Here is a 72089-nt window from a genome sequence, read left to right on the forward strand (position 1 = left end):
TCCAACATCCCACACACTTGAGCAGTACTCAAGAGTGAGTCCCATGAGTAATCTGTACGTGGTCTCATTTGTAGATGAGTTACACTTTCCTACAATTCTCCCAATAAACCGAAGTCGACTATTCGTGTTCCCTGCTACCGACGTTACGTGCTCGTTCCATTTCACATAGCTTTACAGCGTTAAGCCTAGATACTGAATCGACGTGACTCTGTCAGGTAATACACCATTAATACTGTATTCCAACATTACAGGCTTGGTTTTCCTACTGATCTCCGTTAACGTATGGTTTTTCTACATTTGGAGGAAGCTACCATTCATCATAGAAAGTCTGTCCAAGTTGTCCAGTATCCTCCTACAGTCAGTCAACTATGAGACTTACCCTTGCACTACGCCATCGGTAGAAAAAAGTCACAGACTGATACTCTGTTCGTGATACATGGATACGAGGACTATATATTTAGAAAGTAAGTTCCGATCAGCCGCGAGTTGGAAACCACTGCTAAAATCCGATGCATTTTGCACAGATGGGTTGGTAGTGTCTCCAGTCTGCCCGACTATCGCGGCACGTGGCTCTTTCCGGTTCTGAGTGCACAGTGAGCGCGTACAGATGCATAGAAAGTCGCGTCTTCCACTAAGTATGACGGCCTGGTGGAGATTTTGCCTGAGGTTGTGCAGCCCATATAACTGTCATGCATTTCGTTCTTCATGACAATTAGCGGCCGCACTCTGCAGGGGCTATGAAGATGCTCCTGCAGCGTTTTCGATGGGAGGTGTTTGAACACATGCAATACAACCCGTAGTTTGTTCGTCCTGAGCTTCATCTCTGCTCACTGAACCGCTGGCTACGAAGACAACATTTTGACACAGACAACGAGATGTAGACGAGAGTATAGAAAATGTCTACGTTGGAGCGGCGACTATGTCGAGAAGTAGCTATAAAGTGTAGCTAACTGTTGATATATATATATATATATATATATATATATATATATATATTGTCTCAGTAGTTAGAGAGAGAATAAGAGCAATCATATCATACTTTCCTGGTTCTGTTACTTAAGGAGTCAGATGATCTTGACTATAGCGGCCATCGAAATGTTCTGCGTTTAAAACGAATCAACTACACGGCTAAGCACCCAAAAGTACACCATTAATCAGTCACACAGTGAAAACCTTGGAGGGCACGTTATTATTGTGTGTGTGTCTACTTCAGATATATAAACTGGAAAAATCCTTGCGTAATAAGCTTAGTTGTTTTCGCAAGTTTATCGCCACCGAAAATTCACCCAAAACTGATGAAGGTTTATCGAAATTGAACTCCTAGGTTTCCAGCTGTTGAGAAAATCGTGATTGCACCATCCGCAATAATGACGTCTCAAAATTGTAACTTTTAGTGAAAGAATCTAGAAAGAGCCCTCTTTATTAATTCACTAGCAGCTGTAAGACGTTTATGGAAGAGATTATAGTGTATTCTTATCAGAAGGAAGGGTGCGGTGAATTTCACGCTACGAATTAGGAATGAGGAAGCCTTATGCGGGGTCAGTGACGCGTTTGATGTAACCGACCAACGTAAATTCGACGTATGTTCCGCAGCAATGAATGGCCCATATTAAGAAGAAATTCAACTTACTCTGTTAGCAGTAGACCGTCGACCTACAAAGTGGGTGGATGTGGGTGATCTTCCAAAAAAGAGAAGAACTTGATTTCATATGAAAGTTAGTGAATGATCAGTGTTGCCTTGGTAACAAATATGATTATTTTATTGATAACAATGTGAGGGATAAGAGAATAACTAGCGACCTCTACTGTAGGTTATCAGTGAGAGTTTCAGGTGAGAGAACGATCTTATCTCAAGGTCAGAGATTTGGGTTCCAGTATCAGGTTACACACTTGGGTGACTTATATTCATGGTCATCCACTCCCTTCCCACTGAGGAATCACCGGCAACTGATAAAGATCAACCAGTGGAAATCTACCCCCGTCCTCTCCCCGCCCATCCCCCACCACCATGGACCATGAGAAAGGCTGCAGCAGTAGGTAACGACATCTCCCAAATCCTCGTCCTTAATAAAGTCTGAGTAGTAAAATGTCCTCTGGATCTTAAGTGAACTGTATTGTTAACTTACAGCAACATGTGGTTTGGTATCTGGGTATTTTGCATCGACTGCTAGTAATATTAAAATTTTTTGGTGGAGAAGAGTTAGTGTGTCTTGCTTTCTTTTGGTTGCGGGTATGGTTAAGTGGCATAAATATAAGGTCATTAAATTTAATACATTTTGGTTAAAGTAATGAGATCTCTCAACTATGGAGCGAGGGGAATAACAGGTAACTCTATAATGAAGCATGTTATGACAGCTGATCCAAAATAAGTTGAGACGAGGAGGAGGCTTTGTGAATTACACAGTGTTTGTGACACGCCACGGCATGTGAATCACTTAACACTAGAAAGGCGGAGTGTCTGACATTTTGACCCCACATAAAATATTTTCATATTTGACTTTAACAAGAACTTTTTTAGTGTTTGTTAATCCGTACTTTATTTCTAGTAATCTCCACGATTATTTACAAGTATAAATAATAGTTACTAATTTATCTGAACAAAAACGTACTCGTATCATACAAATTTAATGTTGCCACTGCTAACGAGTTTCTTAACTATAGATTTTCGTTTATTAACTATTAATACAAACTTCTAGGCAAATTTAGTATATTTGGTCCATTTTATTCTCACGTGGGTTTTACAAACAGCTCTGTATTACCTTTCACTGAAGTCATTTGAAGCTGCTGGAAGCACTCGCACAGGTGATTTCTGTTTTACGCGCAAATTTTCCGCACACGACTTTGTGGCACTTTACACAATTTTCGCTGGCCTTGTTGTCTTTGCAGAGGCTGATTCGGCACTTTCTCCGCTTTCTGGGCGATTTCAGTCCCACATTCTCTTGCTTTGCCTGATGTTTTTGCTCTTTCACTCCCTTCATTTGCCAGTTGAGGTATGAACTTCTTCCTATCCACTCTCTTGTTCGTTACTATGTTATAGATGACCCATGCATTTATCGCCGCCAGGTACAGTATGTTGTAGAAGACATGCATCGGCAACCTCCTACATGCAACCTTCGTAGTATATTTACGGATCATTTGATCAACTACGTCCACCCCGTACTTTGTTGTATTGTAGAACGTTAAGGTTTCATCAGGTTTTTTCTTTCCTTCCTTGCTTATTGCTACTTCAGCATGCAGCGTACTCAGAAGAATGACATTTTTATTCTTCTTTCCTTGGTATACAGTCAAGATACAGTCCGTGTTGCCACTACTGTGCAATATTGTGGCGGAGTGTATTTCAGCATTCAGCTTCCATACTTCATCGGGGATTTCACAGCGGATCTTGTTCATAGTACCAACTAATGAAGTTTTCTTTGCTTTGAGTTTTTAGCAAGCTGAAGAGACGTAAAGAAGTTGTCTGTGGTCACATTGTTGCGTTGATTTACAAACGGTTCCATGAGACGCAGAACGACGTACTCTCCAAGTCGTTGTTTCTCTCTGTGCATGTCCTCTTTGCCAAGATATGGTAAAGCATTACATATATACTTTGTCGTTACATCAACAGCCAACCAGAATTGGAGACCATATTTGTCTGGTTTGTTGGATATGAATTGAGTAAACCTGCACCTTGCTTTGCTTGGTCGTCATTGGCTATATTTTCTCCAGGGTGGTAAGTGCGAATACGGTTTTCATTGAACTTTCCCCAAATTTCATATACAAGCGCGAATTTCGTGGCTGCCAGGCGTTCGGTCCGAGTTGATTTTTCATCGAAACGGAGAAATCTGAGAAGCTCCTGAAATCTATACCTTGACATAACGTCCTTGATAAAAGCAGACCCCAAGTGTGCGACCAGAGACCATCCACAGACACACATTTTGTGCACAATACACCACTAACATACATGACGGCTATGAGTTTCTCCAATTTCTCAAGTGACACAGTACAGTCATTGTTTTTTAATACTTTTCGAGCATTTGATTCCGTGTATTTCTTAATGAGACATAGGGCTGTTTCATCAAAAATAAGACTGAAGGCACTGATGACAGAGCCGTCTACTCATTGGCAAGCATATGCAGTGGGACATCCTCTCTCCTTCAGAACATTCACAGCTGACTGCCTTCCGGAGGATGAATAATTTACCACACGGTTCCATCTGTTGCAGTCATCTTTGTAGACGTTTCCAACTGTACCTGCTGTGGTGAAAGAGGTGATGATCGACGTCCATCAGCATCTGAATCCTCTTCCACTAATCGCCTCTCGTTCACAATGTCTTCATCTTCACTTGTGTCAGGTACATAATCATCATCTTCATCGGTGAAGTCAATTTTCGATTCAACTTTGGAATTCTCTAAGAGATGTAACACTTCATCATCAGGAAGTCCACGCTGACGATACATGTTCGAAAACATGTTTCACGGACAACGACTGCATGAGTGAAACAACATAAGCTGTGGCGGACTGTAGTGTACACGTGCCAAGTTCCAACAATGAGGGGAAACTGCTCTGTGTTACTACTCACTGTTGCCACTGCATTGTTGGATAATTTACTTATAATCAGAAGAGAAATTACAGTGGGGTCAGATTCACCCCTTCCGCCGTTCTAGGTATACCGAATGAAATGGCAAAGAAAATTAAATATTTTGGAAATACTAAAACATCTTCGGAAAGAGGAGAAAAAATTAGAAAAGTCATATAATTTCATTAACGAAGTAAATAAATTAGATGCGATAACGAACGAAAAACCTATGACAAGGGCCATTTTGACGCCTTCCGCTGTTTCGAGTGTTAAAGTGATTACGTATCACCTGTTAGATAATCACGTGAATTTGTTATTTTTAACGTTTTATTGATTTTGTGTGTGAAAAATATTGATGTAGACAGTTAATATACGAAGGGATCGCCGTTTGATGTTGGACGCGTGTTTTCCAGCCAAGCAGAGGGCTGTACCAGAGAATGAAGAACCAGAGTGAGCTGGCCATCAGAAACATCAACTCCGCCGCAGACAAATAATTAACTAACTCTTTAAAAAAGTAATGATGCTGTTCGGTTGTTCCTTTTAATGGTTCTGGATGGTATTAGCATGGTGTTAATGGACAGTACCAGTCTGAATAGCGGGCCAGATGTACAAGTTTGGTTAACTGGTCGAAGGAGCTATTTGCTCCATGGATAGTTGGGTGTAAGAACTGGGTGGAGAACTGTAGGGCCCCCCTAGACAGGTCAGGCGTGCACTACACACCGGAAGCAGCTACTAGGGTAGCAGAGTACGTGTGGCGTGCACACGGGGTTTTTTTAGGTTAGAGGGACCCCCCCTTGGGCGAAACGATAAAATACCTGACGGCTTACCAGAGAGGGCATTATCATCGTTGATAAAGAATGTCCGTCCTCGGAGGCCAAAAACAGGAAAAGTTAACGTAATATTGGTAAACTGCAGGAGTATCCAGGGCAAGGTTCCTGAATTAGTATCTCTTATTGAAGGAAATAGTGCGCATATAGTATTAGGAACGGAAAGTTGGTTAAAACCGGAAGTGAACAGTAACGAAATCCTAGACACAGAATGGAATATATACCGCAAGGATAGGATAAACGCCAATGGTGGAGGAGTATTTATAGCAGTAAAGAATTCAATAATATCCAGTGAAGTTATTAGCGAATGCGAATGTGAAATAATCTGGGTTAAGTTAAGTATCAAAGGTGGGTCAGATATGATAGTCGGATGCTTCTATAGACCACCTGCATCAGCAACCGTAGTAGTTGAGCGCCTCAGAGAGAACCTGCAGAACGTCGTGAAGAAGTTTCGTGATCATACTATTGTAATAGGGGGAGACTTCAATCTACCAGGTATAGAATGGGATAGTCACACAATCAGAACTGGAGCCAGGGACAGAGACTCTTGTGACATTATCCTGACTGCCTTGTCCGAGAATTACTTCGAGCAGATAGTTAGAGAACCAACTCGTGAAGCTAACGTTTTAGACCTCATAGCAACAAATAGACCGGAACTTTTCGACTCCGTGAATGTAGAAGAGGGTATCAGTGATCATAAGTCAGTGGTTGCATCAATGACTACAAGTGTAATAAGAAATGCCAAGAAAGGAAGGAAAATATATTTGCTTAACAAGAGTAATAGGGCACAAATCGCAGAATATCTGAGTGACCACCATCAAACGTTCATTTCTGAGGAAGAGGATGTGGAACAAAAATGGAAAAAATTCAGAAACATCGTCCAGTACGCCTTAGATAAGTTCGTACCGACTAAGGTCCAAAGCGAGGGGAAAGATCCACCGTGGTATAACAATCATGTACGAAAGGTACTACGGAAACAAAGAAAGCTTCATCATAGGTTTAAGAGTAGTCGAATCATAGCTGATAAGGAAAAGCTGAACGAAGCGAAAAAGAGCGTAAAGAGAGCAATGAGAGAAGCATTCAACGAATTCGAACATAAAACATTGGCAAACAATCTAAACAAGAACCCTAAAAAGTTTTGGTCATATGTAAAATCGGTAAGCGGATCTAAATCCCCTATTCAGTCACTCGTTGACCACGATGGCACCGAAACAGAGGACGACCGAAGAAAGGCAGAAATACTGAATTCAGTGTTCCGAAACTGTTTCACTGCGGAAAATCGTAACACGGTCCCTGACTTCAGCCGTCGCACGGACGCCAAAATGGAAAATATTGAAATAAACGATATCGGAATTGAAAAACAACTGCTATCACTTAGTAGCGGAAAAGCATCCGGACCAGACGAGATACCCTTAAGATTCTACAGTGATTATGCTAAAGAACTTGCCCCCTTTCTATCAGCAATTTATCGTAGATCGCTGGAAGAACGTAAAGTACCTAGCGACTGGAAGAAAGCGCAGGTCGTTCCCATTTTCAAGAAGGGTCATAAATCAGATGCGAATAATTATAGGCCTATTTCGCTTACGTCAATCTGTTGTAGAATAATGGAACATGTTTTGTGTTCTCGTATTATGACGTTCTTAGATAATACAAATCTCCTTCATCATAACCAACATGGATTCCGCAAACAGAGATCATGTGAAACTCAGCTCGCCCTATTTGCCCAAGAAATTCACAGTGCCGTAGACACTGGCGAGCAGATTGATGCCGTATTCCTGGACTTCAGGAAGGCATTTGATACGGTTCCGCACTTACGTTTAGTGAAAAAAATACGAGCTTACGGAATATCGGACCAGGTTTGTGATTGGATTCAGGATTTCCTAGAAGAAAGAACACAACATGTCATTCTTAACGGTTCAAAATCTGCAGATGTAGAGGTAATTTCGGGAGTACCGCAGGGAAGCGTGATAGGACCTTTATTGTTTACAATATACATAAATGACTTAGTTGACAACATCGGTAGCTCCGTGAGGCTATTTGCAGATGACACGGTTGTCTACAAGAAAGTAGCAACATCAGAAGACTCGTACGTACTCCAGGAGGACCTGCAGAGGATTAATGCATGGTGCGAAAGCTGGCAGCTTTCCCTAAACGTAGATAAATGTAATATAATGCGCATACATAGGGGCAGAAATCCATTCCAGTACGATTATGCCATAGGTGGTAAATCATTGGAAGCGGTAACGACTGTAAAATACTTAGGAGTTACTATCCGGAGCGATCTGAAGTGGAATGATCACATAAAACAAATAGTGGGAAAAGCAGGCGCCAGGTTGAGATTCATAGGAAGAATTCTAAGAAAATGTGACTCATCGACGAAAGAAGTAGCTTACAAAACGCTTGTTCGTCCGATTCTTGAGTATTGCTCATCAGTATGGGACCCTTACCAGGTTGGATTAATAGAAGAGATAGACATGATCCAGCGAAAAGCAGCGCGATTCGTCATGGGGACATTTAGTCAGCGCGAGAGCGTTACGGAGATGCTGAACAAGCTCCAGTGGCGGACACTTCAAGAAAGGCGTTACGCAATACGGAGAGGTTTATTATCGAAATTACGAGAGAGCACATTCCGGGAAGAGATGGGCAACATATTACTACCGCCCACATATATCTCGCGTAATGATCACAACGAAAAGATCCGAGAAATTAGAGCAAATACGGAGACTTACAAGCAGTCGTTCTTTCCACGCACAATTCGTGAATGGAACAGGGAAGGGGGGATCAGATAGTGGTACAATAAGTACCCTCCGCCACACACCGTAAGGTGGCTCGCGGAGTATAGATGTAGATGTAGATGTAGATGTACGTCAACCGTCAGGTTTGACTTTGCGCTCATTTCGTGCTGAAATTCTAATTAGGGCACGATTCTTTTTTGGAAAGAGTTAGCCGAGGTCATAACGAATTGTTTCACTATATCGGGATTCCGTGACGGATCTTGTATGGTGAAAAACATTCTGTGGTCTTGATGAGAGTTATGTGCTGAAGCGTAAAAAGGTAGTTTGTGGACCGGTGGAATAATCGACAGCTGGATGGTTTGATAAGATACAATAGACGCATGACTGTGTAGCATTAATAATTAATTTAAGACTCGGCTTTGCTCCGATTTTGTTACATAGTAACGGGACGTTAATACTGTTCAAAACAGTCTAAGATATTGACTGGTTTCCGATGTTATTGTTTGATTGAAGTTGTTCAAAACATACCATGGTAGTTGAGTGTTTTTGGTGGTTTTATCGGAGGATAAAACGGGCCTTGAGTACGTTATGTCGACTGGGAGGCAAGCTTATTGTTCCGCAGCGTCCATCCAATACGGAATACAGTAATTGAAAAATAGTTTTCATTTGCTACCGAGAACGACATGAATCCTGACTCACCTCAGACTACACCAGGTGCTGCGCCAGCAGATTCCTCGCCGGGCGCTGACGCATTACCCTCTGCCCTCCACCTCCATGCAGTGAGGGCACGGCATGGCCGCTGTTGGCCGCACTGCGAAGAAGACGGTGTGACTGTACAGCTCTCGGAAATATATGACAGTTAATCGAACGGTAAGTAGCACCTTGGCGAACCACACTTCCCCATGTCCTCCTCCTACTATTGTACAGCAACGTAAGAGGTCGCATCTGGCAGGTTCATGCAGTAGAACCACCAGTGTATGCAACTGATGACCTAAGATCATTTTGGTGAAATGTTGCTATTTGAATATGTTAGTTGGTTGATTTTGGGGAAGGGCCCAAACTGTGAGGTCATCGGTCCCATTGGAGTAGGGAAGGATGAGGAAGGAAGTCGCCCGCGTCCTATCAAAGAAACCATCCCGGCATTTGCCTGAAGCGATTCAGGGAAATCATGGAGAACCTAAATCAGGATGGCCGGACTCGGATTTGATCCGTCGTCCTTCCAAATGCGAGTCCAGCGTGCAAACCACTGCGTCACGTCGGCCAATTTAAATATGCTAGTGAAAACTTACGTAATCCCAAATGTAACGTAACAAAAAAATTATAACTTATGTTCAGGTCACATAATCGTCCAATATTCTTGCTCATACAGACGAAACATTTAGTCACACACGGAAACGTAGAAGCAAAACACTGTGAAATTATTATTTAGTGGCATTAAATTTAGTTACCCACAGATGTTCAGTACAAATAATGATCGACAGTAAAATTTCGGTGAATACAAGTGGATTAGCTCACGACAAATTATTGATTAAAAAACATAAATAACCTATTAAAATGTAAACAAAAATAGAAGAACGCGTACACCAACTGTTAGGTTTGAGTACTGCAACTGTGGCAACTCGCAGCCACTGATATCCAGTCACACTCTGTTACAAGACCAGCACTCACTTTGTATAAGAGCCGGCCGCGGTAGCCGAGAGGTTCTAGGCGCTTCAGTCCGGAACCACGCGGCTGCTACGGTCGCAGGTTCGAATCCTGCCTCGCGCATGGATGTGTGTGATGTCCTTAGGTTGATGTAGTTCTATGTCTAGGGGATTGATGACCTCCGATGTTAAGTCCCATAGTGCCTAGAGCCATTTGAACCATTTTGAACTTTGTATAAGGGTGAGACAGCAAATTTACCCAATTCTAGAATTTTGACATTAATTAGAAATATTTAACGATTTGTTAAATACAGTAGCTAATCAACGATGATGAGTTCCAAATCACAAAAAAATGTAGTTTTAAGGACAAATAATACGATAAACGGTTGCCCTGTATGATTCGATGCTGCTGGATCTATAATAACCATACCAGATTTGCTATTTGTTTGAACAATTTGTCTGGAATTGAGAAGCGGAACGCCCAGAAAACATGGTGAGATGTCATTTTAACCTCGCACAGGCTACGCAACTTTGGCAGGTAGGTCAGTGAGTCGAGCTGAAATTCTCTGTGACAGATACAACTGTCACCAGTGTGCATTAGTGTTGTTCGTGTTTAGTATTGTCAGCAGGTTTGGCAGGGAATATAAGGGACATGAACAGTGTCAGATAATACGTGACCACTATGAAGAACACAGAGATGTCGCGTAGTCTTCGGAGACAGCGTCATCGCCACATGGTAGACATAGAAAGGCGCAGCATTGTGGTTCTCCATTTGGCCGGCTGGTCTAATCGTGGAGTAGCCAGATTTATGGAGCATTCGGATGTGACAGTGGCCCACATGCTGGACTTCTAGGAAACGTGATGGTGGGGAAGGGGTTCGCCTTATCGTGCACCAAAGACGTCGTAACGTCTTCACACGGGCACCGGCCATCCGAGAACACGTGACTGACTGCTTGCAACAGTCCGTGTCGTCCTGAGATCAGCAGCAGCCGGACGAGAGAATTACCGTCCCACCACAACGCAGGCGGCTGCCTTTGAAATGGTATCGTGACCTGGGAGCATGGAGTGTTGATGAAAGGCGTCGCGTTGTGTTCAGCGATGAGTCACCTTTGTGCACTACTTTGGTTGACCATCGTCAGCGAGTATGGCTGCAAACTGGCAAGAAATCCCATTCTCAGAGTGTTTTTATAATTTTACAACCTAATAACCTTCTTGTTTGGTTTTATCTCTGTTGTTATATTCCACCTCAGGTAATTTATTTCAGAGTAGTCCACTAAAAGTAAAGTCGATGGCGGTAAATGGCTGCTGTGTGTGAAAAAAAAAAAATTGTTCAAATGTCAAATGGCTCTGAACACTGGCTCGGAGGAGAAAACTGGTGATTGAAATTCCACGAGAAGATCCCTTCGCAACGGTAACCGCCTTTGTTTTAATGATTACCACTCCAATTCACGTATCATGTCTGCGGCACTGTCTCCCCTATTTCGCGATAATACAAAACGAGTTGCCCTACTGTGAACTATTTCGATGTCATCCGTCAGCCCCACCTGATGCGGATCCCACACCGCACAACAATACTCCAGGATAGGGCGGACAAGCGTGGAGTAAGCAGTCTCTTTAGTAAACCTGTTGCACCTTCTATGTGTTCTGCCAATGAATCGAAGTCTTTGGTTTGCCCTATACACAACATTATCTATGAGATCGTATCAGTTTAGGTTATTAGTAATCGTAATCTCTAAGTATTTAGTCGAATTTACAGCCTTCAGATTTGTGTGACTTATCGCGTAATCGAAATTTAGCGGATTTCTTTTAGTACTCTTATCAATAACTTTACACTTTTTTTTACCCAGGGTCAATTCCCACTTTTCGCGCCATACAGATATCTTATCTAAATCATTTTGCAAGTCGTTTTGATCAACTGATGACTTTACATGACGGTAAATGACAGCATAATCTGCAAACAATCTAAGAGAGCTACGCAGATAGCCTTCTATGTCCTTAACAAAGATCAGTAATAATAGAGGGGTTATGACACATTCTTGGGGAATGCCGAATATTACTTCTGTTTTACTCGATGACTTTCCGTCTGTTACTACGAACTGCGACTTTTCTGACAAGAAATCACGAATCTAGTCGCACAACTGAGGCGATATTACACAGGCCCGCAGTTTGGTTAGGAGACGCTTGTGAGTAACGGTGCCGAAAGCCTTCTGGAAGTCCAAAAATTCAGAATCAATTTGACATCCCCTGTCGATAGCACTCATTACTGCGTGAGTATAAAGAGCTAGTTGTGTTTCACAATAACGATATTTTTTGAATCCGTGCTGACTATGTGTCAATAAATCGCTTTCTTCGAGGTACTTCATAATGTTCGAAAACCCTACTGAAAATCGACGTTAGTGATATGGGCCTTTAATTCAGCGGATTACTCCTGTTTCACTTTCTGGGAATTGGTGTGACTTGAACAATTTTCCAGTCTTTATCTACGGATCCTTCTATGAGAGAGCGGTTATATGTAGTTGCTAAATATGGAGCTATTGTATCGACATACTCTGAAAGGAACCTAACTGGTATACCATCCGGACCGGAGGCCTTGCCTTTATTAAGTGATTTAATTTGATTTGCTACACCGAGGATACCTACTTCAATGTTTCTCATTTTGGCAGTTGTTCTCGACTGGAATTCAGAAATATTTACTTCGTCTTCTTTGGTGGCACTGTCAACAGTGACCTCACCGTTGTTATCGTATTGTGAAGGTACTGAATGCGTCCCGCCACTGGTGTGCTTTATGTATGACCAGAATCTCTTTGGGTTTTCTGCCAGATTCCGAGACATAGTTTAGTTATAGAAATTACTAAAAGCATCTCTCATGGAAGCACGCGCTATATTTCGAACTTCTGCAAAACTTTGATAATCTTGAGGATTTTGCATTCTTTTAAATTTGACATGCTTTTTTCATTGCTTCTTCAACAACGATCTGACCCGTTTTGTGTACCATGGGTGATCAGTACCATCACTTATTAACTTACGTAGTATGTATCTCTCAATTTCCGTCGACACTGTCTCTTTGAAATCGTTTCACATCTTTTCTTCGCTTACATGATCAGATCCGAAAGAGTGTAGACTATCTCTTAAAAAGGCGTTAAGAGCATTTTTATCAGCTTTTCTGTATAGATGTACTTTGCGTTTCTTTTTGATGGTTGTGAGTGTTACAGTATTCAGCCTAGTAGCAACTGCCTTGTGGACGCTGATCCCTGTATCCGTCATGATATTCCCTATCTGTCCAGGATTATTTGTCGCTAAGAGGTCAAGTATGATTTCGCAACCATTTACGCTTCGAGTGACTCATGAAATAATTGTTCAAAATAATTTTCTGAGGTAGCATTCAGTGCAATTTTGGATGACGTTTTATGCCTACCGCCGGCTTTAAACATATAATTTTTCCAGCATATCTAGGGTAGATTGAAGTCACCACCGACTATAATTGTATGAATGGGATACCTATCGGAAGTGAGACTCAAGTTTTCTTTGAACTGTTCAGCAACTATATCTTCTGAGTCGAGGGATCGGTAAAACGATCCAGTTAATAGTTTAGTCCGATTGTCAAGTATAACCTCTACCCATACTATTTCGCAGGAACCACCTACTTCAGTTTCACCACAAGGTAACCTACTTCTGACAGCAATAAATACTCCGCCACCAACTGTATTTAATCTATCCTTTCTGAGCACTGTTAGGTCATTTGAAAAAATTTCGGCTGAACTTTATTTCCGGTTTTAGCCATATTTCCGTGCGTGTAACTATTTGAGCTTCAGTGCTTTCTATAAGCGCTTCGAGCTCTGGTTATTTCCCAACACAGCTACGTCAAATTACAACTACGATACTGATTGTTGCTACAACTACCTTAGTGTTTTTTTACCTGCCCCCTTATAGACGGACTCCCTTTCTGTGGTTTCCTGAGACCCTCTAACCTAAAAAACCGCCCAGTCCCTTCCTCACAACCCCCACTATCCGTGTAGCCGCTTCCTGTGTGTAGAGGACTCCTGATCTATTAAGTGAAACCTGGAAACCCACCACCTGGTGGCGCAAGTCAAGAAATCTGCAGCCTACATGGTCACAGAACCGCCTGAGCCTCTGATTCAGACACTCCACTCGGCTCTGCACCAAAAGACCACAGTCGGTTCTATCGACGATGCTGCAGATGGTGAGCAAGTAAGACTGGCAGTCTTTACCATTTCCGCTAGCCGTCTGAAACCAGAGACAATCTCCTCCGACCCAAAGCGACACACGTTGCTGGTATCCACATGAGCCACCACCTGCAGTTGGCTGCACCTTATACTCTTCATGGCAACCGGAATCACCCTTTCCACATCCGGAATGACTCCTCCCGGTATGCACACGGAGTGCACACTGGCTTTCCTTCCCCTCCTTGGCAGCCATGTTTCTAAGGGACCTCATTACGCGCCTAACATTGGAGCTGCCAACTACCAGCAAATCAACACTCTGTGAATGCCCAGACCTTGCGGCCCGAGAAGCTTCCTCTGGAACAGGGTGGACGACTGCATTCCGCTTAGAGACTTCGTCAGCCACAGATAACGCCCGAAACCTCTTCGTCAAACGAACCGGGGAGGCCCTACAATCGGCCCCTTCGAAAGTCTTTCACTGCCTACCAGACTTTGGAATGATCTCCCACTCGGTGATCCACGGGGTAGGGGTCAATCTCAATGCAGGCGGACACAACAGTCGACCGATCAGGGGGGGTGGGGGGGAGGGGGGTCAGTCTGGTTTATGACTTTTAAAACTTCAGATCTTTGTATCAGGATTGTGCACACGTTGTTTGGAAGCAAAATGGTCGGTAACTTCGTTCTCGACTAATATACAAGCTCTCATGACAAATATTACCTACGAGTGTATCGAAAATTTTTGAACTACACGTTTGTGATTACCAAGATCAATGATACTAACGATAAATCATTCTGAAAATAAAAACAAAAATATGAAAAGGCGTGTACGTAGGTTCTGCATAGCTGAATCGTTACGGTACATGGCTAAGAAATCTCTGTTTGGTTCAATCAGTGAATATGGCAGTGAGCGTAGATATTTTGAAATTAAGTGCAAAATTCTATTGTAATGTTAATTCTCCATGATATGAATGAGTGGAACTATACAGATGAAGCTTACTTTCTGATAGTTTCATCGTGGAATCCAGTAATGGCACATAGAGCACAAAATGCCGTTTCTTATTGTTTCTACATCTACATCTACATGATTACTCTGCAATTCACATTTAAGTGCTTGGCAGAGGGTTCATCGAACCACAATCATACTACCTCTCTACCATTCCACTCCCGAACAGTGCGCGGGAAAAGCGAACACCTAAAACTTTCTGTTCGAGCTCTGATTTCTCTTATTTTATTTTGATGATCATTCCTACCTATGTAGGTTGGGCTCAACAAAATATTTTCGCATTCGGAAGAGAAAGTTGGTGACTGGCATTTCGTAAATAGATCTCGCCGCGACGAAAAAGTCTTTGCTTTAATGACTTCCATCCCAACCCGCGGATCATATCTGCCACACTCTCTCCCCTATTACGTGATAATACAAAACGAGCTGCCTTTTTTGCACCCTTTCGATGTCCTCCGCCAATCCCACCTGGTAAGGATCCCACACCGCGCAGAAATATTCTAACAGAGGACGAACGAGTGTAGTGTAAGCTGTCTCTTTAGCGGACTTGTTGCATCTTCTAAGTGTCCTGCCAATGAAACGCCACCTTTGACTCGCCTTCCCCACAATATTATCTATGTGGTCTTTCCAAATGAAGTTGTTCGTAATTTTAACAACCAGGTACTTAGTTGAATTGACAGCCTTGAGAATTGTACTATTTATCGAGTAATCGAATTCCAACGGATTTCTTTTGGAACTCATATGGATCACCTCACACTTTTCGTTATTTAGCGTCAACTGCCACCTGCCACACCATACAGCAATCTTTTCTAAATCGCTTTGCAACTGATACTGGTATTCGGATGACCTTACTAGACGGTAAATTACAGCATCATCTGCGAACAACCTAAGAGAACTGCTCAGATTGTCACCCAGGTCATTTATATAGATCAGGAACAGCAGAGGTCCCAGGACGCTTCCCTGGGGAACACCTGATATCACTTCAGTTGTACTCGATGATTTGCCGTCTATTACTACGAACTGCGACCTTCCTGACAAGAAATCACGAATCCAGTCGCACAACTGAGACGATACCCCATAGGCCCGCAGCTTGATTAGAAGTCGCTTGTGAGGAACGGTGTCAGAAGCTTTCCGGTAATCTAGAAATACGGAATCAACTTGAGATCCCCAGTCGATAGCGGCCATTACTTCGTGCGAATAAAGAGCTAGCTGCGTTGCACAAGAACGATGTTTTCTGAAACCATGCTGATTACGTATCAATAGATCGTTCCCTTCGAGGTGATTCATAATGTCTGAATACAGTATATGTTCCAAAACCCTACTGCAAACCGACGTCAATGATATAGGTCTGTAGTTCGATGGATTACTCCTACTACCCTTCTTAAACACTGATGCGACCTGCGCAATTTTCCTGTTTCAGCTGTTATCGACAGTCAAGCCCAAAATAATTCAACATTGAAGTTTACTGTTCACACAGACCAAGCCGACATCTGCAGCGTGGCTAAATGTGTGCGACCGTAAATGGGACTGCGTAAATAGTACTTGCTGTGTTTGTCTCAGTCTTTGCTCTTACTAACAAATTCAGACGGTGGTTTTTGGATAATTTTGATTGGTATATTAAAAGCGCATGCTGAAAAATACGGACGCCAAAATTTTTATGTGAAAACTTTTAAAGATATTACATGAAACGAACGCTATTAACAGTCTAGAACTTTATTCTTCATATCCACATATTTATGTCTCAATATACACTCCTGGAAATGGAAAAAAGAACACATTGACACCGGTGTGTCAGACCCACCATACTTGCTCCGGACACTGCGAGAGGGCTGTACAAGCAATGATCACACGCACGGCACAGCGGACACACCAGGAACCGCGGTGTTGGCCGTCGAATGGCGCTAGCTGCGCAGCATTTGTGCACCGCCGCCGTCAGTGTCAGCCAGTTTGCCGTGGCATACGGAGCTCCATCGCAGTCTTTAACACTGGTAGCATGCCGCGACAGCGTGGACGTGAACCGTATGTGCAGTTGACGGACTTTGAGCGAGGGCGTATAGTGGGCATGCGGGAGGCCGGGTGGACGTACCGCCGAATTGCTCAACACGTGGGGCGTGAGGTCTCCACAGTACATCGATGTTGTCGCCAGTGGTCGGCGGAAGGTGCACGTGCCCGTCGACCTGGGACCGGACCGCAGCGACGCACGGATGCACGCCAAGACCGGAGGATCCTACGTGGTGCCGTAGGGGACCGCACCGCCACTTCCCAGCAAATTAGGGACACTGTTGCTCCTGGGGTATCGGCGAAGACCATTCGCAACCGTCTCCATGAAGCTGGGCTACGGTCCCGCACACCGTTAGGCCGTCTTCCGCTCACGCCCCAACATCGTGCAGCCCGCCTCCAGTGGTGTCGCGACAGGCGTGAATGGAGGGACGAATGGAGACGTGTCGTCTTCAGCGATGAGAGTCGCTTCTGCCTTGGTGCCAATGATGGTCGTATGCGTGTTTGGCGCCGTGCAGGTGAGCGCCACAATCAGGACTGCATACGACCGAGGCACACAGGGCCAACACCCGGCATCATGGTGTGGGGAGCGATCTCCTACACTGGCCGTACACCACAGGTGATCGTCGAGGGGACACTGAATAGTGCACGGTACATCCAAACCGTCATCGAACCCATCGTTCTACCATTCCTAGACCGGCAAGGGAACTTGCTGTTCCAACAGGACAATGCACGTCCGCATGTATCCCGTGCCACCCAACGTGCTCTAGAAGGTGTAAGTCAACTACCCTGGCCAGCACGGTCTCCGGATCTGTCCCCCATTGAGCATGTTTGGGACTGGATGAAGCGTCGTCTCACGCGGTCTGCACGTCCAGCACGAACGCTGGTCCAGCTGAGGCGCCAGGTGGAAATGGCATGGCAAGCCGTTCCACAGGACTACATCCAGCATCTCTACGATCGTCTCCATGGGAGAATAGCAGCCTGCATTGCTGCGAAAGGTGGATATACACTGTACTAGTGCCGACATTGTGCATGCTCTGTTGCCTGTGTCTATGTGCCTGTGGTTCTGTCAGTGTGATCATGTGATGTATCTGATCCCAGGAATGTGTCAATAAAGTTTCCCCTTCCTGGGTCAATGAATTCACGGTGTTCTTATTTCAATTTCCAGGAGTGTAGTAACCCTGGCGACGAACACATTTTTCCAAACGTGAGATCAGTTTGTTGATACCGTCACTGTAGAATGCTTCACTTTGTTGACGGAGCCAGAACCTCACCTCTGCAGGCACCCCTTCGTCACTGTCAAAGTGAAGTCCTCGAAGGAGGGATGTAAATCGGATGGGGCCGAGTCTGGACTGCGTGGCGGGTGATCGATGACAATGAGCCCAAGGTTGCAGAAGTCGCAGCGGTCGTTTGTAGTGTGGCGTTCTGATGCTAAAGGAAGAAGTGCGCCGTGGGTAGACGAACAGTTCAAATTCCAAACTCGCTTACAGCACGCTGTTTCTCATGTACAGACGTAGTAGCGTTGCTCACCCCTATGTTACACGCTGCAATTCGGAGCCCTCTAGCGACACAGGGCTAAAGGTGCGCCGGCCGCGGTGGCCGTGCGGTTCTAGGCGCTCCAATCTGGAGCCGCGCTGCTGCTACGGTCGCAGGTTCGAATCCTGCCTCGGGCATGGATGTGTGTGATGTCCTTAGGTTAGTTAGGTTTAAGTAGTTCTAAGTTCTAGGGGACTGATGACCACAGCAGTTGAGTCCCATAGTGCACAGAGCCATTTGAACCATTTGACTAAAGGTGACAAATGTTAACAATCATTGATCTTGGAAATCACAAATGTATGGGTCACAAATTTTCTTTTAAGAAAAGCTTTCGTAGCTTTAATATAAAAATTCGGAGGAATTACTTGTCAGCATGCCCTCGTATTAACTAAGCTACACTATAATCCAGCTGCAATTTACCAGTCAGTAAATCCTTGTTCATTTATTTTGATATGTCTCTTACGGACTTTGCGTTGATGTTCCATAATTAGTACCACACCTGCTCTTTCTGTGTAAGGTAAGAGAGAACTGGAAAATGCTCAATAGCGCGCTGTGTGGTAAAATAGCAGTGCATCAATAAATACGTGAGTCTTTAAAGAGACTAACTCTAACGTATAAAACAACTTCAGAAGTGTGAATACTTTAAAAAAGAGTTAATGTGTTAAATCAAATGGGTCAAATGGCTCTGAACACTATGGTACTTAACATCTGAGGCTATCAATCCGCGAGAACTTAGAACTACTTAAACCTAACTAACCTAAGGACATCACACACATCCATGCCCGAGGCAGGATTCGAACCTGCGACTGTAACGGTCGTGCGGTTCCAGATTGAAGCGCCTAGAACCGCTCGGCTACACCGGCCGGCAATGTGTTAAATACTTTACTAGGAAAAGTTTAGAAAAGATTTGAAATTATATTTAAACTTTTCTGGAAATCAGTAAGTGCTCTCGTTTAGAACACTGAACGAAAGTAGTTTGATTAATTTGCACTCTATTTAAGCAAAAGCAAGTCTTTCACGCAACTAAATGTCTACGACATTACATTTCCTGCACTATGTGTCGTAAAATGATATAATTTTACTGCTACATTCAGTGGTACATGCGGATACTATCTGAAAAAAAAAACAATGTAGCAAATTGTAAGGAAGTAATAAATTAAAACGCTATTTCTGTTGCTGCGGTTTACTGTACGAACAGCGAAAATTTATTGAGAGATAAACGTTCTCCCTTTCATCATTTTGTGGGACGTGTTAGGAAGAAAAGTTTCGCAAAGGTTTGAAATTATGTACACAGTTCGTTGGAAGTCGCCAGCGCTCTGGTTCGCAAATACTGGATGAATACAGTCCGGATATTTTGCGCGGCATCAGTTACACTCCCACGAGACAAACGCAAAGTTTCTAACTGTAGCATTTGACTATTGTGTTAAACTTTTACGATAATATTAAACTTATAAGTGAGCAGATGATGGCAGCATTTTCCATTTTTTAATTCAATCGATTACTCAAAATGGTGAAAATCAAAATTTTGTTGCTCCTGGAAGACGTCAAATAAGCAAATTGCAGTTGGTATGGGGTTCCGGAATCCGCCTCAGATTTAATCGTAAGTTGGCCCCGTCTAAAACTGAACACAGATCAAGCATGAGAACAGGAAGTAGGAGTACTGAACAGTGAAAAAAGAAGAAAACAAACAGTGAACAGTCCAAGCACAAAATGTATGTAATCGAGTGTAGCCTATTTGAATAGCCAAGACGTCGCCGTTGTGTGGTCATGGTGTTCACCTGCGAGAGAGCAGATCCATGTTAAAATCTCCCTTGTGCTCCACTTTTTTGTTTCGCTAAATTATGAACTGTCCGGCTGGACATTGACGTGTCTGTTCGTTGTATTCAAACTTGTGTATGTGTCTTGCCGTAACGTCCATCTGCAACAGCGAGGTGTAAGGAAGTGAAATTTGTTCTTCACAAGTACCACATGTTAAGAATCTTGCATTCCGTTTTGCAAATTTTGACTCTCGAATTCCTTTGTAGTTGCACTAGTTTATTTGTTATTTCCATTTCTGTGATGGTTGTATGTGGCTTTGTAAAACCGGAAATCCGTATCCTCCTATTTCCATCTATTGTAGTATAAATTTTTTCCTTATTTTGTTACCTCAAGAAATGGCATTTCTGTATCTTTATATATTGTAATTGTTTTAGAGTTTATATATATATATATATATATATATATATATATATATATATATATATATGTGCATTTATGTCGATGTATAATTGGTTTGTTTTGTAAATATTATTTGTATTTTTACGCTGGGTCTTGCCTAGAGAAAACTACGCTATCGAACGATTACATCGATAGGTCGTGTGGAGAACCAAAGTGTTTAGGATCTTTGGTAGTGTTAAGTCTGCCGCGTGGAGCGCGGGCAGAGCAGAGTCTGGCTGGAGTAGGACGGTGGAGCAGATGTGATGAGTGACGCTCCCACGAGTTGCCGCGCTTTCGGGGTTTGGAAGCATGTAAATGCGCTCGACTTGCTATGATAGTTGCTGGCACGGTGTCGCGGCCGGGAAACATTAGCTGGCACACATCAAGAGCCCATTTCGCCTGGTGAACATGTTGAAAAGAAGGCTCGCCAACATCTAGCTTCTGCAACAGCGACGGCTGACAATAAGTGATTGTCACCACCTCCTCGATCGACGATTTCAAACCTTCAATCAACCAACAGGGAAGACTGAAAGCACGTAAGGTTTTAGAACTGTATGACAGACCTCAGGTTTTCAAACTATTCCATTAGCATCACTAAAATACTGCAACTTTGCATGAACCTTTGTTGCTTATTGTCCCAATTGCATTACCAAGCAGCGTCCCTTCCTTCTCCGAAATGAACCCGAGCGTCATTGAAATTCAAACGTCAGCATTAAAATAACATCATTCAATTTCACTGCTTTAATTACAAAGTGTAGTTAAATTAAGAGTGCGAGTTTTGTTACCATATTTTAGCTTACCTGTGACTGCAGCTCAGCTTGGTACATACTAAATTTTACTATTGTTAATTGTTCAAAATCATTTAATTCAAGTTCAAAGTGAAATCTCTTATTTCTCAATTGCATACATTCAAGTTTCTTTTGAGATGATTGTTGAGGCAGCCAAAACCTAACCTTATTTTATTTGATTTCGTAGTGCTTCAGAAATAAATTTCACTATTAATTTCAGTCTCTAAATTAACTTTCAGTTTTCAGGTTTTATTAATTCTTTTGCTAAATTAAGTCAGAGGGTAGCGAAATTTATTACTTCTGACAAACATTCGGTTTTCACACAACACGTGTCAAACATCAGTTACCGCGCTTTTAGCGCTAATTATATGTACATTAACCTCTCTTTTTCAGTTATTATAGTATTTGTCCATAGTACTGACGACCGTAATCTTCCCCATATCTCAAATATCTAAATAACGCCAGTTAATTGTTAACGTAACGACCGCACATTTACTTTCTTTATTAACTTTACCATTTTTCAAAATTAATTTCCAACAATTTCATTTGCATTTTTCCTTTCATTTAGATGTAACCCTTCCTCTCTCTTTACATATAGATTAACTTCGGTGACAATTGCTTTTCCCAAATTTCCATTAGGTACAAGCGGTTTAATTTTTCACTGTCATTAAGGTCGATAAGTGAAGGGGAGGTTACAGCTCCTCGCTTGCTCTCACTGTTTATCACGGACGTACCACATGACTCGTATTCTGTAAGCAATGTATAGTATGACTGTTACCGAGCCCGGTTAGCCGTGCGGTCTAAAAAAAAAAAAAAAAAAAAAAAGCGGGAAGGAGAGCCGATATCCGTCACGAATCAGCCCGGCGCATTGGTGTCGAGATCCGGTGTGCCGGCCAGTCTGTGGATGGTTTTATAAGGTGGTTTCCCATCTGATTCGGCGAATGCAGGTCGGTTCCCATTATTCGGCCTGAGTTACACTATGTCGGCGATTGCTGCGCAAACACTGCCTCCATGTACGCATACACCATAATTACTCTACCACGCAAACATTTCGGGTTACACTCGTATGGTGTGAGACGTTCCCGGATGAGTCTACAGGGGACCAAACCGCACAATAACCCTGCGTTCTCTGTGGGGCGGCGGTGGGATGAGTGGACTAAAATAGTCTGTTGTAATGTTGTGTACCACTGAGGGCCATGGCGGGGGCTAAGGCTCTCCATCGTTTAATACAATACAAAACAATAGAATGACAGTTACCAAGACTACAGAAGGAGATCAGACACGTCACTGACATGACACAAAATTCATAATTTTGTGAAGAAATGTGGGGCACGAAGAATATTTGAACACGGATCTCAAGATTCTCGGTCGAACATCCTAAATACACCACAACGACGCCGACGTTCTCGCAATTTGCTCGATGCTGCACATCTTGATCTTGCGCCATTGACTATTTTGCTTGTTTTTTTCACAGTTCGGTACACCTTCTTCCTGTTTTCGTTCTTGATCTGTATTCGGTTTGTGACGGGCTACACACTGCGCCATTTTACCACTAAATATGGGAGGGAGCGATTGGGAGTCTCCCTTGTTAGTAATATAGGTTGTACTCATTTGTAAGATAATTCCTTAATGAAAGTGATGAACCTATCACCCTCTCCGTTTTAGTTAAATGCACGGAAACCAGAATGAACTTTCCTCTCTGCTGAAACTTCCTGACACGTCATTAAGTTTACAGTGTTAGAAGAGAGCTACAGCGATATTCTGACTTCGAGGAAAGTTGTTAGGCGTATTTGAATTCCAGGATCAGCGGAAGTCCTTCTGGCACCCAAATTTCAATCGAATTTTGAAAAAAAAGTCGTTGGTCTTCCGTGTTTTTATTCTTTATTTACGAAGAGATCACTAATTAATAACTGAAATTAAAATTCCTGAGCCGTTACAATGAGCTGGAACAGCAAGAAAGTTTATTCGGATCCCGAATTTCAGTGGCTTGATGAGATAATGCTCCTATTTACAGTTTACAAATATCCATCCATTTTTGAAATTATTGAGTAATGCAAATACGAAAAAATAACAGAGATGCTCAGTGAGATAGCACAAACAGGAAGAAGGTCTTCTTCTTCTGAGGTACTAGTGGACAAAGACAGGAAATTAATATTGTACTCTGAAGAGCCAAAGAAACTGGTACACCTGCCTAACATCGTGTAGCGCCCCAGGGAGCACTCAGAAGTACCGCAACACGACGTGGCATGGACTCGACCAATGTCTTAAGCAGTGCTGGAGGGAATTTACGCCGTGAATCCTGCAGGGCTGTCGATAAACCCGTAAGAGTATGAGGGGATGAAGGTCTCTTCTGGACAGCACGTTGCAAGACATCCCAGATATGCTCAAAAATGTTCATATTTGGGGATTTTGCTGTCCAGCGTAAGTGTTTACACTCAGAAGAGCGTACCTGGAGCCACTCTGTAGCAATTGTTGATCTGTGGAGTAACGTATTGTCCTGTTGGAATTGCCCAAGTCAGTTGGAATGCACACTGGACATGAATGGGTGCAAGGGGATCAGACATGATGCTTACGTATGTGTCACCTGTCAGAGTCATATCCAGACGCGTCACAGGTCCCATACCATTCCAACACGTCCATCCGCTCAATTCAATTTGAAACAAGACTCGTTCGACGAGACAACATGTTTCCAGTCATCAACAATCCAATGTCGGTGTTGACGGGCCTAGGCGAGGCCTGAAGTTTAGTGTCGTGCAGTCATCAAGGGTACACAAGCGGGCCTTGGACTCAGAAAGCAAATATCGATAATGTTTAGTTGAATGGTTCACAAGCTGACATTTGTTGATGGCCCAGCACTGAAATCTGCAGTAATTTGCGGAAGGGTTGCACTTCTGTCATTTTGAACGATTCTCTTCAGTCCTCGTTGGTCCCGTTCTTGCAGCCTCTTTTTCCGGCCGCAGCGATGTCGGAGATTTGATGTTTTACCGGATCCCTGATATTCACGGTACACTCGTGAAATGGTCGTACTGGAAAATCCCCACTTCATCGCTACCTCGGAGATGCTGTGTCCAATTGCTCGTGCGCCGACTATGACACCACGTTCAAACTCACTTAAATCTGCTATTGTAGCAGCAGTAACCGATCTAACACTCGTTGTCTTATATAGGCGTTACCGACCGCAGCGCGTATTCTGCCTGTTTACATATCTCTGTATTTGAATACGAATGCCTATACCAGTTTCTTTGGCACTTCATTGTAAATAGACCAATATACGGTTCCAGTGTCTCAGTCGTAGATTTTACATAGTGACGGTGAAGAAGGTAAGGGAGGCTAAGCTATGTGAATATAAAAGACAGGGTTATGCCGAAATCAGTATTTATTTGCCACAAATAGTATATTCGTAGGTTTCACTCGTAGGGACATCAGCAGACGGTCTTCACGTACTTCGACTTGCTGACCTCGGGATGATTCTCGACGATTTCCCAGATCCTAGCCTCCAGTTCCTCACTGAGAGTCTCTTCGGTAGTCAGAATAAAGGAATTCTCTGTAAGAAAGATTTGTTTTTAGCAGAACATTTATTTACATCCGTAGGCTCCGAAAGTCATAGGTAGATATTAATACTCTTTCTTGATAGTTTCAAAAATTACAAAAATTATAAACTGTTCATTGAGAAAACCACACTTCACAACAGCAGTGGTCTTGCACTCTTTGTCCACAGATTGGTTGAACTTTTAGCTCGACGCGGCATTATTTTCGGTATGTTAACCAAAATATTACACACTATCGTGCTTGTTGTATGCACATGTGATTGCTGAGCCATGTTACTTTTGTTACAATGTTGCATTATGTAGATGTTAACACACACCAATTTGTGCGACATATGACGTCCCTCTTTCGATACAACGAGCTGCTGTAATAGAAGTTTGTAGTTGTCTCCACGCCTAACGAAGAGTGCACACTATATAGTTCGCCCCCTTTGTACTTTAGTACGATGCATAGTCCTTACGTAGGTTAGAAATAATTTTACACTGAAAAAAGGTTGTGACTGCATTTACCAAGTACGCAACAGGGTTACCTATATTACAAATTATTTTGAAGAGCGGAATAGAATTTCAGCTCCGCCGGAACAGTGGAGTGGACGGCAAGAAGAGAAAAAAGTGCGGTGAAGTAATGAAGTTTGGGGATGGACATGGGATCAATGAATTTGTATATCACCATTATAGTGCAGCAATTTGGAAATTTGCAAGAACTGCTGATAAGGATATTTTAGAGATTTAACCCCGTTATTAAGTACTAGAAACATCAAAGTTGTAAAGATTAAAAACAAAGCCAAAGTCACAGTCTTAGCTGCTGTAAGCAGTGGTGAAGCAAAATTACTTTTATCAGCAGAAAGAAGGGCCTATGTCCATTAGCGATTGTTATTTCCATCATCACCATCTACTGCCGAGGATTAGCAAAAAGATCGAGAGTGGCCATCAGACTCCGTAGAAATGGGAAGAAATTTATTGAGAAATATTGTAGAAGAAGGGAACACACATAGGTGAATAGCAGAGACAGAGAAGTAAAGAGTAAAAACTCAGACATACAGTAAATTGAAAATTGTTATACTCGATTAATAATGATTTGCTCATAACATAGCGACCAAGAAGATACAGAGCAGATTCAGTTCGCCTTAGAATTCGATGGTCCACGCCAGTTCATCCCTTAAAATACCGCAGTGATGACGTGGTTTACCTCTTGTCTGAAGTTTCTGCATCATACTAGCATCCCACTTCTGAAAAATCTCCGTGACAGAATTCCCGAATCTGCGGGCTACTTCTATCAAATCACGCTGGGAATCAATTGTCTTCAATCAGTTTTTCCGCCATTAAAAATTTGTCTGTTTTAGTCACAAGTCTTCTGATTGGTTTGATGTTTCCCGCCAATTACACTACTGGCGATTAAAACTGCTACACCTTGAAGACGATGAGCTACAGAAGCGAAATTTAACCGACAGGAAGAAGATGCTGTGGTATCCAAATGATTAACTTTTCACAGCATTCACACAATGTTGGCGCCGGTGGCGAAACCTACAACCTGGAAACATCAGGAAAGTTTCCAACCGATTTCTCATACACAAACAGCAGTTGATCGGCGTTGCCTGGTGAAACGTTGTTGTGATGCCTCGTGTAAGGAGGAGAAATGCGTATTATCACGTTTCCGACTTTGATAAAGGTTGGATTGTAGCCTATCGCGATTGTGGTTTATCGTATCGCGACATTGCTGCTCGCATTGGTCGAGATCCAATGACTTAGCAGAATATGGAATTCGTGGGTTCAGGAGGATAATACGGAACGCCGTGCTGGATCCCAACGGCCTCGTAACACTAGCAGTCGAGATGACAGGCATCTTATCTGCATGGCTGTAACGGATCGTGCAGCCACGTCTCGATCCCTGAGTAAACAGATGGGGACGTTTGCAAGACAACAACCATCTGCACGAACAGTTCGACGATGTTTGCAGCAGCATGGACTATCAGCTTGGAGACCATGGCTGCGGTTACCCCTGACGCTGCATCACAGACAGGAGCGCCTGCGTTGGTGTACTCAACGACGAACCAGGGTGCACGTCATTTTTTCGGATGAAACCAGGTTCTGTTTACAGCATCATGATGGTCGCATCCGTGTTTGGCATCATTGCGGTGAACCCACAATGGAAGCACGTATTCGTCATCGCCATACTGGTGTATTACCCTGCGTGATGGTATGGGGTGCCATTGGTTAGATGTCTCGGTCACCTCTTGTTCGCACTGACAGCACTTTCAACAGTGGAAGTTACGTTTCAGATGTGTTACGACCCGTGGCTCTACCCTTCATTTGATCCCTGCAAAACCCTACATTTCAGCAGGATAATGCACGACCGCATGTTGCAGGTCCTGTAGGGGCCTTTCTGGATACAGAAAATGTTTGACTGCTGCCCTAGTCAGCACATTCTCCAGATCTCTCACCAATTGAAAACGTATGGTCCAAATGGCTCTGAGCACTATGGGACTTAACATCTGTGGGCATCAGTCCCCTAGAACTTAGAACTACTTAAACCTAACTAACCTAAGGACATCACACACATCCATGCCCGAGGCAGGATTCGAACCTGCGACCGTAGCGGTCACGCGGTTCCAGACTGTAGCACCTAGAACCGCACGGCCACACCGGCCGGCGAAAACGTATGGTCAGTGGTGGGCGAGCAACTGGCTCGTCACAATACGCCAGTCACTACTCTTGATGAACTGTGGTATCGTGTTGAAGCTGCATGGGCAGCTGTACCTGTACACGCCATCCAAACTCTGTTTGACTCAATGCCCAGGCGTATCAAGGCCGTTATTACAACCAGAGGTGGTTGTTCTGGGTACTGATTTCTACATCTACATCTACATCTACATTGATACTCCGCAAGCCACCCAACGGTGTGTGGCGGAGGGCACTTTACGTGCCACTGTCATTACCTTCCTTTCCTGTTCCAGTCGCGTATGGTTCGCGGGAAGAACGACTGTCTGAAAGCCTCCGTGCGCGCTCTAATCTCTCTAATTTTACATTCGTGATCTCCTCGGGAAGTATAAGTAGGGGGAAGCAATATATTCGATACCTCATCCAGAAACGCACCCTCTCGAAACCTGGCGAGCAAGCTACACCGCGATGCAGAGCGCCTCTCTTGCAGAGTCTGCCACTTGAGTTTATTAAACATCTCCGTAACGCTATCACGGTTACCAAATAACCCTGTGACGAAACGCGCCGCTCTTCTTTGGATCTTCTCTATCTCCTCCGTCAACCCGACCTGGTACGGATCCCACACAGATGAGCAATACTCAAGTATAGGTCGAACGAGTGTTTTGTAAGCCACCTCCTTTGTTGATGGACTACATTTTCTAAGCACTCTCCCAATGAATCTCAACCTGGTACCCGCCTTACCAACAATTAGTTTTATATGATCATTCCACTTCAAATCGTTCCGTACGCATACTCCCAGATATTTTACAGAAGTAATTTCTCAGGATCTATGCGGCCAAATTGCGTGATAATGTAATCACATGCAAGTTCTAGTATAGTATATTTGTCCAATGAATACTCGTTTATCATCTGCATTTCTTCTAGGCGTAGTAATTTTAATGGCCGGTAGTGTACATTAAACGACCTCAAACCATTTTTATTGCAATAAATGTCTTATCTTATAATTTTTTCTATCTTTCTGGTACCATAAACGTAATTCACTAGTCTCCTTAACACATGCACTGTCATCCAGTCCCTTCATTTAGTTAGTGTTCTGCAACCTCTCTTGACTCGCCAGCTCATTCCACGTCTCAATTTTTGTTTTCAGCGTCGTCCTGAAGTATCATTACTTAATTGATTCAGTTCTCTTCTTGTCCGGTTTTCCCAAAGTCTATAGAAGATTTCCGTGCTACGCTGTGCTCCAGACGTACGTTCTCAAAAATTTCCTTAAATTGAGGCCTGTGATAACAGCTGCTTTACTTTAGCAAGGAATGCTTTCTGTAATTAATGCGGTGCTCGGCAGACTGTTCATAGAAATCAATAGGTCCTGTGATTTTTTGCCTCTTTGAAAAGGATAGGAATGTCAGCAGCAAATCTCATCATTGACTTAGGTGAACCCAGAATTTCAGTCCCACTTCCTCATGTGTCTTTTCTTTCTCTCTTTGCATGTTAGATACAGAGATTGAATAGTGGCTTAGAAAGAGTGTATCTTGTGTTACGCCCAATTAATTGGCGAACTTTCTTGGCCTTAAGGAATTATGGCTGTCTCTTCAATTTATATGTTAACCATAAATTTTTTTGCGAGGGTGTCAAGAGGAACTACTGAAAGAGTTGAAAACAAATACGTCGCCAAGTCCGGATGGTATCACATTTCGGTTTTACAAAGAGAATTACACGACACTGGTCCCTTATGTAGCATGTATTTATCGCGAATCTCTCGTCCAGCGTGAGGTCCCAAGCGACTGGAAAAAAGCGCTGGTGACTACTGTTTGTAAGAAGGGTGAATGAACGGAACCACAAAGTCACAGACCAATATCCTTATCATCGGTTTACTGCAGAATTCTTGAGCATATTCTCAGTTCGAATACAATCAATTTCCTAGAGCCGATTTTAGAAGGCATCCCTAGCGTCAAACACAGCTAGCTCTTTTCTCACGTCATATACTTTGAACTCCGGATGAAGGGGAACAGGAGATTCCATATTTCTAGTTTTCGGAAAAGTATTTGACGCGGGGCCGCGCTGAGGACTGTTAACGAAGATACAGCCATATGAAATAGGTTCCCAGATATGCGAGTCGCTCGAAGACTTGTTAAATTACGGAATCCATTGTGTTGTCCGTGAACGCGAGCTTTCATCAGAGACAAGGGTACCGTGAGGCGTGCCCCAGGGAAGTGTGATAGGGCCGCTATTATTTTCTGTATACATAAATGACCTGGTGAACAAGGTGGGCAGAAATCTGCGGTTGTTTGCTACTGGTGCTGTGGTGTGCGTGAAGGTGTCGAAGTTTAAATAAGTGGGAGTAAGGTTGTAAAGCGATATGGAATGGAACGAGGATGTGAGGATTTTCGTAGTGAAAGTGAATGATCAACTTCGGTTTATTGGGAGAATTTTAGAAATGTGCGGTTCATCTGTGAAGAAGCCCGCATATATGACTCTGGTTCGACCTGTTCTTGAGTACTGCTCGAGTGTTTGGAATGGGCAATAGGTTGGGTTAAACGAAGACATCATCTCAGTTCGGAGGAAGGCTGCTAGATCTGTTATCGGTAGGTTCGAACAACAAGCAAGTATTACGGAGATGCTTCGTGAGCTCAAATGGGAATCCGTAGAGGGTATGCGACGTTCTTTTCGAGGAACACTATTGCAGAAATTTAGCGAACCGCCATCTGAAGCTGACTGCAGAATGGCTGTACTGTTGCCACGAAGGCAAAAGTTCTAGAAATTAAGCCTCTTACGGAGTCATATGGAGAGTCGGTTTTCCCTCGGTCTTCTTTGGAGTGGAACAGGAAAGAGTATGGCTAGTAGTGTTACAGGGTATCCTACGCCACGCAACTGCGGAGTAAGGGTGTAGATTTAGATGCAAATGTAGATATTGCAGCAATAAACATTGTAGAAAGGTATTCTAGATGCTATGAAAGTAGTTCTATGAAAATAGTTGCTAACAGGTGTGAATATTACTAGATTATCAATTTAGTAAGTCAGGTTGCAAAATATTGACACAAATTATGTACATAATTGTAAGCATTTGTGGTCTTCACACATGTGAAGACGACATGACTGGAAACTCGAAACTGATTGCCCAATAAAACAATATAAAAGTAACGGCTGTCGGTATAGTGTTGTTAGACCAGACGCTGTCCCACGCCCCTGAATGCAAGATGGAGTTACATTTATTTTCACTAGTGATTCATTTTAGGGGTGTGGACTCTGTTCGGTGTCCATATTGTGAAATCGGGAGCGCTTGTCGGAGATGAAACGATTGTAGCTGGCACGTCCGCAGAGCACTACTGTATCAAGTGCCCGTGTTCGCTAAGGAGTCGAGGTCAGAAGTTGCGGTGGTCACGTGGCAGTTAATATGTCAATCACCCATTCTGCACCTCGTGGAAGGCACTTGTGGCTCAGGGAACGGTACAGAGGCAGAGAGCACTAACATCCCCCCCCCCCCCCCCCCTCCCTCACTTGCCATTATCACGGTGCTACGTGTGAGACTTCAGCCGGCAACTCAAACTTACCGATTCCCGACACACAGAGGTGTTCAATGAAGATCTCGTCGTCAGTGTAGACGACGTTATGCGGGCCGCTCAACGGGAGGTTCCCTGCAACATAAAACAAGTGGAGAGTACAGGTTGACTGGAATTACCCCTCATGAGGAGACATCACCAATATGACCTCATAGTTAAAGCAGAAGACAGCACACGTACAAGGTATCAACCCCAGTAATCGATCCCATGCGAAAATTGGGCAGTTACTACATTCTGAAAATACAGCTGTTGAACTTTCCGCACGCATTGGTTGTTCGTCACTCGCTCCTCCTCAATATAGCCGCCAAATGCCCTAGCTCAAGAACTGCACAATGGAGTGTATAAGAGGTTTGTGAATTACAGTTTTGATATTGGCAATACGCTTTGCTGACGGTGTCAAAGTGCGCGGTTTCTAACCTGTAGGTTGTGTAGGAATTCCTTTGCTCTGAACATTTCTATGTAGCGATTTACAAATACGGAGTAAATGAGTGAAACGAATTAGCCATTAAAGGAGCAGCGTCGCGCTATTTAAATTTCAGCATTGATGTAGTGCTTATGCTTCATTTGTTTTTAAAGCTGACGCTGTTAAAAGCGAATTTTTCATTTATATTTACAGGAGACGCGCTACTCTCCAACATGGTTGGCATGATTGAATTGCAGATCGGAGGCCTTTAACTTCATTACATAATAATTTCTTAGTTGCTTAGGGGTATTCGTTCCGATTCTGAGGCGTAGCTACAGAATATCGATAGACAAATATGCTTGAGGCTGACGTATTACGTTATCATATTGATCGTTGTTCTTCGCTTAGAATAGCATGTTCTCGAACAAGATTTCAAAATAAGTTGGGCAGGTATGTCTACCTTCTAACTCCAGTTTCCTTGCCTTCAACATTCCACGAATAAGAAGGCTCTGGTTGTCTCTCCATTGCATGTATGGTGTTTCGTGTTCAGGCGTAAGGCGGCTGCAGTGGGCTGGAGCGAGCGACAAAAAACTGGTGCGCGCCAAAGTTAAAACAACAGTACTTTCAAAATGTCGCAACTGCGTACTATTATACTTCTGGCCCAAATTTTCACGCGGGATCAGCTGTACTATTATACTTTTGGCCGAAATTTTCACGCGGGATCGGCTGCTTGGGCTGATATGTTACGAGTATGCTTTTTGCTCCGTAAAATATGAGGTCAAGTTGGTGGTGTTTCACTGTTAGTACACGAAAAAACACCTTGTTTTAATTTTTAAACGGCAAGGATATTTAATCTACACCGTGTGTGATAAATGGAAGTCTGAACAAGCAAACATGGTGAAACTGCATGCCAAATATTCATTCCTCGATCAGTGCTTGATTGCTAACCCATCATCAGAAAACTTATAATGGTGTTAATCACACCCATGTATGCAATGTGTACTCTGCTCATAACTTTCAACACTACTTTGATAATAAAGCAGTCTGTCTTCCATCTTGAGGCCACGAGTGGCCTACCAGGACCATCCGACCGCCGTGTCATCCTCGGTGGAGGATGCAGATAGGAGGGGCGTAGGGTCAGCACACCGCTCTCCCGGTCGTTATGATGGTATTCTTGACCGAAGCCGCTACTGTTCGGTCTAGTAGCTCCTCAATTGGCATCACGAGGCTGAGGGTACCCCGGAAAATGGCAACAGCGCATGGCGGCCTGGATGGTCACCCATTCAAGTGCCGACCACACCCGACAGCGCTTTACTTCGATGATCTCACGGGAACCGGTGTAGCCACTGCGGCAAGGCCGTTGCACGCTTTGATAATAATCAATGTATTTAGTTACTATGTAAATAAATGGTATGTAGTTGGCAATACAAGGTGGAACCGAAATCTCTTGCCACTTTCCCATAGTAGATCAATTATATACAATCAAACGCTCCAATGCTACGCCGTTTGCGATTGCACAGTGCAAGCGATCAGCTAGTAAACACGAGCGTCTGCTGTTCCTTCTGACGGAAGTTCTGTTAACCACTACTAAGCAATATAGGTATATATTTAAGTCTGCATGATTTCGCCGGTGTTGTCATTGATGAAAAACCTTCACTATCTTTAGATCGCCTTACGTTCTTCTTCAAATTTCTTCAGTGCTCGAAGTTTCAATCCTTATATTACATTCTTCGAGTTACAGTTACTGCCGGATGGCTGGACACTAACGAAAGACATACTTATAAATGAGTATTATTCCCGTACTTTTACAGAGAAATATAGTTGCTGGGTAAAATCGTTACGTTGTCAATAGGTTGCCGTCATTGGGCAAATGCTGAATGCAGACTGTGAAAGAGGGAGTATATGTACTGCTTTTGTGGATGTTATTATTTCCTTAACCCCGGTCGAGGAATAAGCGTGCGCAGATGAAAGGTGTTTGCTTGTCAGAAATGGTATTTGTGACATGTATGAAATTTTCGGAGTGCCATAGACCCGATATGTTCACATAAATTAATTCCTACTTACAAATGCCGTCCACTTCGGTATCCATGCGGTTGCCGGTGAATTTGCCGACTGCATTCACAGGAAGACTGGAAAATAAAATTTTGTACCGTTAATCTATATATATATAAAACAAAGTCGGGTTTGTTACAACACTTATAACTCGAGATCTGCTGGACCAATTTTCATGGTTTTTGATTTGTTGGATTTGTCTCCGCCCCGAATAGCAGAATACATCTTAAAAATAATGAAAAATTGACGAATAAAAATTTTCATGGTTTTTGATTTGTTGGATTTGTCTCCGCCCCGAATAGCAGAATACATCTTAAAAGTAATGAAAAATGACGAATACTTGAAAAATGCGTTATTTTCCCTAAAAGTTCTTTAGTTTCGGAGCTGTCAAATTTTTTTGTCAAAATCTGTAAGTAATGATTGACATTTATGCATGCGTTCATAAACTATTTAAAATGGATGAATAAACTATTATGTGTATTTTTTTAAAAAAGATTGAAAAATATTACGCGTGCGTTCAGAAATGTGTAATGAATACTTAACCTATATATATAAAAGAAAGTCGTGTTAGTTACACTATTTATAACTGAAGAACGGCTGGACCGATTTGGCTGAAAATTGGTGGAGAGGTAGCTTAGAACCAGGAGACGGGCATAGGATACTTTTTATCCCGTTCGACCGCTATAAAACGTAGTATAACAGAAACGCATCTGGCGTGGAATAACAAAACGCAAATTAGATTTAGTAGTTCAAACGAATGTACCGCTGTTGAACCCCCAACAAAAGGAAGTTTATGATACATTAATGAAGGCAATTGATGATGGAAATAGTGGTTTATATTTCCTGGATGCCCCTGGTGGAACTGGCAAGACATTCCTCATGTCAGTAGTTTTAGCCACTGTTCGTGCGAGATCCAACATTGCGGTTGCAGTTGGTTCTTCCGGAATAGCAGACACATTGTTAGAAAGATGCTGTACGGCTCAGTCAGCATTAAAATTACCGTTAAATCTTCAAGCTATTGAATAACCAACATGTAATATTACAAAAAACTCAGCAGTGGCCGAAGTTTTATCAGCATCCAAGATCTGGGACGAATGCACAACGGCTCATAAACGTGCATTAGAGGCACTTAACCGAACATTGAAAGATCTACGCAATGACTCGAGATGTTTTGGAGGAGCAATGATTTTACTGTCTGGCGAATTCCGCCAAATACTGCCAGTAGTTCCAAGATCAATGGCTGCAGATGAAATAAATGCTTGCCTCAAGTCATCGAATCTATGGCGCTTTGTGAAGAAACTTTAACTGACAACAAACATGAGAGTTGCATTGCTTAATGATACATCTGCTGAAGATTTCTTTGAGCAATTGCTGACTATCGGTAATGGTCGAGTACCTGTCGAAGAATCGAGCGGATTGATTTCATTTCCTCATAATTTCTGTAACTTTGTCTCATCGAAAGACGAACTTATCAACAAAGTATTCCCAAACATCATTACTAACTACAAAAATAATGAATGGTTGAGTGAGCGAGCAATTTTAGCGGCTAAGAATAAAGATGTAGATGACCTAAACTACGTAATTCAGAATGAGATCATTGGTAAAATGCATTCATTCAAATCTATTGACTGTGTAACAAATGAAGATGAAGCCACCAACTATCCAATTGAATTTTTAAACTCTTAGGATGTGCCTGACATACCACCGCACAATTTACGCCTAAAAGTTGGCTCCGTAGTAATCATGCTTCGAAACATAAACCAACCAAAACTGTGCAACGGTAAACGTTTTGAGGTAAGTAAATTGATGACCAATGTTATTTACGCGACGATACTCAAAGGAAAATTCGAGGGTGAGGAAGTTCTCATTCAGAGGATCCCGATGGTTCCAACCGATGTGCCGTTTGAGTTTAAAAGACTTCAATTTCCGATCCGTTTTGCATTATGACCATTAACAAGTCACAAGGCCAATCCTTGAAAGTTTGTAGTTTAAATCTGGAATATCCATATTTTTCAAATGGTCAATTATATGTGGCATGTTCACGGGTCGGAAGACCATATGCGTTGTTTGTTCTTGCGCCTGATAATAAAACAAAAAATGTCGTGTAACACAAGGTACTGAATTGAAGAGTGGAAGCTATGCACCAAAAAACATAAAGAATCATTAAAATACTTAATTTTTATTTGTCCTAATAAAAAATTGAACTTAACATCCAAAATCTGATTATTTATTGGCTTTAAGGCGGAACAGAGTTCGCCGGGTCAGCTAGTTACAAATAAAACTGAGACTTCGAACTTCATGGTTCAATGTACAAAAATTAATGTATGTGGTCATTTTAATTTCATATTATATAGGTCTCGATAGTCACTATAACAGATCTTTAAAAAGTGTGATCTTTCAGGTTTTTTCGGTGTTACTGCTTCATGATGGACTTTCTAGTATTTAACCGAGATGCATGCATTTTGTGCACACTATTTCAAAAGCCAATCCAGTCATTTTCTTCAGGTGCTGTGAGGTGATCTCTCATACGCAATAGTTACCTGCGTCGGTCGTGGAATATTGTGCAGGAAATAGAATCGACGCCCGAAAGTACACTATGATAGATCCTTCAAAGAATGTTATATTTGACAGGTGACGTATAAGTAAACCAGAGAAAATCATTAATAGTGCGAATATCTCTCAATTTTTGAGAGAAGGAAGTGCTAATCGGATAGGCCTTTTGATGACCGGATTCGAGTGCAAACACACTACTCTGCTTTATGTGATCCAACCACATTATCGAGACCACCAATTAAGTTGAATATCAGTGTGGAATAAATACTCACAGACAGTAGTTGGTAGCACTAGCTGTGGAGAATATACAGGGTGTATCATAATCAATGGCGTAAACGCATACAGTTGAAAGCACACGATACTAAATGCAAAAAAGTGTCGGTAAATTTAGGGTCGAAAATGCATTTCTTGAGAGCTATTAGCAATTTTTCGATACTTTGATGAAACGAATCTATTGTACTGCAAGCTCTTTGCTTTCCACATTTTGGGAAGTAGTACTAAGGACCAAAAGTAGAAAAAATGTCCAGTAAACATTTGCTCTGTAATGCGTACCTTAAAAGTTATGAGCAGTTGTTCATTAGAAGAGTTGTGTTTCCAAGTAGCGAAGATGAGCACGTGTTCATAGCTCTTAAAGTATGCATTTTAGAGCAGGCATTTTTTTTCTTGTTTTGGTCGACATTACCATTTCCCAAAATATGGAAAGCGAAGAATGGTTCAAATGGCTCTGAGTACTATGCGACTTAACACCTGAGGTCATCAGTCGCCTAGAACTTGGAACTAATTAAACCTAACTAACCTAAGGACATCACACACATCCATGCCCGAGGCAGGATTCGAACCTGCGACCGTAGCGGTCGCTCGGCTCCAGACTGTAGCGCCCAGAACCACACGGCCACTCCGGCCGGCCGGAAAGCGAAGAGCTTGCACTAGAGGAGATTTGTTTCACAGTCTCGTAGATGAAAAATTGCTCGTAGCTCTTAATGTATGCATTTTCGACCCTATGTTTACTGGGATTTTTTTGCTTCTAGTATCGTGTACTTTCAACTGTATGCGTTTACGTCATTAATTATGATACACCCTGTCTAAAGCGAGTCGGACAGACGCGAAGAACAGTGCAATCGTTGTCGTAATGCGGAAGCATTTATCTGACGTCCAAAAGAACACGATCATTGGCAAGGGCGGAAGCAATTTCCATACGGTTGGATTTGTAAACAGTTCGCTTGCACCGTGGACAAAGTACACTGTACATGGCAAAATAGCGCTACCCAAAACAAGCGACGAGGCGACTGTGGTGCAGCATGAGCCATAGATGGCAGCCATGAAATGTATTCGCAGTTGCGAATATGGACAACCATCAGGTGTGTAATGGAATGAGTAGAATGAAAATTTGAGCCGGACCGGAATTTGAGACCGAATTACCCGCTTATCGCGAGCGGTGGCCTTAGCATTAGGCTATCTGAGCGTGCTACACGGCAAGACACAAACCTTCATATGTCTCAGACCATGTGACTACAACCTGTACTCCTACATTCATTATGTGTATTACTGTACAGGAGAGAGGATTAAACTAAAAGTCGCTTGCCTGGCGTCGGCGAATAAATACGATACTGCAGTGCCTATATTGTTCAGAATTACGATGCGATATTGTTCCGGGCATAAATGCATGTCCGAAGGAACATTGCACCGTAATTCTGAACAACACATGCACTGCAATATCGTATTGATGACAGGCATGAACGATAGCTGCAGAGATGTGTACGGCGAATAGATATGACCGCCCAGATGAACCAAGGCGCTACCAGCAATGTCTCCGTAACGACCGACCAGTAAACGTTGCTGCGTATGGTTCATCCACCCACGCTGACTGCTGTTCATCGGCGACGAAGGCCGGAATCTGCACGCCAGTACTGCAACTCGACGTCCACTGTGTGGCGAGAGGTGGCCCTTTCAGATGAATCACGTTTTATGCTCCATCGGGCAGATGGCCGTTGGCGTTTATCTACATCTACATCCATAATACGCAAGCCACCTGACGGTGTGTGGCGGAGGGTACTTTGAGTGCCTCTATCGGTTCTCCCTTCTATTCCAGTCTCCTGTTGTTCGTGGAAAGGAAGATTGTCGGTGCGCCTCTGTGTGGGCTCTAATCTCGCTGATTTTATCCTAATGGTCTCATCGCGAGATATACGTAGGAGGGAGTAATATACTGCTTGACTAGGTATGTTCTAGAAACTTCAACAAAAGCCCGTACCGAGCTACTAAGCGTCTCTCCTGCAAAGTCTTCCACTGGAGTTTATCTATCATCTCCGTAACGCTTTCGCGATTGCTAAATGATCCTGTAACGAAGCGCGCTGCTCTATGTTGGATCTTCTCTATCACTTCTGTCAACCCTATCTGGTAAGGATCCCACACTGGTGAACAATATTCAAGCAGTGGTCGAACAAGTGTACTGTGACCTACTTCCTTTGTTTTCGGATTGCATTTCTTAGGATTCTTCCAATGAATCTCAGTCTGGCATCTGCTCTACCGACGATCAACTTTATATGATCATTCCATTTTAAATCACTCCTAATGCCTACTCCAAGATAATTTATGGACTTAACTGCTTCCAGTTGCTGACCTGCTATATTTTAGCTAAATGATATAGGATCTTTCTTTCTATGTATTCGCAGCACATTACACTTGTCTACATTGAAATTCAATTGCCATTCCATGCTCCAAGCGTCAATTCGTTGCAGATCCTCCTGCATTTCAGTACAATTTTCCATTGTTACAACCTCTCGATATACCACAGCATCATCCGCAAAAAGCCTCAGTGATCTTTCGATGTTATCCACAAGGTCATTTATGTATATTGTGAATAGCAACGGTCCTACGACACTCCCCTGCGGCACACCTGTAATCACTCTTACTTCTCTCCATTGAAAATGACATGCTGCGTTCTGTTGTCTAGGAACTCTTCAATCCAATCACACAATTGGTCTGATAGTCCATATGCTCTTACTTTGTTCATTAATCGACTGTGGGGAACTGTATCGAACGCCTTGTGGAAGTCAAGAAACACGGATCTACCTGAGAACCCGCGTCTATGGCCCTCTGAGTCTCGTGGACGGATAGCACGAGCTGGGTTTCACACGATCGTCTTTTTCGAAACCCATGCTGATTCCTACAGAGTAGAAAAGTCATTACTCTCGAACATAATACGTGTTGCAAAGTTCTACAACTTATCGACGTTAGAGATATAGGTCTATAGTTCTGCACATCTGTTCGACGTCCCTTTTTGAAGACGGAGATGACATGTGCCCTTTTCCAATCCTTTGGAACGCTACGCTCTTCTAGAGTCCTACGGTACACCGCTGCAAGAAGGGGGGCGTACCCTGTGTAAAATCGAACTGGTATCCCATCAGGTCCAGAGGCCTTTCTTCTTTTGAGCCATTGTAATTGTTTTTCTATCCCTCTGTCGTCTATTTCGATATCTACCATTTTGTCATCTGTGCGACAATCTAGAGAGGGAACAACAGTGCAGTCTTCCTCTGTGAAACAGCTTTGGAAAAAGACATTTAGTATTTCGGCGTTTAGTCTGTCATCCTCAGTACCATTTTGGTCACAGAGTGTCTGGACATTTTATTTTGATCCACCTACCGCTTTGACATAAGACCAAAATTTCCTAGGACTTTCTGGCAAGTCATTACATAGAACTTTACTTTCGAATTCATTGAACGCCTCTCGCATAGCCCTCCTCACATTACATTTCGCTTCGCGTAATTTTTGTTTGTCTGCAGGGCTTTGGTTATGTTTATGTTTGCTGTGAAGTTCCCTTTGCTTCCGCAGCAGTTTTCTAACTCGGTTGTTGTACCTTTCCATCTCCTACGATCTTGCTTGGCACATACTCATCCAGTGTCTATTGTACGATGGTTTTGAACTTTGTCCACTGATCCTCAACACTATCTGTACATGTTTATCACCACCTCTCGCGCTGCAAAAGGTGGTTATTCAGGCTTTTGACAGGTGGGCACATTGACGTGACTGTACAGGGTATTATTTCAAATGGAATACCATGTTGTTGTTCATTATGGATTCTCCTGTTGATCTGTAAATCAAGGAAATTGCAGCCAGCTACTGAAAATGAAGAAATTTTGGTAGTGTAGAGCAAATTAAATTCTTGGGACTCGAGAAGACAATAGCATCCCCGTCAGAAGGTGTTCATTGTACTCATGGCAAGAGATTTGAAAGTCCTTTGCCACTGGTTCTCAGAGAGAGACTCTAAATGGTTCAGCCGCTATCTTGTTCACTGTCTGGCAGGACTTACTACGTACCCCGTATATTTACATGAAATTAAAAGTGCAGAGCAACCGATCTGCGATTGTGAAACGATAGGTACAGCTAACCGAACGCTACGGGAACGTACAATTAGCGAATTCTTCACGGGAGGAAGGAGACAGCAGCAATGGAGCATCACAGTCTGTAACGCAATAGCTGCAACTATCCCGGAGATAGACAAAATAGAGGCTGCCGATCAGCTAGGGCGTGCCTAGGACAGAGTGGTACTGCGCACAATAGAGAAACATAACTAAAAGGCTCGGTACCACGATAAGAATGAATAAACAGAATGCAGGGGACTTAGTCAAGGAAACCGGTAGTTTGTATTAAAATCCAATGCCGAGTTAGAAAGGAAGACTGCATTTCGAGAACCTAACCTACTGCACAGATGGCAAAACGGAAAATACCCCGGCACAGTATCCATTTGATTTCGGATCCTCAAAGTTGCTGTCACTAGTGTGAAACAGAATATGGAAGGAGAGCACCCTGATCACTAATATCAGATTACTTAAAAGTTGTCACTAATTATGTTCTCTTTCACATAAATCAGTAACAGAAAAACATCATTTATGTAAATGTTATTCCTTTTGTAATCCTTATCTCCATCTCCTCACAGTTATTTTTGTGATTAGTAGATTTTTACTACTACCCGGGGTTTTTAGTTTTCTGTAGTATTACGCGATGGGAGTTCTTAGCCTTTGGCGCGAATTGTGCCCTCCGCCACACACCGCTTGGTGGCTAGCGGAGTATATATGTAGATGTAGATGTAGAAGGTATTCACTTTGTGCTTTTCGATTCCCAGAAACGTGGGGGATGCAAGAGTAAAGAGCAATACAGAAGATAGGGACACACAGGCAGAATGATCAGAGTGATGTGCAGGAAGTGATTAATAAGAATATTTGTCGGTAGTACAACTGTCTGCGTAAGTACGTGAAGTTAAACGGTAGCTACACTGAACAGAACAGTTTCAAAACTTAATGAGTTCTTTCGCTTAGAAATAGAAAATTCTGCCGTTAGATGACTAGTGAGGAATACCAGAACGGCAAGACTTACAGTGGCACCCTGCTGAAGGTCCCATTAATGTTCATTTCGTCGCTGCTCTCACGCGGCGACTGCGTCACAACGAGACAGCCGAGCAGCGATGCACCGGGGATGTTGTACTGGTACTGCGTGTACCACGTCTTCTCTGCCTGCCATGGAAAGGAAAAGAGAACTCCTTAGTCTTCGCAAGAAAGCGGATATGATTTAAAGTGTATTGCGACATCAGTGACACAGTAACACGAATCAGTATGAGACGATTAACTTATTAAAATGTGTGATATAATTTGCAGTTTCCTGGTCTTCAACTTTTAGTTACCGTATGATGTGTGTTTTATACTAAATGACAATTACATAAACAATACACGTTATGGTTCTTCCTGTCTACAAATTCCAGTTACAGCGCAACAAATCAACTATTTCTGAAAGTAATAACCTATATCGCACAACACTACCACCACGAATAAGGTTCCGTTTTTTTATGTCAGCCCTCAGAGCCGAGTTGCATTTTTATATTTCACAGACAATGGCGCTTAGATCAGTCTTAACGGATAACGTGGCCGCTAGCATAATCCCACAAACAGACGATGACACGCGTAAAGGTGAAATACTAAACACCTTTTTCCAAAGCTGTTTCACAGAGGAAGACCGCACTTCAGTTCCTTCTCTAAATCCTCGCTCGAACGAAAAAATGGCTGACATCGAAATAAGTGTCAAGGAATAGAAAAGCAACTGAAATCACTCAACAGAGGAAAGTCCACTGGACTTGACGGGATACCAATTCGGGTACGCGAAAGAACTTGCCCCCTTCTAACAGCCGTATACCGCAAGTCTCTAGAGGAACGGAAGGTTGCAAATGATTGGAAAAGAGCACAGGTAGTTCCAGTTTTCGAGAAGGGTCGTTGAGAAGATGCGCAAAACTATAGGCCTATATCTCTGTCATCGATCTGTTGTAGAATTTTAGAACATGTTTTTTGCTCGCGTATCATGTCATTTCTGGAAACCCAGAATCTACTCTGTAGGAATCAACATGGATTCCAGAAACAGCGATCGTGTGAGGCCCAACTCCCTTTATTTCTTCATGAGACCCAGAAAATATTAGATACAGGCTCCCAGGTAGATGCCATTTTCCTTGACTTGCGGAAGGCGTTCGATACAGTTCCGCACTGTCGCCTGATAAACAAAGTAAGAGCCTACGGAATATCAGACCAGCTGTGTGGCTGGACTGAATAAAAAAGGAGGTAATGACAGTGGCACGTAAAGTGCCCTCCGCCATACACCGTTGGGTGGCTTGCAGAGTATAAATGTAGATGTAGAACTTACTCCAGGATGCAGTTTTGCACAATGTATGCGTTCAGCTTGCAATTTCTGAGGCTTATAGAATTTCAAACAGTAGTCATTAGCTCTAGTAGCGTCTCAGACTGAGGCGGAAGCTCTTGCTTTGCTTTAATAGTCTGTTTCTTTTGTTGCTGACGCCAGCCACTTTTTATAGAATACAAGACATGATAAAAGCAGTGCACGGCAACGACAGTATCCATCTTCCTCCGTTACAACTTCTGCACAACTTACCGTGGTGATGTTGAGGCTCTCAGTCGAGGCATCAGGCAGGTTGCAGAAGAGGTTGTTGAAGAACAACCCTTCGGCCAGCAGAGGCAGCAGCAGCAGCACACCCAGGAACATCTGTCGGCCAAATTAGAGCCTTTGGTTACACAAATGTATTACAAGTGCAGTCGTCTGACAAGCGCGATACGACTGTAGCTGCACATCTTCATTTGCTCGCAAGTTCATTAAAGTTATTAGTTTTAAGCGCGTCTTTAAACTCCATAGGAAGCTCCATTCCATTTATATTTTCGGGCTCTTATCTGGACATCTGTAAGAAGTGTCCCGCCAAAGCTGTTCCACTGCTCTGCGCTCACCAGTATCTACTGAAACGACTCTCGCATTTATTTAGATTTCAAGTTCTCTTGCTGAGACTTTTTCTGTGATATCGAGTTGCTGTGGTTTCCTTCGACATGTACGTGTTGCATTTCTGCTCAAAGGGAAATCAGAAACTGAATCCTCCTGAGAGATTGAAATTCGATATCGGTCTGGAGCTTTAACCCTGGACGTCGCTTTTCACATTCAGTGGCCTTACTGACTGAGCTATTTAGTCACAAGTCACGAACCCCCTCACAGTTTTAGTTCTACCCGTACCTTCCTTTATAAGCGAGATGCGGCTAAGATATTCATCTGAAACATTCTCCATTCCCGGAATACTAGGTCAGGAGGTATGCAGGAATGATTTCAGGAACGTCTGATTTAAAAAATGTCTGGAAAAGAGCGGGTTGATTTGTAGCTATGGGGGTGTTCCGTGAGACGTACCTGGATAATTCAGTAAGAGGATCACGAGCGGCAAGTAAGGTTTCGATTCATTGTCCGGAAGACAGCTTTAATCTGCCGGCAGATATCAATTCCATCTGGAAGTCACACGTTACAAAGAATTAGTTGTGATTGACTGTCCCAGTCTAGTTCAAAGCTGCGCATAATTTTCGGAATGTTATCGGGCAACACGAACACGTTCGAAGATACGTAGAGGCAGACCAACAAAGGAACAAAGGAAGCCTCACCGCTACAGATAGTATGGAATGTCTACTGAAATTGCCAGTGATGGTACTATCCGATGCGTTATAGGGGAACTCTGTGGTCGATGTAGAAGGAAACGGCACAGATGTTATGACGCTGGGGCGAGAAGGGTTCAAATACTGATTTTGCCATCCTGCTTTTGATTCATCACGTTATCCTGAATACCTTCATCGGAATGCAAGGATGTTTCCATGAAAGGGCGAAGGTCCATGTCCTGCCATGACCTAACCAAAAACGAGGTACGCTCCGTTTTAGCTTCCAGTGACTTCAAACTGTCTGGCAGATTGAAAATGTGTGCCGGAGCGGAACTCGAATTCGGGATCTTCGCCTGTCGCGGGGAGGTGCTCTACCGACTGAGCTACCCATGAAGGACTCACGCCCCGTCCTCAGAGCTTTAATTCTAACAGTAGCTCGTCTCCTACCGTCCAAATTTCACAGAAGCTCTCCTGCGAATCATGCTGAACTAGCACTTCGGGGAGCAAGGAAGCCGCGCGGGGTAGCCGTGCGATCTGGGGCATCTTGTCACGGTCCGGGCAGCTCCCCCCGTCGGAAGTTCGAGTCCTCCCTCGGGCATGGGTGTGTCGTCCTTAGCGTAAGTTAGTTTAAGTTAGATTAAGTAGTGCGTAAGCTTAGGGACCGATGACCTGAGCGGTTTGGTGCCGTAAGACCTTACCACAAATTTCCAATTTCTGAAGCAAGGAATATTTGCCTCAGCCTGAGGGATGTTTCCAGAATGAATTTTAAGTCTACAATTTTCGCAGGAAAGCTTCTGTGACGTTCGGAAGGTAGGAGGGGAGGTACTGGTAAAACTGTGACGACGGGGCGTGAGTCGTGCTTGGGTAGCTCAGTCGGATCTGCTGGCACAGCAGCTCAGCGTGTTCGGTCAGAGGTTTACCTGCCCTCTGCACTAAAAATAAATTGAGTGGATGGATCAAAGATGAACGTGAACGGGTGTCATGGGAGGTCTGCCCTGCACAAATGCAATGATCAATAACGAACGAAACAAGATTTAAAAAATACAAAAAGTCGGGAGGGCACTTGCCTGCGAAAGGCAAAGGTCCCGAGTTCGAGTCCCGGTCTGGCATACAGTTTTAATCTGCGAAGAAGTTTTATATCCGCGCACAGTCCGCTGCATAGTGAAAATTTCATTCTTCCAATGACTTATTTGTAGTGGAACCTTAAATCTCAGGTTTTCTTTAGCTTCATTAGTGACTGACAGTGTGAACCCAGTATCCAGGGACACTCACAGTTCTGTTCGTATCAAGAGAGATAAACAACGTTCTGACGAAGGGGGGACGAGACATGGAGGACATTATTCTGAACATCAGCATCAAACAAACCAGCTCGTCTCTCCGTTTCAAGTTTGAACGACGACCAGTTGCAGACTGCGTTCATGGTCGTACGTTTTTGTAGTAATGGAAGCTTTGAGCTATATCCCCATGTTAATGTCGCATATAAGCAAGGTGGCAACGATTTAATAAGAATGAGCACAGGTCATGCAATACATATGAACGACAGTAAAAACAAATAAGAAACAATTTTTAAGAGTTTATGCAACTGTAATTGAAGCGCGAAAGTAACTTAATGATCGAAACGAAAAATTTTCCCCCTGTACCATGATAGAGTAGAGTTCGTGTCAAAAATTGGTAAGTGGGTAACAAAGATTATAGGCAGCCTATCACAAAGAAAGTGTATCTCATTACTGACCCGGAAGCCTCATACGTGTAGGTTCGGCCTTCTAACCGGAGAGTTGTTTGTTGTTCTTAAACGCGCAACTGCGCCTTTCCTAAAGTGTGTGAAAAAATGGCTCTGAGCACTATGGGACTTGACAGCTATGGTCATCAGCCCCCTAGAACTGTGAACTACTTAAACCTAACTAACCTAAGGACATCACACAACACCCAGTCACCACGAGACAGAGAAAATCCCTGACCCCGCCGGGAATCGAACCCGGGAACCCGGGCGCAGGAAGCGAGAACGCTACCGCACCACTACAAAGTGTGTGAAAGCTATGTTGTTGGTGTAGCTATTGAGAGTAGGTGACTGTAATTAATGTGTGTAGAGCGTCGTTTCACGTTCGCTTCAAACGATAGCGAGAGGAGGGAGAGGGTGAACTCAAGTGCCACACCACACCCTACTCCGCTCGAATAGCAGCAAAGGGGACACCGGGGTTGACGTTTTCATCGCTACGTATATCTGCAGCCTCCAGAGGAAGAAAACCGAACGTCGGAAACCGATGTTCTCTGATGAGTTTATATGTTAAACCCTCAATAGCTTTTACCAGCCCAGTCAAATATCAGTTTTGGATAGCTGTTTCGCAGGGCCAGCCTCTGGAAATTAGTTGTTTCGATTACCAAATTACTTAATGACAATGATGCCTATATATATATCCAGTTAAATGTAAAATGTGAATAATTTCCTACTCAGAGCAATGTTTCGTATTGGCCTTCGGCCTTCGATGGAAAAAAATGGTTCAAATGGCTCTAAGCACTATGGGACTTAACATCTGAGGTCATCAGTACCCTATACTTAGAACTACTTAAATATAACTAACCTAAGGACATCACACACATCCAATCCCGAGGCAGGATTTGTACCTGCGACCGTAGCAGCAGCGCGGTTCCGGACTCAAGCGCCTAGAACAGCTCGGTCACAGCGGCCGGCTTTGGATGGAGAAAACGTTACTGAGTGTAGATCAGCTTACATTGTTAAAAGCAACGAGGAACTAGAACACCCAAGCAAACATCAAAAATTTGTAAGCGTTGACGTGGGAGGAAATATTGATTTTGAGAGGAAATACTGAATCAAGAAACGCATTTCTGTAATCCATATTTGAGTGTTTTCATGGACTACCAGAAGCAATACTAGGAAACATGTGTGAAAACGGCGTTGGGGAACACCATCTGAATGTGTACATCAGCAGCTCCAAGAGACCTGAAGCAGTGGTGCGCTAAGACTGGTGATCAGGAGCTTTACGTCATCACCTCCTTCCCCTTGCTGGCCGAATGATGGTGGGAAAATTTCTTGCAGAACTAGAAATTAGAACACGAACCTCCGGCATGCATTAATGACCACTGCTACTAGGAGCGTAACATAAGAAAATCATAAATTACCTATGCACTCTGCCGAGGAGTAGGCTAAGTATTAGAGGCAGACAGCGGCAGAATATTACTTACTTTTAGAGATTCGGTGTTGGTCTGTGCTTGACAGGGAGCGAGGGGTCTCTTTTATACAAAATTATTCAAGGCCGGAGTGGTGCCCGACATGTGTGGCGCACGTGGGTAAACTGTAGGAACAAGGTGTTCTACAGACGCCGTTGCACTGTGCACAGACGCTTCCGTTGTTTGCTTGGGGCACAGTCACGCGTCTGTGCACACTTAATGTATGTCTGGCAACTATTTGAAAGAGCACTGCCTTCTGGAAAATTTCTACACCTAAGAGGACATTAATCCACCCAAGGTTTTATCAACGATATTGGCACAGTCAGTAGCGTCGTCCAGGTGTTTTTTACCCGAGTATTTTGGATTTTTACGCAGGTCTTTCCGATTTTTTTGTATGAATTAAAGACGATGAAATTATAGATCACGCAGCAAGAACATGGGTGCTGATAGCTATGACAGTAATGTATAGACATATCCAGAGGAAGCATTTATACAGCAAAACGTAAACATATACGAAAACACCGCTCAAGGATTAGCCCTTGGACCTGTACCGTCTGACAGACCACTGGCTACAAGGCAGTACGAGGAACGATCTATGATCGTTGGACATGTGACCACCATGCTGCCGATATTGCCAGCCATTATTGCCAGTATATGAATCCTTTGAAGCAGTTCCTCATTTTGGCTCACGAGACTGAGCAGACTTTATTCCAGATCTCCCTCGTTCATAAAAAATCGGATTAGTTACTAGGAATCGAATCCGTGTCTTTCGGCACCGGAGACAACGTCGCTAACCATTTCTCATTATTTTTCTAAATTTTTCTTCTTAAAGTTAACTAAATACTTCTCTCTCATAAAATCAAAATGTCTTCTTCTTAAGAGCGTGTTAGTATTTCATTTCTAAGCCACTTTATTTTATATTCTGTCATTTCCAAACTTTTTTTAATGCTTGGCCGATTGTTCTGTAGCAATCTAGATGTGCTATTAATGAAGACTGCTGTGCATTTTGACGGATGTCTTTGATCCTCAGTCGCCTGTGAGTCACCCTAAGGTTGATGCCTTATAGGTGAATTTGAAAAATGTGTGTGAGTTCCTAAGGGACCAAACTGCTGAGGTCATCAATCCCTAGACTTACGCGCTACTTAAATTAACTTAAACTAACTTATGCTAAGAACAACACACACACCCATGCCAGAGGGAGGACTCGAACCTCCGGCGGGAGGGGCCGCGCAATCCGTGACATGACGCCTCAAACCACACAGCCACTCCGCGCGGCGGCTAAAATTGAAAAATATTCCCTTTCCAGATGTACCAACAGCGAGGGCTATATTCGTTTAGTGGGAAGCATCGTATCCATATGGTATATTCTGCTAAGTACGTACGTATGGAGTAAGGTGACTCTTTGTATCTGTAGAAAGTTCTCATAGTGTGCTCTTTGATCATATACCGTAGAGCAATAAGTTTCATTTCCCATATCAGTTTGATCCTGTCCTTCGGACCCATCTCTTTAGTATGCTGTGGCCAGGTTTGGTCTATGTATTCGGTTTGGGGACCTAGGAGCATTATTTTTCGATAAATTTTAGTGTTCGATCCTACCCATTAGGTTTGACCATTGACGTCATGCCTATGCCAAAGTGGTATTTCAAGGCAACGAGGCTTATTACGTAGGAAACGAATGTCTATCAGTAAAATAAAATGTCACAGATACAAACGATAAGTTACAATCACCTTTTACGCGATTAATTGCGTAGTACCGAACTATATCGCAAAAAATCGAGATAACAAAAAAGAAGACAGCAACAAGATAAAAGAAAATATACATGGGTGATATAAATTATTATCATAGTTTACGCGAGTAAGTGAAAGAAAAATAGACTACTTGTAAAGTCCACTACAATATCACGCATCGTAAACTCGTAATATAATGGAACAGCAATAATTCTTAATAACTGTTGAAGCTAAGGAGACTACCGCGGGATAGCGGAGGTTTTGGGTGGGGACAAACTGAAATATCACCCAACATCCTCAAAATGAAATAAGTAGTAACATATGGGAAACGTAACAGGACATTAACAGAAAATAAGGAGTAAGCAACACAGAAATCCTAAAACAAAAAGCACTACACAAGTAACGAAAATTCAAGGAAAAATAACAGCTCTTTGAAACAGTAATTAGAACTGACCTATATAAGTCAATTCTCGTTTTCGATTCCAAGGTTCGTTATTCATCACGTTTTTGCAGTAGTACAGGAAGCAGTACTTTACAGTTAAATCCTCGACGAATTGGCAGTCTACACGTAATGAAAATTCAAAGATAAAGGAACGTGGAATCGACAGTTAGAGCGATACCACATATGAAGATTCTAAAAGAAGGCACAGTACGCAGAAGTTACCTACACAGGCGAAATCTAGTTGTTGAATCAAGGGTTCACTGTTTTTAGCGTTTGTTGCAGTACTTCGTTTCAAGTTACCGATTCACGTTTTCGCAATAGCTATGTGTTTGTTAGAAGCTTTCTGTTTTTGGTATTACTCCCTGTATCACTGTTGTTGCAGTAGGTGTCTACTGTGCACTCTTCCAGAATTTTCGTATATGGTATCGCTGTAATTGTCGATTACACGTTCCGTTATTATTTGTCATTTTCATTAAGTGTCGACTCCAAATCCGTTAAAGTTTTAACTGTAAAGTATCCTTTTCTGTGCTACTGCAAAAACGCAATAAATGACAAATTTTCGAATAGACAAGTAGACTTGACGTGCGTAGCTCAAGGACAGAGACTGTGAAGTAAGAAAACAAATCATAAAAGAGTAACAATACGCATTTAATGAAAAATCACAGAAAAAGACGGACGAAGAATGGAGAACTAGAATCGACATATATAGCTATCCTCTTTGGTCCCTGCCTAACCTCACGTTTCGAAAAAAAAAGCCAAATACTTGGGAGAAACAGTAATACAAATATGATTGCAGATCGTTTCACCCGCAGCAGTGTAAGCTGTGCTCTCGGATTCCTGACTAACCTAACACACGGAAATAGTACCACATAAAAAACAGCCAACTATTTGTGAGAACCTAGGTTATAAATTTGATTGCTAATCAAAATTGCCTAGCCTTTGCAGACGACATAGCAATAGTAAGTGAGACGGAAAAAGACGCAAAGACACAACTCGACAACTTAAGTAAGGTAGCCGGAAATGTGGGACTGAGGATAGCCTATAAGAAGACAAAGACATTAAATACCACTGCTGGGAAACACTGGAAGGCACTGTGGAAATGGTGGACAAATTTAAATACCTGGGAGAATTCTTAACAGGAAGGAACAGGAGCAAGGAGGGAATAACATAGAGGATAAAGAAGATGAAGTCAGCCTTCTGCATGACGAGAGAGATATACAATAAAAAGAATATATCCACAGAGGCAAAGATAAGCTACTACAAGGCAACGGTGAGGAATGCAGTATTATATGCTGCTGAGACGATGACACTATGAAGAAATGGGACAGAACAACTAGAGAAAGAAGAGAGAAAAATACTGAGAAAAATACTAGGTCCCAAAAGAGGTGGATGCGAAGACCTAGAGAAGAACTGTACCGGAACATGAGACCAATATCCGGGGAAATCAAACTCAAAAGGGCAAGGTTTGCTGGACATGTAGTTAGGATGAGTATGGACAGAATGGCGAAGAGAGAGTGGAAAACAACAGGGAGGACAAGGGGAAAGACAGGAACCAAGTGGGTTGTTGAACTTCGGAAAGACTGGTAGGGATTGGGAACCAAGGTCGAAGGAAAGGAAAATTGCGGGAATAAATATACACCGACCAATATGCAGGAGATCAATGACAGAGAAGAATACAGAAAAACATTAGAGTGTCACCAGTGGAGCCGACAGAAGAAATGGACACTGAAGATGTCGGAAGAAGAGCGAGAGAAAAGAAGAGAAAGAATGAAGCGGTTCTGGGAGAAGAAGATGAGAATGCAGTCCACGAAGGGGCTACCCGTGGTTCTAAAGAAGCCGTAACGCAAGAAGAAGAAGAAGAAGATTGCTAATCGATTCATTCGAAGCAATCTACGTTGTCTTCTTAGGTTCTTGAGTAATTTCACCCTCAGAAATAGTGCCACATTCGAAAAAAACAGTGAAATTCTTATGAGAATCAAGATTATATATGTGGTTGCTACTTGACTAACTCGCAGCAGCTTAATCAGTGCGCAAGGGTTCCTGCCGAAGCACACCATCGGAAATTGCACATACACTACAGGAGAAATAAACGACACACTACGAAAAAATTATCCGAATGGGAGGAAACTCGGTAGATGTGATGCGCATGTTCAGAAGAATAAATTATTGTAGTTTCAGACAAATTGGATGATCTATTCGATAGAAAGAGCTTCACATACTGAACAAGTCAATAAAGCGTTGGTCTACCTCTGGCCCTTATGCAGGCAGTTATTCGGCTTGGCATTGATTGATAGAGTTATTGGATGTCCTCTGAGGGATATCGTGGTAAATTCTGTCCAAACTGGAGAGTTATATCGCTAAAATATCGAGCTGGTTGGAGAGCCCTGCCCATAATGCTCCAAATTGTCACAATTAGAGAGGGATGAGACGATCTCGCTGGCCGAATTAGGGTTTGGTAAGCACCAAGGCAAGTAGTAGAAACTCTTTCCGGGTGGAGGCGGGCATTATCTTGCTGAAACGTAAGTCCTGGACGGCTTGAAATGAAGGGTAACAGAACGGGACGTAGGATACCGTCGACGGACCGCTGTGCTGTACGAGTGCCGCAGATCACAACGAAGAGGTCCTGCAGTGAAAAGAAGTGGCGTCCCAGATCGTAGCTCTTGGTTGTCGGGCCATACGGCGAGCGACACTCAGGTTGGTATCACATCAATGTCCGGGGCATCTGCAGGTACGTCTTCGGTGGTTATCGGGGCTCAGTTGGGAGCGGCACTCATCGCTGAAGACAAATCTAGTCCACCCAATGAGATTCCAGGCCGAAGGTAACCGACACCACTATGAACGCGCAAGTTGGTGTACAGAGATACACTACTGGCCATTAAAATTGCTACACCACGAAGATGACGTGCTACAGACGCGAAATTTAACCGAATGGAAGACGATGCCGTGATATGCAAATGATTAGCTTTTCAGAGCATTCACACAAGGTTGGCGCCGGTGGCGACACCTACAACGTGCTGACATGAGGAAAGTTTCCAACCGATTTCTCATACACAAACAGCATTTGACCGGCGTTGCCTGGTGAAACGTTGCTGTACCATCGCGTTTCCGACTTTGATAAAGTCGCGATTGCGGTTTATCATATAGTGACATTGCTTTTCGTGTTGGTCGAGATCCAGTGACTGTTAGCAGAAAATGGAATCGGTGGGTTCAGGAAGGTACTACGGAACGCCGTGCTGGATTCCAACGACCTCGTATCACTAGCAGTCGAGATGACAGGCATCTTATCCGCATGGCTGTAACGGATCGTGCAGCCACGTCTCGATCCCTTGAGTCAACAGATGGGGACGTTTGCAAGACAGCAACCATCTGCACGAACAGTTCGACGACGTTTGCTGCAGCATGGACTATCAGCTCGGAGACCATGGCTGCGGTTACCCTGGACGCTGCATTACAGACGGGAGCGCCTGCGATGGTGTACGCAAAGACGAACATGGGTGCACGAATGGCAAAACGTCATTTTTTCGGATGAATCCAGGTTCTGTTTACAGTATCATGATGGTCGCATCCGTTTCTGGCGACATCGCGGTGAACGCACATTGGAAGCGTTATTTCGTCATCACCATACTGGCGTATCACCCGGCGTGATGGTATGGTGTGCCATTGGGTACACGTCTCGGTCACCTTTTGTTCGCACTGACGGCACTTTTAACAGTAGACTTACATTTCAGATGTGTTACGACCCGTGACTCTACCCTTCATTCGATGCCCGCGAAACCCTACATTTCAGCAGGATAATGCACGACCGAAAACGTCTGGTCAATGGTGTCCGAGCAACTGGCTCGTCACAATGCGCCAGTCACTACTCTTGATGAACTGTGCTATCGTGTTCAAGCTGCATGGGCAGCTGTGCCTGTACACGCCATCCAAGCTCTGTTTGACTCAATGCCCACGCGTATCAAGGCCGTTATTACGGTCAGAGGTGGTTGTTCTGGATACTGATTTCTCAGGATCTATGCACCCAAACTGCGTGAAAATGTAATCACATGTCAGTTCTAGTATAATATATTTGTCCAATGAATACGCGTTTATCATCTGCATTTCTTCTTGGTGTAGCAATGTTAATGGCCAGTAGTATAAATGGTAATCAGCGCAAGGGGTACCGCTTTTTAATGGTCCCCGCGGTCACTGAAGCACCAGTTTCGCATCGGAGCGATGATAATGATGAATCCGGGGCTCTGAGTGCCTCTCTGACGAATGATCGGCCGTCACATTTTGCCGTCTCTCTAGGTCGCCCGCTTCCTTCTTGACGCTGTATTCGGCCACGGTTCATCCATTCGTGCAAGCATCATCGAACAGTAGCATCGTTACTGTTTAAATGTCGAGCGATTCACCGTCTACTCCAACCGGCTTCGTTGACCCCAACTACATGTCCTCTCTCTCAAATGATGACATCTGCGTATGCTGTTCACACACCTGCCTGTGAGGCATTAGCTTCTCTCCAGCTGAGTACATGGAATAAAATTCGCGAAGAAATTATGTTCTGGTATCGACATGTCTGGTGTTTTCTGTCCTTCCCAGCTGCGTGGTGAAACTGCGGTACAGCATCACACATTCATCCATTGACCCCCAAAGTTTATAATTTCGCATTTTCCGTCGATACCTGTAATGTATCGGTCTGTGACCAATTTACATAACTCCTTCATAGTGGTTCAAATGGCCCTGAGCACTATGGGACTTCACATCCGAGGTCATCAGTCCCCTAGAAATTAGAAATACTTAAAACTAACTAACCTAAGGACATCACACACATCCACGCCCGAGGCAGGATTCGAACCTGCGACCGTAGCAACAGCGTGGTTCCGCACTGAAGCGCCTTGAACCGCTCGGCCACATCGGCCGGTGTAGTGGGACGAAATTGAAGCGTCACCCATCCACCAGTGTCAGCCCAGTTTGCAGGTGAATATAAGTTTAATTTAGATTTGTTTATGTATTTTTCTTAATATTTGTAATAGCTGTGAATTATCTAAAAGTTTTGTATTTTTTTTATGTTTCATGTACGGAGAGGGCGGCGCAACGAACGGAGACAGCATCTTCGCTGCCGCGACCAGAGGGGAAATTGCTGGCCACTATACGTCGCGGGTCGACAGCCAAAGAGCAACAGAAGATCCTGGAACCGAGTTGTTGCGTCGTGCTTCTAAAAATTAAAAATGAATTTTTTGTACTCTTTTTGTACAACAATGACGTCATAGAGAGCTTAATCTTATTGAAAAGTCAGTCCTAGTTTGTCAACGGTCAAGTTCACATCTGTATGTGTAGTAAGCTAATAAAATAGTGGATGCTACTAAAGTTGAAACACGTGTTCTGAGGATTTATTTATGAAGAATTATGTGAACGGATTAATGATATATTTGACAAGATTATTGAATTCTGACAGCGTTCATCGAAACTTTGAATCTCAAAGATTTATTCAATGTGTGATTCTGATATCGATTAAATCAAGATAACGTGTGTCAATATAATTTCTGAGGAGAAACAAACGAAATTTAAATCGAAAAAGTTTACGAAAACCAATTGGGCCAAGTGATGTAATTCTTTGCATACGACTCAACTGATGTTTTACAGTTTCGTTCAGGAACCATTCTATGACAATTTAAAAAGAATATAAATCATTTTGAAGTGGGTTGTAACTGACGTAGGTGACGAAGTCTGCACATGGTCATATATCAAACGAAAATCGGTTATAAAAAACTTGCGTCGTTACACTACACCGGCCCTTCATAGTGCGTCGTATTTTTGTTTGTTTGTTTTGTTTTACAGTTTTTTTGAAATAAACAGCAGTTTACGCAAGTTGCTAAGACAACCACAAATAGCATTCATTAACGCGCCACTTAATCCTTCTATGCATCCTTCGCATCATAAACTCATGACATCTCATGGGGCGTGACCGGTGAAGCTGACGCTTGGAATCGGGCACTAGAATTAACCGACACGTTCAGCTCATGTCGGGTAGATGAAAGTGACGTTTATTTGGTTTTATACTCCATATCTACTAAGAATTGTATCGGCAGTTGCACGAATCGCGGTATGAAATGGCTGTTTTTTTGGAAAGAGTAGGAGCTTGTCAGAGAAACGCCTACAACGTAAGACAGCAAAGGTTTAGGACCTTTTGTTGTCTCGCATTGTAGGCGTTTCTATGACAACAAAGCGTAAGGGGCATTGGTAGCGAACGCTCCTGGAGCAGCAGCTTCGAAAGCACGTCTGCTGGAGTTTTCCTGTACAGCGAGTTTAGCTCATCTTCGGTGGTTGAAAGTTTTGGAAACAAAAGGAGTTTGAAATAAACACTTTGTTATTTTTCGCGTTGTAGGCGTCTCACGGCAACGATGTGGAAGAGACGGCAGTAACAGAAGCTCCTCTAGTGGCAGCAAGCGTACGAGTATTTATTTTGCTGCACAGCGAGTTTACCTCATGGTAGGTAGTTGCAAGTGGTGGTTAACTGGCGTTATGCTGTTTACCTACTCAGAATTCTTTCGAGCTCTTAGTCGATAACTGTAAGAAATTGTTGTTGTTGTGGAAAGAAGAGGAGTTTGAAGTAAACTCATTCTTGTTTCATGTTGTAGGCGTTTCCCCGGCTACAAATCGGAAGACACGAACGTAGCTGAAGCGCCTGGAATATCAACTTCACCAGTACACCTGCCCGAGTGTGGCTGCACGGTGAGTTTAGTTCATCTTGGGCTGTTGAAAATGACTTTACATGGTGTTATACAGTTTATGTAATCAGAATTGTTCCGGCGGCTGCGCCGACTACGGTGTGGAATTGCTGTTGATTTGGAGACGAGGTCTTTATTGTGCCACTTCGTTGGCAAAAAAGTTGAAGGGACGATCGTAGGGGAAGCTAATGGAGTACCAGCTCTGGCATTACATCTTCGTGGCTTTTCTGCACGGTAAGTTTAGCCCAACATGTATCAAGTTTCTTAAAGAATGTGTTTCTTAAAGAGTGTCCCTACTGCACGCACACACCTCCACACCAATGGCAGCAACAATACTATAGAAAGTAACACCAAAAACGGAAATCCTCTAACGAACCACTGCGCAGTCGAGTTTTTGATTTCAAGGCTTGATATTTATGGCGTTTGTGCAGTAGCACAAGGAGCTATACCATATGGTTAAATATTTAATGAATTAGGAGATCACACCCAATGAAAATGACATGTTGTTGCTGTTGTGGTCTTCAGTCCAGAGACTGGTTTGATGCAGCTCTCCATGCTACTCTATCCTATGCAAGCTTCAGTGTATTCATCTCTTCGCCTCCCTCTACGATTTTTACCCTCCAGGCTGCCCTCCAATACCAAATTGGTGATCCCTTGATGCCTCAGAATATGACCTACCAACCTATCCCTTCTTATAGTCAAGTTGTGCCACAAATTTCTCTTCTCTCCAATTCTATTCAATACCTCCTCATTAGTTATGTGATCTACCTATGTAATCTTCCGCATTCTTCTGTAGCGCCACATTTCCAAAGATTCTATTCTCTTCTTGTCCAAAGTATTTATCATCCACGTTTCACTTTCATACGGGGCTACACTTCATACAAATACTTTCAGAAACGACTTCCTGACACCTAAATCTATACTCGATGTTAACAAATTTCTCTTTTTCAGAAACGCTTTCCTTGCCATTGCCAGTCTACATTTTATATCCTCTCTACTTCAACCATCATGTTATTTTGCCCTCCAAATAGCAAAACTCATCTACTACTTTAAGCGTCTCATTTCCTAATCTAATTCCCGCAGCAACACTCGATTTAATTCGACTACATTCCATTATCCTCGTTTTGCTTTTGTTGATGTTCATCTTATATCTTCCTTTCAAGACACTGTCCATTCCGTTCAACTACTCTTCCAGGTCCTTTGCTATCTACGACAGAATTACAATGTCATCGGTGAACCTCAAAGTTTTTATTTCTTCTCCATGGATTTTAATTCCTACTCCGAATTTTTCTTTTGTTTCCTTTACTGCTTGCTCAATATACAGATTGAATAACATCGGGGATAGGCTACAACCCTATCTCATTCCCTTCCCAACTACTGCTTCCCTTTCATGCCCCCCGACTCTTATAACTGCCTTCTGGTTTCTGTACAAATTGTAGATAGCCTTTCGCTCCCTGTATTTTACCCCTGCCACCTTTAGAATTTGAAAGAGAGTATTCCAGTCAACATTGTCAAAAGGTTTTTCTAAGACTACAAATGCTAGAAACGTAGGTTTGACATTCCTTAATCTATTTTCTAAGATAAGCCGTAGGGTCAGTATTGCCTCACGTGTTCCAACATTTCTTCGGAATCCAAACTGATCTTCCCCGAGGTCGCCTCCTACCAGTTTTTCAATTTGTCTGTAAAGAATTTTTGTTAGTATTTTGCAGGCGTGACTTATTAAACTGATAGTTTTTTAATTTTCACGTCTGTTAACACCTACTTTCTTTGGGATTGGAATTATTATATTCTTCTTGAAGTCTGAGGGTATTTAGAGTGTCTCATACATTTTGCTCACCAGATGGTAGAGTTTTATCAAGCCTGGCTCACCCAAAGCAGTCAGTAGTTCTAATGGAATGTTGTCTACTTCCGGGGCCTTGTTTCGACTTAGGTCTTTCAGTGCTCTGTCAAACTCTTCACACAGTATCATATCTCCCATTTGATCTTCATCTACATCCTCTTCCATTTCCATAATATTGTCCTCAAGTACATCGCCCTTGTATAGACCCTCTATGTACTCCTTCCACTCTTCAGCTTTTCCTTCTTTGCTTAGAACTGGGTTTCCATCTGAGCTCTTGATATTCATGCAAGTGGTTTTCTTTTCTCCATAGATCCCTTTAATTTTCCTGTCGGCTGTATCTATCTTACCCCTAGTGATATGCGCCTCTACACCCTTACATTTGTCCTCTAGCCATCCTTGCTTAGCCATTTTGTACTTCCTGTCGATCTCATTTTTGAGACGTTTGTATTCCTTTTTGCCTGCTTCATTTACTGAATTTTTATATTTTCTCCTTTCAACAATTAAATTCAATATCTCTACTGTTACCCAAGGATCTCTATTAGCCCTCATCTTTTTACCTACGTGATCCGTTGCTGCCTTCACTATTTCATCTCTCAAAGCTACCCATTCTTCTTCTACTGATTTTTTTCCCCATTTTTGTCAATCGTTTCCTAATGCTCTCCCTGAAACTCTCTACAACCTCTGGTTCTGTCAGTTTATCCAGATCCCATCTCCTTACATTCTCATCTTTTTACACTTTCTTCAGTTATAATCTATAGTTCATAGCCAATAGATTGTGGTCAGAGTCCACGTCTGCCCCTGGAAATGTCTTACAATTTAAAACTTGGTTCCTAAATCTCGGTTTTAACATTATATGATCTGTCTGAAAACTTCTAGTATCTCCAGGCTTCTTCCATGTATACAACCTTCTTTCATGATTCTTGAATCAAGTGTTAGCTATGATTAAGTTATGCTCTGTGCAAAATTCTACCAGGCGGCTTCCTCTTTCATTCCTTACTCCCATTCCATATTCACCTACTACGTTTCCTTCCCTTCCTTTTCCTACTATCGAGTTCCAGTCACCCATAACTATTACATTTTCGTCTCCCTTCACTATCTGAATAATTTGTTTTATCTTATCACACATTTCATCAATCTCTTCGTCATCTGCGGAGCTAGTTGGCATATAAACTTGTACTACTGTGGTAGGCGTGGGCTTCGTATCTATCTTGTCCACAATAATGCGTTCACTATGCTGTTTGTAGTAGCTTACCCGCATTCCTATTTTCCTATTCATTATTAAACCTACTGCAGCATTGCCTCTATTTGATTTTGTATTTATAGGCCTGTATTCACCTGACCAGAAATCTTGTTCCTCCTGCCACCGAACTTCCCTAATTTCCACACATGCCCGATTAAGGAATCTGACATTCCATAAAATGTCCGATCCGATCCGTAGAACGCCAGTTTTCTATCTCCTAATAACAACGTCCTCCTGAGTAGTCCCCGCCCGGAGATCTGAATGGGGGACTATTTTACCTCCGGAATATTTTACCCAAGAGGACGCCATCATCATTTAACCATACAGTAAAGCTGCATGCCCTCGGGAAAAATTACGGCTGTAGTTTCCCCTTGCTTTCAGCCGTTCACAGTACTAGTACAGCAAGGCCGTTTTGGTTAGTGTTACAAGGCCAGATCAGTCAATCATCCAGACTGTTGCCTCTGCAGCTACTGAAAAGGCTGTTGCCCCTCTTCAGGAACCGCACGCATGTCTGGCCTCTCAACAGATACCCCTCCGTTGTGGTTGCACCTTCGGTACGGCTATCTGTATCGCTGAGGCACAACACATCGCGTAATCGACAGTTAGAGCGATACTGTGCATGAAAATTCTTAAAGAATGCAATGTTTTGTTGGAGGATTTCTTTTTGTTGTGTTAGCGCATGTATATCTGCTGTTGCAGTATGTGTGTAGGTTCGTATGTGCAGTTGGTACATTCTTTAGGGATTTTGATATATGGTATGTATTGTCTTTCTTAACCCATCCCAGACCTGGGGTGTTCCTGCCATGAGAAGTTGATCCCCACTTCTTCCACCCTTAGAACCGGTGTATTCTCTGGTCATCGGAATGTTCTCCGGAAAACTATGCCCCTATAATTTGACTGAGTCAGACGTTTTGCCCTCCTCCTCCCCCCCCCCCCCCCCCCCCAATGTCGGGTCGGTTTCCTGCTATTGTCGGTGGTATTAGTTTAGAAAAAAACAGGAATATAAATAAATAAATGATTGTTACTCACTACACCTCTGTTCCATGTTCCCTGCGCTTTCCTTGGTTCCTCGAGTGTGGAAACCGGACCTGGTGGGCAGGCCTCGGGTTGCCACCCGTGCCCACTTTGCCCTCACCCCTCCCTCTGCGCGCCAGAAGGGTTCTTTAAAAAGGTGCCGTGGATGGTTAACGCATCTGCCTAGTAAGTAGGAGATCCGGGTCAGCAGAATATGGAATCGGTGGGTTCAGGACAGTATTGGGGAACGCCGTGCTTGATCCCAACGGCCTCGTATCACTAGCATCCGAGATGAAGACATCCTATCCGCATGGCTGTAACGGATCATGCAGCCACGTCTCGATCCCTGAGTCAACAGATGGGGACATTTGGAAGACAACAACCATCTGCACGAACAGTTCGACAACGTTTGCAGCAGCATGGACTATCAGGTCGGAGATCATGGCTGCGGTTAACCTTGACGCTGCATCACAGACAGGAGCGCCTGCGATGGTGTACTCAACGCAGTACCTGGATTCACGAATGGCAAAATGTCATTTTTTCGGATGAATCCAGGTACTGTTTACAGCATCATGATCGTCGCATCCGTGTTTGGCGACATCGCGGTGAACGCACATTGGAAGCGTGTATTCGTCATCGCCACACTGCCGTATCACCCAGCGTGACGGTACGGGATACTATTGGTTACACGTCTCGGTCACCTCTTGTTCGCAGTGACGGCACTTTGAACAGTGGACGTTTCATTTCAGATGTATTACGACCCGTGGCTCTACCCTTCATTCGATCCTTGCGAAACCCTACATTTCAGCAGGATAATGCACGACCGCATGTTGCAGGTCCTGTACGGGCCTTTCTGGATACGGAAAATGTTCGACTGCTGCCCTGGCTAGCACATTGTCCAGATCTCTCACCAACTGAAAACGTCTGGTCAATTGTGGTCGAGCAACTGGCTCGTCACAATACGCCAGTTCCTACTGTTGATGAACTGTGGTATCTTGTTGAAGTTGCATGGGCAGCTGTACCTGTACATGCCTTCCAAGCTCTGTTTGACTCAATTTCCAGGCGTATCATGGCCGTTATTACGGCCAGAGGTGGTTGTTCTGGGTACTGATTTCTCAGGATCTATGCACCCAAATTGCATGAAAGTGTAATCACATGTCAGTTCTAGTATAATATATTTGTCCAATATTTCTTCTTGGTGTAGCAATTTTAATGGCCAGTATTGCATATAGATATCGTTCTTGTGAACCACCAATAGCTCTTTATTCACACGAAGTAATTAGTGCTATCCATAGGGGATTTCAAATTGATTTCAGGTTTCTAGATTTCCAGAAGGCTATTGACAGCGTTTCTCAGAAACCGCTTCTAATTAAACTGCGTGCCTATGGAATATCGTCTCAGTTGTGCGAATGGATTCGTGATTACCTGTCAGAAGGGTCTGAGTTCGTAGTAATAGACGGAACGTCATCGAATAATGCGGAAGTAATGTCTGACATTCCCCAAGAAACTGTTATACATAGAACCTATGCCGTTCATATTAGGTATAAACGATTTAGGAGACAATGTGAGAAGCCTTCTTAGATTGTTTTAGACGATACTGTTATTTATCATACAGTAAAGTCATCAGAAGATGAAAACCAATTGAAAAATGATTTAGACAAGATATTTGTATGGTGCGAAAAGTGGCAATTGACTCATAATGAGCCGGCCGAAGTGGCCGTGCGGTTAAAGGCGCTGCAGTCTGGAACCGCAAGACCGCTACGGTCGCAGGTTCGAATCCTGCCTCGATCATGGATGTTTGTGATGTCCTTAGGTTAGTTAGGTTTAACTAGTTCTAAGTTCTAGGGGACTAATGACCTCAGCAGTTGAGTCCCATAGTGCTCAGAGCCATTTTTGACTCATAATGAAAAATATGAGGTCATCTACATGAGTAGGCCTACTAAAAGGAATCCACCAAAATTCCGCTTACGCGATAAATTACACAAATCTAAAGGCTCTATCTTCAACTTATTACCTTAGCATTAAAATTACGAGCAACTTAAATTAGAACTACCACACAGCTAAAGTTGTGGGAAAGGACTAACTGAAGACTGTGCTACATTGGTACAACATTTAAAAGGTGCAACGGGTCTAGCAAAGGGACTGCTTACACTACCCTTGTCCCTCCTCTTCTGAAGTACTGCTGCGCGGTATGGGATCTTTACTAGATAGGACTGACTGCGGACACCTATAAAGTTCAAAGAAAGGACAGCACGTTTTGTATTGTGAAACTGGAGAGAGTTTCACGGGGCTGGGGTGACAACCACTAAAACAACGCCGTTTTCCTTTGCGGCGATACTTTTTCACGAAATTTCGAACACCATCTTTCTCCTTCGAATCCGAAAACGTTTTGTTGACCCTCACCTACGCAGGGAGAAATTATCGTCGTAATAAAGTAAGAAACATCAGAACAAGCATGGAAAGATTTAAGTTCTCTTTTATCCCGCTCACTGTTCGAGTGCGCGGCGATAAAGAAATAGCATGAAGGTAGTTCGATGAGCGCACTGCTAGGTATTTAAGTGTGAACTGCAGAGTAGGCATGTGGACGTATTCAGAAATGAGGATTCAGAAACTGAAACTTACTGAGAGATTAAAATTCGATACCAGTCTGCACGTTGCTTTTCATCTTACCAGCTGAGCTGTTCATTCGCAACTCACTAATTTTTCTCACAGCTTCAACTCTGCCACTGCCTTCCTCCTACCGTCCAAGCTAGTGCAAGCGCACACCCCTCTCCAGAATGATAAATTCACTCTGGGAACTTCCAGTAGGGTGTGGCTAAGATATTAATCAGTGACATTATTCCGTCCCAGACTACTAGCCCAGAACGTATGAAAGTGTGATTTTTGAAGTCTGGAAAGGAAGAGGTTGAATTGTAGCTTGCGGCTGGATCGTAAGTCATGCCTGGATGATTCAGTAAGAGCATCACAAGCGTCAGGTAAGGTTCCGGGTTTGACTCCTTGTCCGGAAGACAACTTTAATTTGCCAGCAGATTTCGAAACAACGCTTCACTGGAGAGTGTAAAGTTCATTCTTGAAGTCCACATTATTAAGAACATTTTGTCTGCTAGTTCAGTGTTGTTCAAATTAGCGCACAATTTTCAGAACGAATACGTTCTAAGTTACACAGAGAAGAACCAACATAGGTGCGAATGAAGGCTCAATGCTGTCACAAGCTTGGAATGTCCACTGAAATTTCCACTCTATGATACTGTCAAATAGGCTATAAGAAAATTCTTTGAGATAGAACGAAACCGCGCGTTGCTACGACACTGGGACAAGACACTGCTCTGATTCAGCTTGTTTTCCTATGTAACTTATCAGAATGGTGAGATGTTTCCATGAAAAGGACAGTGGCTGGTTCCCTTCCGTACTCTCGCCTGAAATACGAGGTACTGCTCTGTTTCCAGTGACTTCTTTGCTGTGGGGATCTTAAATCTGAACTTTCATTTTGCTTCAGTAGCGAGTGACAGTATGAAGAAGAACGCTCCAACAATAAAGTTCTTGTCCGCAGCTCGTGGTCGTGCGGTAGCGTTCTCGCTTCCCACGCCCGGGTTCCCGGGTTCGATTTCCGGCGGGGTCAGGGATTTTCTCTGCCTCGTGATGACTGGGTGTTGTGTGATGTCCTTAGGTTAGTTAGGTTTAAGTAGTTCTAAGTTCTAGGGGACTGATGACCATAGATGTTAAGTCCCATACTGCTCAGAGCCATTTGAACCAATAAAGAATCAAGAATCAAGATAGAGAAACAAAATTCTATCGAAGGGAGGACGAATCATAGAGCAGGTTATTCTGAACATGTAAATCTAACGAGCTGAATGGCTTTAAGCTCATATATGCTTCACAAGATTAAACGACGACCACTTGCTGACCGGTTTCATTTCCGTATGTTTTCATAGGAGCGGAAGCTTTTACAGCTGCATTTCTATGTTCTTGCCGTACAGGCGCAAGGTGTCAACAATTTAATAAGAATAAGCACAGGCCATGCAATACACAACAGCTTATATGTAAAGCTGATGCAATACGTATTTGCATGAACGACAGTAAAGGGCAATAATAAACACCTATTTTTGGAATAGCTTAAGCAACTGCAATTGAAATGCGAAAGCAACTGACTACTACAAATGAAAAATTTGGTTCCTGCAGCATGGCAGAATATTGCTCGAGTCAAAAAGTGATAAATAGGTAGCAAACACTGTGGGAAATCTGTTACGAAGAAAGTGTATCTCTAGACATCTTAAGCCGTCGGCACACGGGACGCGTTTATTGACGTGATTTTGCACTCTCTCCAATGGTGGTTGTCGCACGTATTTGACTCGCAAACCATACAGTTAGTTCACAAAAATGGAAGTGTGTAGAATTCCTACGTTAGCTCTGTTAAAACGAACATTTCCTTTCCTGACCGTATGGTAGTACCGTTGTTCTCTCTGTGGCACATATAAATAAAAACTTTAACGTCCGTGAACATGTAATTAGATAAAAATGGAAGATCCATGTCCACTCAGGAAAGCCGTCAGCTTCACCAAATCACTGTCATTCCTGACAGAGAACGCACTTCTATTCACACAACATCAAATATTACAGAAATTATTTCTAGTGGTTTCATGTGAAACTCTTACAACGTTTCGGGAAACACGAAGGTGAAAAAACAAATAAATAAATAAAATTCGACCTACCGGGACGAGAACCGTCATCCGATTTCATTTTATTAGCTTTTTATTTACTACGGTATGCTGCAAGTCGTCTCTAAACATCTCTCTTTACCTTTAATTTTGTTCCCGAAATGTTATTGAGAATTGTATAACAAATCATAATAAGGACTACATGTTTTCATGAAACTGAAATGGGTCATTGTCTTAAAAGGGCTTATTCTCATTACATACGAGTTGAGAATAAGTAAATGTGAAAATTCTTTAACTACCAATATGACATTTCCGGTCATTCTGTTACAACAAATCGTATCAAGAACAATACGTCGTCGACACATCAGCGTGCTGGTGACTAGAAACAGCATATATTCGTAGGGTGTAACGTGTATCGAATATGAGCTTCTTCTGAACACGACACGTATAGTATGACGTCTTGCTTTCTGCTCGTGACGTAGGGATCGTTCTTGCTTACTGTTGGTTCTACTTTACATTGGACACTGCCGAAATACCGCAGAACTTGTTTTGTGTTTCACGTTACGAAGTGGCATCTCAACCAGAAATAGCAGGATGTGACGTCAGAAAACAAGTAGAGCTCCGCGTCAACGTTACCTAACTTTTCCCGTGTGTCGACAGCTTTTAGGGATAGGTTCAACCCTCTAGTTACAGAGGACGCACAAGGAAGGCTCTGCTTGAGTGGGTGTGAGTGGCGTTTGACGTTTGCTTTGCACGATTATGAGAGAAGGGAGTGAATGAACTTCAGTGCCAGCACGCAGCCTATGCCTCTCGAACAGCACCAAGGGGAACGCCGAGCTTGAAGTCTTCACTGCTACGTTTATCCACAGTACAGTTTGTGGACGACTTAAACCAAACGCCGGAAACCAATATTCTCTGACGAGATTACGTGTTAAATCCTGAATCGCTTTTACCAGCAGAGTCAAATATCAGTTCCCAATAGCTGTTTCGCACGAATGACCTCTGAAAATCAGCTCTTTCGTTTTAAAATTTACTCAGAACGATGAGTGTTTATCTTCAAAAAATGGCTCTGAGCACTATGGGACTTAACATCTGAGGTCATTAGTCCCCTAGAACTTAGAACTACTTAAACCTAACTAACCTAAGGACATCACACACATCCATGCCCGCGGCAGGATTCGAACCTGCGACCGTAGCGGTCTCGCGGTTCCAGACTGTAGCGCCTAGAACCGCACGGCCACTCCGGCCGGCGCGTTTATCTTCAAGTTAAATGTAAGAGGAGGATAATTTCTTGCTCAGAGCGATATTTCGTCATTCCCTTCGATGGAGACGAAGTCGCTGCGGTGAATCAAAAACGGTAAGCGTTTACATGGGAGCGAATTTTGATTGTGGGAGAGATAATCCTGCGGCAAATATTGCATTTGTGACACTTGTATTGGAGTCTTTATATGACCACCCAGAAGCGGTACTGAACACTGATTTACGAAAAAAGGATTTGCGAACAGCGTCTGAACATGTAAATCGACAGCGCCAAGAGTCGTGACCCAGTGATGTGGTGCTGAGAGATTTGGAATTTAACCGAGAGCACTGACGCTAAGGCATGTATGCGGAAACTTAACGTACAGCCTCTTCTCTCTATACTGGCCAAATATGGTGGGGACAATTTTCATACAGAACTAAGATTCAAATCAGGTAGCTGCGGCGTGCGTTAGCGACCTCTGCTACGGAAGTGGGAAATATAAAAGTGTCATAAACCAGCGGAAAAATGCTCCTATCGGAGCACAAAAAAGGCGAACGCGTTCCTGTTCATTTAAAAGATCGTGACTGAAAAGTGGGGTACCAGCTGCCTCTTTCTACCATCCTCAGCGTCTTAAAAAGTTTTCCCAAAAATTTTGGTATTCCAACTTGTACGCGCTGTTTTTAACATCCGACTCTGCTCTCACTTCCACAAGGTCCCCTAGCTGTAACTTGCTCATACCCACTAGTCCAGAGCTGTAAGTCTCTCATACCCACCCACCACTACTTTCCCAGTCCCTCTCACTCATTCAGCTCAACTCGTTATCTCTTTGTGTCACTGTCCCCTGCATCACAGTCATAGTCTCCTTCGTTGTTCCTACTGCTACAGTTTCCTCTCACTGTAGCTGTCTCCCTCTTGCTCTCTCTTACTACTAAAATCTCATTCATTCCTTGCTTCCCGCTGCTGCTGTCTCTTCCCATTGTCACTATCTTCCTGTTCCTCGTTGTCACTGTTATTCTTCTCCCATTGGCACTGTCTCCTTCACTTTTTTTTCCTAGCGCTATTCTCTCACTGTCAACTGCGTCCTACTGCCACTGCGTCCCTCTATTTCTTTCACACAGCGATTGCCTCCTTCGCTCTTTCTCTACCACAACCACTGTCTATTATCATCCAGTATGCTACATCCGCGGACCTAACCGAATCACCGGCACCCTGCCGTCGATCAGCCCGGCCGCACTTGCGCGGTGGTCGGCCTTAGCTTCACATCGCGGCCGCCGGAGGTTCTTGGCGTTATCTCAGGCTGAAGACGTCGCGCCATTCAATGGTTCCTGCCTGAAGCTCCCTCTATGGCCACAAGATATAACGGGAGCACAGACCTGACGATGACCAGTCGCTCTTGCTCGCTAGCTGTGTTAATATCGAAGTGTTATTGTATAGATCTTATATGACAACCTTGGGCTTAGAACTTAGTTACGATTTGGATTGCACTGTGGATTTGTGACTTGTATTGTGAACCTAATTACGTAGCTACTTGCTATGAGAGCAGTAGTCGGTGCCTGCTTCAGTATGGAGAATAAAGGTAAGTAATCTTTCTGATCGCTGGCGCCTCACTTTGAGACTAATCTTTTCTCGGCCATGAGATCTTGCGTCACACCCCGGTCACGTCCTGTTACCAATTCCAACTTACGTTTGCCACTCCAGGTAGACATAAAGCAGTACACATTACTTTCCCGTCTCTTTTCCACTACCTGTTCCTCCCTCAACATAAAAAAGCGCGAATGCGTTCGCGTGCCAGAGCTTTCGGAAATTTTTTATAGAAACAGAGCAATGTGGATTGAAACAGTTGGTACCCAACTCTCTTGTAATAAACATGAGCATATTCGCCTTTCCTGTGTTCCGACAGGAACATTTTCCACTGGTTCCCTTCTTTTCCCTGGTACAGCACGGCATGTCACTCATATGGAAGAACTCCATGAATCAGTAAAATTTTGATAGCTTACTTATGTGAAATAGAAATAACGCAAAACTATATAATCTTACAGCTCAGACCGGATTTTATGTGCACAATAATTTTGCATGTACTTCAGTACTACATCATCATAGTGTTCTCAGAACACTTCTGACGATAACGGGGACACTGTAGAGAGTATTTCTCCGTGGTACGTCACTTTATAAACTACGACTACGTTTCCCCCCCCCCCCCCCCCCCCACCGGATTGTACGTGCGTATTTTATGTATCAAGTAGGGTCACTTTGAACCTCTGTATCTCAGAAAAGAAACAGTTTTAGAAGCTGTTCGAGATAGGGAACTCAGGATTATATCGTAAAAATTTTATCCATTCGCTGCACATACCTGTCTTTGAATCCTCGGCGCGGTTTTGGTACCCAAAAACCATGTTTTTCGTGTTTTTCTCGGGAACTGCCTATGAACTAAACAGTTTTCTCAGGAATCGCCTATGAACTAAATAATGCCTCCATAAGCCTCATAAGGCGCGGCGGAGACCACGTCTAATGCAAAAGAGAATCAACCGGTTTGCTCCATTCCCCTAAACTGGAGAAGAAGACTGTTACACTCAAAATTGAACCGTGTACTGTAGGATACTTACGGTAAGACGAGTATACAAATGGTCCCTAGCACAAGCGCTATCCAGAACGCTCTATCCTACCTTTCTGTCACCAAGAGAATTCGAGCTATGAGCCACCGAAAATCTCATTTTTATGCGTGGCGTTTTGGAACATATCAGGAGCAATGCTGTCGCATGCGTACCGATTATTTGTGCACTATTCCGGGAAGCTGGTAGAGTGCATGAGGCAGACAGTGGCAGACAAATACTTACTTTTAGTGATTGGGCGTTGTTCTGTGCTTGACAGGGTGCGAGGGTTCTCTTTTATACAGTAGTATTCAAGGTCGGTGTGATGCTCCATATGTGCGGCGCACGTAGACAAGCTGTCAAAACAAGGCCAAGCGATTTGCAGTTGTTTCACAGACACCGTTACACACGGGACAAAGCCGCTTCCGTTGTTTGCCTGGCTCACAGTCTTAGGGTTACCATATCTTCATGATCAAACACTGAGGGAAATCAGATAATGTGATTTATCTGACATTTTTTTTCATTTCCTTGAATCCGTTTTAGGATTTTTTTTACCTATAATTCTGTAGTAGTACTAAACACACGTTACATTTCTCATGTCGTACACCACAATCAACAACGAGTTTGAAAGAGCTTATTCCGCTCATTCGTCTACTGAACATTTAGCCGAGAAAATATTTACTCTACGGCTGTTTTATGTACAGGTATGGCAAAACAGTACTGTACCACCGAGCGAGGTGGCGCAGTGGTTAGCACACTGGACTCGCATTCGGGAGGACGACGGTTCAATCCCGTCTCCGGCCATCCTGATTTAGGTTTTCCGTGATTTCCCTAAATCGTTTCAGGCAAATGCCGGGATGGTTCCTTTCAAAGGGCACGGCCGATTTCCTTCCCAATCCTTTCCTAACCAGAGCTTGCGCTCCGTCTCTAATGACCTCGTTGTCGACGGGACGTTAAACACTAACCACCACCACCACCACCAGTACTGTACCATTTTCAAGCAATTCAGTGCAAGCAACACTCATGTATTGGTACCATTTCTCAGCGACACTTTTCCGTGTCAAACTTTTATTGCGGCGTAGCTTGTTAAAAATGAACCGTAAATGTTTGATCACTTTCTCTCGTCGCACTGTGCACTACAAAAGTTCCACGTACACTTGACAGCAAAAAAAAAAGTGGGTCACTGCCGAATACGACCAACATAACGTAGCTGTGTTGCAGGTCCTCTAAACACCAAAACCCTGTGGGGTACAGTCGTTTGACTACACACACTGGGTACCCCAAGAGACTACTAGAGACCAAAGGTCTTTATGGCAGTCAGTCTAAGCATCAATAGATATCGTCATACAAAACGTATTAGAAAACGCATTCATAGCGATGAGACACCCCATAACACTCATAAACTAACTTTAATTACAACAAGTGACATTCCAAAAGTTCCGAGAAAACGGATTATTTTCCATATATCATACAGTAATCTTTAGTCAAAATTAAAGACTTGAGACAATATATGGAGTTACAAAGCTGTACAGCAATTGGAAAAAACGTTTTTCGCTCTCGAAAAGGTTTTCCATCCACGTGCTGAACGTTGCTCAACGGCGAGTGGCTCTGGAAACTGGATATGGGACGAACCAGTAAAAAAAACGCGGCTAACGGCAACAAACACTCTACGGGAATCTCAACATTAACAGCGAATCACCAGCAATATCATTCTTCTCGTAACACATCAACAGCTACGTGTACACAAATTTGAATTATAAATGACATGACCAACGTCGTCGTTCTGGATCTGGATTCAAACCCAGCACCTATAGCCATTGCTAACTAAGCTAAGCTTTGTTTGTGCCTTATTGAGACCTGATAACTAGGCATAAAGAGGCGTGAAGTATAGACGTTTGCACCAGTATCAGTTATCAATTCAAATCCTGAAAATAAATCACGAAAATGTTTGTACTGAACTGGGAATCCTGTCATAACAGTTACCTTCCTGGGAACTACCCCCAACGACGTTTAATATGGTGTCATTCACAAGGAACAAGGCATGCTCATGTGTAAAATTGAAATTCCATGATGTAAAGCTTGCGACAGGGATGCGAACCCAGCACCTAATCGGATTGTTAACGAAGTACGTAAAATCAGAAGTTAAATATCAAATGTTTTCACCAATAGCGAGATGTTGGAACCTTAAATGACAATAGAATTGTTTTTGCCTGACTAGGATCCGAACCCGGCATCTAGCGCCGTCGTTTTTTAGCCAGGATTAGACGATAAATAGCTATTGTTGGTTCACCAGTAGCGAGATGTGCGCATGTTTAGCTAGACATCAGGCGACGAAATGTTCTGTGCTGAATGGAATTCAAACCCAGCACACGTGGTCATGAAGACACTTTTACTATCAAATTCTTTTTCAATAATAGCTAGGAGTGGCATGTTTGTACATTCAATGATGTGATGGAAAATACTCTGCTGGCTAGAAGTTGAATCCACAACATATCGTCGTTGGTGATCACAACGAACACACGTCAAACCTAAATCCATTTTCGCCAGTAGGATGAAAAGGAATGTTTGAACTTGAAAAGATGTAAGGAAACGCTTGATCTTGTAATGTTGTGATAAAGAGCTCATCATGTGGCTGTTAGTTGAAACGAACACGTAACAGCTGACAAAGCACGAAGAGACGTTGAAAATACAATTATTTTTCACTGGTAGTTCGGAGTGCACATGCTAGGGCTTGAAATGAAATAATGAATATTTAATGCTGATCAGGATTCGAAACCAGATACGTGCCTTTCGACGAGGCCTAGAAGAGTTTGCAGTCTTGGGGAACACAGTGAAATCGAATTCGAATCCCAGTCCAGCACCACAATTGTCAACGTCTCAGTTTCAAATAAAGTAAGAGCCTTGTGAACGTACATGGAAATTGATTCATTAAATGAAATACGCTTTGTAGTTTACGACGGCTTGCTGGTGACAGAGTCTCTGCCTTCCGGGGTTTCTCCATCTGTCACAGCTCAAACGAATGCCGCTCTGCCCCAGTCGGCAGCGATTGGATGTTATCTTTACTGCGCATATTGAACTACGGAGCTTACTGGCGTTCTGCACTTGCCGTTACTAGGGGTGAAGGAGAGTTACTTGTGTGTGTTAAAAATCTACTTCTGACGTGAGATGTGAACCTACACGTTTTACACATCAATACATGATTAATCCACCAGACCACAGAACCAAGCACATAATTATGAATTGCAGAGTATTCATTTATATGTAGATGCA

The 72089-nt window shown here is 43.2% G+C and overlaps 1 protein-coding gene across 1 annotated transcript; it reads right to left on the bottom strand.

The window, feature by feature from the left end:
* Positions 1–24817: 24817 nt before the first annotated feature.
* LOC124804664 lies at positions 24818–47424 on the bottom strand. Its single transcript, XM_047264904.1, has 6 exons — positions 47381–47424; positions 43152–43262; positions 41598–41734; positions 33687–33751; positions 31211–31294; positions 24818–25003 (listed from the first exon to the last, which is right to left on the bottom strand). The coding sequence occupies exons 2-6, from the start codon at positions 43260–43262 to the stop codon at positions 24882–24884; spliced, it is 519 nt and encodes a 172-aa protein (XP_047120860.1). The 5' UTR covers positions 47381–47424; the 3' UTR covers positions 24818–24881.
* Positions 47425–72089: the final 24665 nt, after the last annotated feature.

The sequence above is a fragment of the Schistocerca piceifrons genome, chromosome 7 (assembly GCF_021461385.2).
Source record: "Schistocerca piceifrons isolate TAMUIC-IGC-003096 chromosome 7, iqSchPice1.1, whole genome shotgun sequence".
Classification (NCBI taxonomy): domain Eukaryota; kingdom Metazoa; phylum Arthropoda; class Insecta; order Orthoptera; family Acrididae; genus Schistocerca; species Schistocerca piceifrons.

Excerpts from the sequence above, each read along its gene's own strand:
- LOC124804664 (XM_047264904.1), bottom strand. The coding sequence starts at position 43,262 with ATGTTCCTGGGTGTGCTGCTGCTGCTGCCTCTGCTGGCCGAAGGGTTG. Across the intron at positions 31,295-33,686 it reads TACCGAAGTGGACGGCATTT|GGAACCTCCCGTTGAGCGGC; the intron begins GTAAGTAGGAAT and ends TTTATGTTGCAG. Across the intron at positions 25,004-31,210 it reads CCTCTGTGTGTCGGGAATCG|AGAATTCCTTTATTCTGACT; the intron begins GTAAGTTTGAGT and ends TCTTTCTTACAG.